The sequence below is a fragment of the Sorex araneus genome, chromosome X, assembly GCF_027595985.1.
Source record: "Sorex araneus isolate mSorAra2 chromosome X, mSorAra2.pri, whole genome shotgun sequence".
NCBI classification, from domain to species: Eukaryota; Metazoa; Chordata; class Mammalia; order Eulipotyphla; family Soricidae; genus Sorex; species Sorex araneus.
The window spans coordinates 119,222,584-119,287,862 of NC_073313.1; the positions used below are offsets into that span (position 1 = coordinate 119,222,584).

At 45.2% G+C, this 65,279-nt stretch overlaps 1 protein-coding gene and 1 pseudogene across 1 annotated transcript; both read right to left on the reverse strand.

The window, feature by feature from the left end:
• Nucleotides 1–23,214: 23,214 nt before the first annotated feature.
• Nucleotides 23,215–26,057, reverse strand: LOC101539971 (platelet-activating factor acetylhydrolase IB subunit beta-like; annotated as a pseudogene).
• A 9,421-nt stretch (nt 26,058–35,478) lies between these two features.
• On the reverse strand, nt 35,479–58,305 carry STEEP1 (STING1 ER exit protein 1). The gene is made up of 7 exons (XM_055122228.1): nt 58,107–58,305; nt 55,512–55,629; nt 47,447–47,488; nt 44,003–44,141; nt 42,022–42,111; nt 38,947–39,039; nt 35,479–36,066 (listed from the first exon to the last, which is right to left on the reverse strand). The coding sequence occupies exons 1-7, from the start codon at nt 58,228–58,230 to the stop codon at nt 36,004–36,006; spliced, it is 669 nt and encodes a 222-aa protein (XP_054978203.1). The 5' UTR covers nt 58,231–58,305; the 3' UTR covers nt 35,479–36,003.
• Nucleotides 58,306–65,279: the final 6,974 nt, after the last annotated feature.

The following is a 65,279-nucleotide window of genomic DNA, read 5'->3' on the forward strand; positions in this document are numbered from 1 at the left end:
ACAGGCTGTGTACAAGGCAAATGCTGTTGACCCCTATACTACCTCCTGGAATGCTTTGTATAAATATCCTTATCATCCTTATTTCTTTCCATTTCTAGTTCCTTATTCCCTTGTGGATCCTGACAGTAGATCCCTCACATTTCAGATGACTTGGATGTTTGTTACAAATACCCAAGAGAGTCAAAGTCAAATAGTGATCATTGTCATTTTCTTCTAAACAGATGTACCTCTCAATTTCTTATCTTATTCAATATGGTCAGAATTCTAGAAGCATACTGAATAACAGTTTCAACATTTTTGTTCCTCCCCCGCCCCACACACCACCACCACAGACACACAACCAGAATGTCCCACTTGGAACACTCACGGGATTGTTCCGCCCCAGGCATGTTGACAGAAGAGATGGATATGAGCTTTGAAGATGAGGCCTGAGAGATCCTGCCCAGTGATTGCGCAGTGACTCCCTTGGAATCACTATGCATCATCATCTGGGCCACAGACGATGGACCCAGAGCTTTGTTATTATTGAAATTCCAGAGGCATGCCTTTTGGCAGACTTCATATCACATCTCTCTTTCAAGCCCCTGTTGTATGGTGCTGTCAGAGGCTTTTTGGTGGTGACTGTTTGTGACTCTTGGGGGGAGGGGAGGATATGAGTGCTTGGCAAGGATTGAACCCCATTCTTCTTTATTTTCTCTTTTTTGGAACCAATGTCAGCACTCTCTCTGTTTTCTAAAGTGCCACTGAAACACAGTGGTACATTCTTATGACCTCTCAAGATATTGCTGCTCTTAGTGTACATCCTTCCAGATCTGTCTTTCCACATGTGTGTATACATGAATACATATGGTCCACCAAATAAGAACACTTTACCTAAGATTCTACAGAATGATTTTTTTTTCTGTAAAAATGTTTGATTTTGATGGCTTGAGCAATAGCACAGTGGGTAGGGTGTTTGCCTTGCACGTGGCCAACCCGGGTTTGATTCCCAGCATCCCATATGGTCCCCTGAGCACTGCCAGGAGTAATTCCTGAGTGTAAAGCCAGGAGTAACCCCTGTGTATCGCCAGGTGTGACCCAAAAAGCAAAAAAAAATGTTTGATTTTTTGTTAAGGTATGCCATGATGTATGATACTCTTAGTATCATCTACATCATGTACTGTATCATATACATGTTAGTATCATGTACATCATATACTGTTTGTATCATGTACATGGTTTCACATGTACATCATTCCAACACCACTGCCCTCAACAGTGTACCCACCTCCATCCCCTAAGGTACCCAAGGCCCCTCCCTTTCAACTAAACCCCAAACTCAGTTTTATGAATCGGTTCTTCTGTTGTGTTGCCTTTGACTCCTTTTTTCTACCTTACTGTGTATCTTTAAGTCCCACATAGGCGAGATCATTCTGTATTTATCCCTTTCCTTCATTTTGGTTTTGTTTTACTTGGCAGCCACGCTAAGTGGTGTTCAGGGCTTACTTCAAACTCTGCACTCAGGGATGAATCCTGGCAGGCTTGGGTGGGGCATTGGGGTGATCAAACTGGGGGGTTCTGGAGGGATGACTGACTGATTTTATTTAATATTATAATCCTTCCATCCATCCATGTCACAGAAAGCTGCATGATTTTGTCCTTTCTAAGAGATTCTGCAAACTGTTATTTGCAGGGGAGGTTAGTGGGTCTTGCAACAGATGCTCAGGAGGCCCTGTCTGCAAATCTTGACCAATTGAATTAGCACTTTATGCCAACCAAGCTGGTGATAGAAAGGCCTGAGGATAATGTGTTGCTTAGACCCGCTGTGCCAGGGATATCCGGGTCCCTCTGGTGGTGCTGGAGGTCTCCAGGGTCACACCCAGAAGTACTTGGGGGTCTCCAGGGATGCTCCTGGTGATAATCAGGGGACTATGTGGTATCCAGTATGGAATACAGGTCACACACATAGAAGGCATACATCGTCACTCCTGTCCTACCTCCTAGCCCCTTGAACATAATTGGTATCCACTGAAGTTCTACAGGAACCCAATGACACATTCGCATGACCCAGAAATCACTGCTGTTAATATCAATGCATAGCCTTCCAGATCTTTCTTTATTTCTATATGTATATATATACATGAGTATATATGACACAGCAAATGTCACATACTATGCACTATATATATGCAAATATATAGTGTACAGGGATCATACTATATACTATTTGCCAGCTGACTTTATTTTTCCTATTCCATCTACAACTTTACACCATCTTAATAAAATTTCATCTATGCTTTCATATTGCTTTTATATTTTACATATGCATTTTACATACACTTTTACATTTGCTTTTACACTTTTTAAATTTGCTTTTACATTTTTGGCAAAATGCTGTTATATCTGCTTTTACATGTGAACGTTGCCAAATGAATCCCAAATTGATCCTTATAGCTGGTCAGTCAACACCATATTCCAATACAGAACAAGGCATACCTTGTATTTGGTTGCACAACTTGTATTTGGATGTTTGGAAAAGAAAAAAAATGCAAGCAATCATACCTGACTTAAAATGGAAGTGATTGACAGGAGCTGGAGTGATAGTACAGCAAATTGGACACCTGCCTTGCATGCAGCCAACCCAAGTTCAATCTCTGGCACCCATGTGGTTCGGTTCCCCGAGCCCCACCGGGATGGATCCCTGAGTTCAGAGCCAGGAATAAGCACTGTGCACAGCTGGCTGTAACCTAAGTGGAAATGGCTGCTTTGGGAAACTGCTCATTCCTATCACTGGAAACACCTAAGCAAAGGCTGGCCTAGTATATACCTGGAGATTTCTGACTGAGGAAGGTTAGAGAAATCTATGGTGCTTCAGGTTTCCCCAAACTTAAATGAGTAAGATTCTATAGTGATCATTTTTTGCAGGGGGTGTGGGGTGAAGCACATCTCTCAGTGGCTAATCCAGGCTCTGTCTGGGAATCACTACTAGTTTGGGGAGCACGCAGTGCCAGGACTGGAATGTGGGTCACCTGATTGCAAAGCCTACACTCAACCCATTGAACTGTCCCTCCAGTCCTAAGATGGAACTTCTTCAAATCCTATCATTTTCCCCACAGGAGATCCTTCCTGCCTACTCCAGTCCATCACTCCAGTAATTTTCTCTCTCTCAGCATGATAACATGGACTTCATTCTCAGCTTTTCCCCATCAGTATTCAAGCACGCTATTTCTTCCATCTTGAAAATACCTACAGTGGGGCTGGAGCAATAATACAGTGGGTAGGGCATTTGCCTTGCACGCAGCCGACCCGGGTTCGATTCCCAGCATCTCATATCGTCCTCTGAGCACTGCCAGGGGTGATTCCTGAGTGCAGAGCCAGGAGTAACCCCTGTGCATTGCCAGGTGTGACCCATAAAGCAAAAAGAAAAGAAAGAAAGAAAATACCTACAGTGAACTGTACTGCACACGTCACCAACCATCCTACTTCTCTCCTTTTACAGCAAAATTCCAGGAAGAAAACGTTGGCTGCATTTGGGACTGGAGAGACAGTACAGTCAGTGATTTTGGTTGCCCTGCATGTGGCTGACCCAAATTCAATCCCTAGAACCGGATCCCAAGTACCACAGGGGGCAGTCCTGAGCATGAAACCAGGAGTTGCTCCTGAGTACCAACCAACGCAGTGTGGCCAAAGCCAAGTTTGATGCTCACACACACACAGAGCTCACAAAGCTGTCAGTACTCACTGCCTCCAATTCCCCTTGTTCCATGCTCTCATTTTTCTGGGAGTGGGGCGGGGGGGAGGAGTTTTGGACTCCCAAGAAGTGCTCAGGAGGTCCAGGCACCCACTCCCACTGGCAATTCTTGGTCAACCAGACCACCACCATGGTTACTGCTGAGCATACATCATCATCATCATCATCATCATCATCATCATCATCATCATCATCATCATCATCACCACCATCCCGTTGATCATCGAATTTCTCAAGCGGTCTCAGTAACGTCTCCATTCATCCTAGCCCTGAGATTTTAGAAGCCTCTCTTTACTTGTCCTTTCCAACGGTGCTGCATTGGAGGCTCTTTTAGGGTCAGGGGAATGAGACCCATCATTGTTACTGGTTTTGGCACATGAATACACCATGGGGAGTTTGCAAGGCTCTCCCATGTGGGCAGGAAACTTTCGGTAGCTTGCCAGGTTCTCCGAGAGGGAGAACTAGGCTCTAAAATGTCGCTTCTGGGAGCTTGGTTTTATAGTCTCTGGATGTTGGCTGTTGGTGGGATTACACAGCGCCAGGGGCAGTCCCTGGGTGTGACTGCCTACCTACTGGAAAATGGGGGATCTGGGCGGAAGAGCATATATAACCCTTGCATATCATTGTGGGTGGCTCCCCAGACAAACACAACTTGAAAACAACACTATGGAGGCTGGAGCAATAGTACAGCATCTAGGGCACTTGTCTTGCATTTGCCAAACTAGGATCTATCCCTGGAATCCCATATGCCCCCCAAGAACTGCCAAGAATGATTCCTGAGTGCAGAGCCAGGAGTATACACCTGAGTACCACTGGATGTGCCACCAAAAAATAAAAGAAATCCCACTCTGAATGGACTTTGTTCTCTTCACTGGCCCCTGAGATGAAACATTCATCTCTGAACTTCTTGGGATATTTTGCTCTTTGCCTCCATTCAGCCTTACTAGCCATTTCCTCTAAGTCTCCACCACTGCTTCCTCATCTCCTGACCATTTACTGAGAGTGGCCACAATTCATACCCGGATACCAGTTTCTCTGCATTTACATCTGGAGAAAGCTCACCCTGATTTGTGTCTTTAAGCAAAATCTGTAGAGGGCTGGAGCGATAGCACAGAAGGTAGGGTGTTTGCCTTGCATGCAGCCAACCCAGGTTCGATTCCCAGCATCCCATATGGTCCCCTGGGCACCGCCTGGAGTAATTCCTGAGTGCAAAGCAGGAGTAACCCCTGTGCATCACCAGGTGTGACACAAAAAGCAAAAGAATAAAAATAAAAAAATAAGTAAAATCTGTATGCCAGCAGGTCCCACATTTTTTTATTATTTTGTTTGTGGGGGTTTTGTTTGTTTTGGAGCCACATATCTTGTTGGTGCTCAGGGCTTACTCCTGGCTCTGATCTCAGTAATCACTCCTATGGGACTTGGGGAACTATATGGGGTGCGGGGGATTGAAAGAGGACTGGCCGTGTACAAGGCAAGTACTCTACCCACGTCCTAACATTCCAGCCAAACAACTCCCAAATTTCTATCTCTAGTTGACTTCCCCAGCTGAGCTGCAGACTCCATATCCAGTTGCCTACCTGATCCCTTGAGGCAGGGAGCCTAGAAGCATTTCAAACACAATAAGCTGGGCTAGAGAGCTATTACAGCAGGTAAAGCATTTGCCTTGCACATGGCTGACTCCACTTTGAACCCTGGAACTGCATAGGGTCCCCTGAGCCCCCTTAGGAGTGATCCCTGAGTGAAGAGATGGGAGTAAACCCTGAGCACAGCTGGGTGTGCTCCAATAACATGCCCCAACTAGAGTGCTCAGCTTTCTCCTGGGAGCCAGTTCCCCCATGTCAGTGACACTTCAATTAACCAATGATTGTAATCACAGATTGAGACATTATCTTTTACTTATTATTGAAGTACCTTGTGGTACACTTACTAAGTTGTTCATGATTGAGTTTCAGTCATACAATGTTCCAATACCTATCCCTTCACCAGTGCACATTTCCCCACCACCAATGTCCCCAGTTTCCCTCCTGCTGGCCACCTGCCACAGCCTGCCTCCATGGCAGATACTCCTCCCTCTCTTTTTCTCTCTCTCACACACACATTTTCCTTTTAGGTACTGTGATTTGCTTTTTGCAATACGGTTGGGGAATATTGTCTGCCATAGAGGCAGGGGGAGGGTGGAAAAGGGAAGGTATGCCTGGGATATTGGTGGTAGGGAATGTGAACTGGTGGAGGGATGGGTGTTTGATCATTGTGAGATTGTAACCCAAACATGAAAGCTTGTAACTATCTCATGGTGATTCAATAAAATTTGGAAAAAAATTCCTCAGAGTTAAACAGGAAAAAAGGCAGTTCTGGCTTGCTCTTCAAGCCCATGTTCTCCCTTGAACATGTATCTCACTTGCTTGTCTCTAAGTTCCTTTGCTCAGTTATTTCCACTCTGGAGAAGCCTGTATTGCCTCTAGAATGCCCACTTCTCCTTTCTGTCCCCTCACATCTTTCTAAATAAGTTTCAATGAAAAATACCTTGGTTCACAAAAAAAAATAAATCAATAAAATTAAAAGGCAATTCTGCTACCTGGTAACGCATGGATGAACCTTGAGGATATTATTCTAAGTGACTAAGCCAGGCATAAAATGACAAATACTGGATGATTCTATATAGGGGCTAGGTAAAATAGTAGAGGTCATAGAAAAGGAAAGTACAGCAGTAGTTATGGAGACAAGGGGAGAGAGAAAATGGGAAGTTGGTATTTGGTAACTGTAAAGTTTCAGCCTTACAAGATGCAAAACGTCTGGGGCTTTCTTAAAACATTATGAATATGCTTCATGCTACTGAATTGTACATTGGGGGTGGGGTGTTTTTTAGCACACCCAGCAAAATTCAGGGTTTTCTCCTGGCTCTACACTCAGGGATTACTCATGGCAGTACTCAGGGAACCATATGGGATGCTGAGGATCAAACCTGGGTTGACCCATGCAAATGCAAGGCAAATGCCTTACCTGTCATACTATTGCTCTAGTCCCCCCTGAACTGTACATTTTTAAATGGCTAAGGGAGAGTTCTGGAGATAGAATAGTTATTAGGCCACGTGGACCCTGAGCATCTTCCAATGCAGCAATTTCCAGGCTATCCTGAGCACCAAAGTGCCCAAGCGGCACTGCCTCCTCACGACCCTTGCATATAACCACCGTCCAGGTTGGCAAAAAATCACAGGAAGGACACCTAGGCCTCCTTAGCACAACTTTGGAGAACCCCATCCAAGAATAAGGAAGGAAGGAAAACTTGTGTGCCAGAGAGAGATTATTCAACGGACTGTGCACATGCTCCGTATACAAGAGGCACTGCATGACTGCATGGTCCTCTCATCACCACTGGAAACAGCCTCTAAGCACTGAGCCCCTCACACCACCAGTGTGCCCCCCAAACAAAAAATGATTAATATGGTTAAATCTACATTATGTTTTACCACAATAAAAAGGGAAAAATATATTCAATATTCTCTATTGTGAGAGAAATGCAATTTTGTTGGTTTTGTTTGGGGTCACACCTGGCAGTGCTCAGGGCTTATTCCTGGCTCTGCAATCAGGGATCACTCCTAGCAGTGCTCAAGGGTCCATATGGGATGCCAGAATCGAACCCAGGTAGGCCATATGTAAGGCAAGCATCTTGTCCACTGTACTATCTCTCCAGGGAGAAATGAAATTTTAAGTCACAAGTTACTACTAAGAAATTATCATAAAACATCAGATATGAGACTGAAGAGGCATGAAGGCTACCTGTACTGTGGAAACCTTGACCAATTTCTAAAACATAAGGACATAGTAGAAAAATAGGTGAAATCTAATTGAAAGCTATAACTTAATGTTACTGTTCTAATATTCATTCCCTGGATTTCACAGATGTCCTATGGTTTCATGTATTCATCAGCTAAGACTTCCCTAATAAAATACCATTGAGTGGGTCGCTTAAGCAATCAACACTTATCTCTCAGTTCTGCAGATTGAAAGGTCTGAGATTAAGGTGCTAGCTGATGAGAGCTCTCTTTTGGACGTGTAGACAGCCACCTTCTTACTGTTCCCTCAGATGGTAAAAATCAAAGTCAGTGCATCCCAGTGAATACAAGAACTCCCTTTTCTTTTTTTTTTTTTAGCTTTTTGGGTCACACCGGGTGATGCTCAGGGCTGACTCCTGGCGGTGCTCAGGGGGCCATATGGGATGCTGGGAATCGAACCTGGGTCGGCCGCGTGCAAGGCAAACGCCCTACCTGCTGTACTATCGCTCCAGCCCCCTCTTGTCTTTTCTTATAAGGAGACTAATCCCACCGTGATGGCCCCACCCTCATAACCTCACCCAAGCCTGGTTTTCTCCCAAAGGTAGCTGGAAGTCACGCCTTCAATACACAGATTTTGGAAGGGGCACAATTTAGTTCATGCTCACAGAATTCTGTAACATTCATCAGAGAAACTATTTTGTGATCACTTTGAAGAAGTTTTCAATGCATCTAAAATTATTCAAAGACTGACCAGGGAAAAAAACTGAAAGAGCTGAAGCAGAGGCCTAGCATTCCCAGGGTCCCAGGTTTACTCCCCAGTACCGTATGGCTTCCCATATACCTTCCACCAGGTACAGCCTTGGGCCCTCCTGGCACATCTGGAAAAATCCAAGAAATTTTTCCAAAAATATTAACATTTATACTTATATTTATTTTATTCCACACGAGCAGAGACTGGCAAGCTACCTGTGGCATATTCGATATGCCAAAAACAGTAATGATAGGTCTCATTCCCCTGACCCTGAAAGAGCTTCCAATCATTGGGAAAGACCAGTAAGGAGAGGCTGCTAAAACCTCAGGGCTGGGAGGAATAGAGACGTTACTGGTGCCCACTCGAGTAAATCGACAACGGGATGACAGTGATACAATAATTTATTTTATTATGAACTGGAGTGATATCACAGCGGGTAGGGCATTTGCCTTGCATGCAGCCTACCCGGGTTCGATTCCTCTGTCCCTCTCGGAGAGCCCAACAAGCTACCGAGAGTATTCCGCCCATACGGCAGAGCCTGGCAAGCTACCAGTGGTGTATTCGATATGCCAAAAACAGTAACAATAAGTCTTACAATGGAGATGTTACTGGTGCCCACTAGAGCAAATCGATGAACAAAGAGACGACAGTGCTACAGTGCTATATGATTTATTTTATTAACTTCTTTTTGGTTTTTGAGCTACACCTAGCAGTGCTCAGGGCTTATTCTTGGCTTTCTGTTCATGGGTAATTCCTGGTGGGGCTCAGGGGTTCAAACATAGGTCAGCCACATGCAAGACTAATGCCTTACATACCCCCACATTTATAAGATAAAAACCAAGGTAAGAAGAGTGAAAGGGGGGACAGAGCAGGTAGGGTGCTTGCTTTGCACACAGCTGACCCAGGTTTGATCCCTGGCATCCTATATGGTCCCTGAGCACCAGCAAGAGTGATTCCTGAGTGCAGAGTGAGGAGTAAGCCCTAATCAATGCCAGATGTGGTCCAAAAACCAAAAAAGGAAGAGTAAAAGGTACAGGTAAGAGGAATTCAGATCACTTCAGGATCAGGATGAGTGAAAAGGAAGAACAACAATTGAACTGCAATAGAGGGAGAATACGAGAGGCTTACAGAACTATGACATCTAAAAACAGGGTTAGTGCGGCCGCTAGTGCGGCCACTCGACCTCATATCGCTTCATTCTCAGCAATGGAAAACAAATTATCAAATGCTTCCTTTTCAGCAGGTCTGACTTTAAGGGGGAGTAACTCCAAACAACAATAGTGAGTTTTGTGTTGAAATATTGAATGTAATCAAAGTAAAGAGAAAGTAAAGTGAAATTTATCAGTTACACAGGCGGGGTGGGGGGCTGGGGATGTGGGGGGCGGGGGAGTTATACTGTGATTCTTGGTGGTGGAATATGTGCACTGGTGAAGGGATGGGTGTTCGAGCATTGTATAACTGAGACTTAAACCTGAAACCTTTGTAACTTTCCACATGGTGATTCAATAAAAGAAAAATAAATAAATAAATAAATAAATAAATAAATAAATAAATAAATAAATAAATAAAAACAGGGTTAGTTCACCATAAGAGATTCTGTCATCCTCTTGTATAAATCACTGTATCATTGTCATCTCGTTGTTCATCGATTTACTCAAGCAGGCACCAGTAACGTCTCTATTCCTCCCAGCCCTGAGATTTTAGCAGCCTCTCCTTACTTGTCTTTCCCAATGATTGGAAGCTCTTTCAGGGTCAGGGGAATGAGACCTATCATTACTGTTTTTGGCATATTGAATACGCCACAGGTAGCTTGCCAGGCTCTGCCGGTGTGGGTGGGATACTCTCAGTAGCTTGCCAGGCTTTCCGATAGATAGATAGATAGATAGATAGATAGATAGATAGATAGATAGATAGATAGATTGATAGATAGATAGATAGATTGATAGATAGATAGATATACATAAATATATATGTATATAGTGTGTGTATATATATGTATATATTGCTCTCTATGGTTTGTTGACTACTGTCTGAATTCCATTAAATATGGTGTGGTAATTATGGAAAATGGGTAGGAACTGTCTTATAATGTGTTGTGCGGTCTGGAAAGCGGCCTGGAGTGTGGTGGTGGTTGGGTAGTGGAGGTTGGCTCCCGAGGCTGGGTCCCTTGGGGCGGGGAGGGTTGTGGCATGGCTATGGGGGCCTCATTTTATACTCCTGTCTGGCAGGAGCAGCCGTTGAGATCTGGAGGGTGGGCCGATGAGGAGATTATCTGGTGCCGGCAGGGTGTGGCAGGGTGTGGCTTATGGGTGTGATCCCTGGGTCACCAGAGATTGGAGGATAGCAGGCAGATGATCTCTGTTTCCGGGTCCCATTGAGTCCAGAGTCCAAAGTCACAAAGTTCTGCATTATCTGGGTTCCGTGGGACTTCATTCATGCGTGAGGCTCGGCTGGAGCATCCAGAAAGCAGCCTGGAGCGTGGTGGCGGTTGGGTAGTGAAGGTCGGTTCCGGGGGCTGGGTCCCTTTGGGGTGGGGAGGGTTCTCATCTGCCCCCCTCTGGGGCGCCCCAAGTGAAAACAGCCTGGCACGAAGTCCGGTGGCATGGCTATGGGAGCCTCATTTTATACTCCCATCTGGGAGGAGCAGCCATTGAGATATATAAATATTAATTTTATTTGGTTTTTGGGAGACGCTCAGGGTTTATTCCTGACTCTGAACTCAGGAATTACTTCTGATAGTGCTCAGGGGACCATATGGAATGCTGTGGATGAGCCTGGGCCAACTGAGTGCAAGGCAAACACCCTAGTCACTGTACTATTGCCCAAAATACTAAATACTAAAAAGCTTAAGTTTAATGGACTATGTTTTGCTAAAGCCAGAAGAAGTATTCAGAGAGATGAAGGAGATACAGAACAAGACATCAAGTAGAGTACTTTTTAAAAATAGGCAGTTGTGGTCCAGAAATACAGTACAGTCATTAGGGTACTTAGTTGGCATGCAGCCAACCTGAGTTTGATCCCTAGCACCGCACATAATCCCCCAATCCCTGAGCACTGCCAAGTGTGACTCCAAAATGGAGCGATAGCACAACAGGTAGGGCGTTTGCCTTGCACTCAGCTGACGCAGGTTCGATTCCCAGCATCCCATATGGTCCCCTGAGCACCGCCAGGAGTGATTCCTGAGTGCAGAGCGAGGGGTAACCCCTGAGCATCACTGGGTGTGACCCAAAAAGCAAAAAATAATAAAAAATATAAATAAATATACATAAAGGATTTCCAGGCTCCCTGGCATATGTTTCCCCAAACTTCACCAAGAGTCAACCCTGGGTACAGAGTCAGAGCAAAACTCTAAGCACTACCCAAAAATAAAGAATGAAGCAAACATGTGATTAGAAAGAGATGTTGAAACCATTTTGGATTAGTATCCGAGGACAAATATTTTATAAAATATGCAGAAAGCCAAGGCACATACTTGCTCCGGGGAGCCCTCTATGTTAATCTTCACACTCTACTTGTGTTTCTAAATATTTGCTACCTGTCCTAGATAACACATTGGAGGTGGGAGTAGAGGTGAATGTGGAGGTAGGCCACACCCAAGCAGTCTCAGTACCCACCCCTGGTTATGTGCACAGAGATCACTCCTGGCAGTACTCAGGGAGAGTAGGCAGTGCTGGGGATCAAACCATGTGGAATCAGTGGCAGACAAGACAAGGGCCTTAAGCCCTGTATCTCTGTCCCCCCAAAAAAAATCACATTAAAAATAAGTATAGCACTGTAGCACTGTCATCCCATTGTTCATTGATTTGCTCGAGCGGGCACCAGTAACATCTCCATTGTGAGACTTTTTGTTACTGTTTTTGGCATATCGAATATGCTACAGGTAGTTTGCCAGGCTCTGCCGTGTGGGTGGGATACTCTCAGTAGCTTGCCGGGCTCTCCAAGAAGGATGGAGGAATCGAACCTGGGTTGGCCGCGTGCAAGGCAAACGCCTTACCCGCTTGTGCTATCTCGCCAGTTGGGGCAGGAGTGATAGCACAGCAGGTAGGTATGTGAAAAATAAGCAGCATACTCTTGAAAAAACAATAAGATAGGTTTGGACAAAACTATATTCTGAGCACCACCAGAGGTAATTCCTGAGTGAAGAGCCAGGAGTAACCCCTGTGCATTGTTGGGTGTGACCCAAAAAGAAAAGAAAAAAAAGAAAAATAAGTATAGTGTAAAAAAAATTTAATAGTAGGAGCAGGGGCTGGAGCGATAGCACAGCGGGTAGGGCGTTTGCCTTGCATGTGGCTGACCCGGGTTCGAATCCCAGAATCCCATATGGTCCCCTAAGCACCGCCAGGAGTAATTCCTGAGTGTAGAACCAGGAGTAACCCCTGTGCATCGCCGGGTGTGACCCAAAAAGCAATATATATATATATATATATATATAGTAGGAGCAGTGCAGCACAGTTCTTGTCATTCTGATTAGGATGTAATTTCGAGTATTTTTACTTGTATTTCTTTTAGCTAGTATGCTTTGGGCCTCCTGGATCCATGCATGCACTCTTCATCTCTGAGAACTTCTCAACAACATCTTTGGTTATTGCTTCTTCATCAGGCCTTTCTTCCTGCCCCTCTGCGACCCTGATGATTCCTATGTTGTTCCTCTTCAGTTCATCCCAGAGTTCTCTTGTCATCCGCCGGTTGACTTTGTGGTCTCTTTCCATTTTCTGCTGGTGTTTGGAGAGTTTCTGCACCTCTTCTTGGAGCTCATGGGTTCTATCCTCAGCAGCTGTTACTCTGCTACTCAGTCCTTTCAATGAGTTTTTCGTTTCACCTACCAAGCTTTTTTCAGATCTGTCATTTTGTAGTTTTCTCATATCTACTTGCCTTTTATTGGCAGAGTGCATTCCATTGTTACTTTGAATTCCTTATACATTCTCTACAATTCCTCTCAAAATTCCTTATCAGAGAGGTTATTTAGCTCATTATTAGTTGTTAAGTCTTCCAACTAGCATTTTCACTAATTAAATTTACTTGGGTTCTGTGTTGCTCTACCACTATAACCTTTGCAGTTTGGGGTTGGTTCTTGTGTGCTGTTGTGTGATTAGATGCCTTCAATTAGGCATGTATGTTTACAGTGAGTTATGAGGCTGTGAAGTAATGCATAGCGGAGCTGCCTCGCTCTTCATGGGTAGGGGACAATCCTGACCTGGAGGCAAAATGGAAATCCTGAGTAAAATGCAGGTCACTCCCTGCCCCCTGGCCCTGGCTTCCTCAATTTCCTGGGACCAGGTCTGGGTGGAACCAAGCTGGGGTGACTTTCCTTCCTTATCTGCTTTGTGGTCAGGAGGCCTAACCTATTGGTTTTTCAAGAGTATGCTGCTTATTTTTCACATCTGTTTCCCAATATTCATTTTTCATTATTATCTAATTTAACTATGATGCCACTGTCACTGTCATCCCGTTGCTCGATTTGTTCGAGCGGGCACCAGTAACGTCTCTCATTGAGAGACTTATTGTTACTGTTTTTGGCATATCCAATACGTCACTGGTAGTTTGCCAGGCTCTGCCATGCAGATGCGATACTCTCAGTAGCTTGCCAGGCTCTCCGAGAGGGGTGGAGGAATCAAACCCTGGTCAGCCGTGTGAAAGGTGAACACCCTACCGCTGTGCTATCACTCCAGCCCCACTATGATGTATTCAGATAATATACGTTGTTTTATTTCCATTCTTTAAAAGGATTGGTTTGTTTTATGATCCAGAATATGATCTTTTCTGGAACTATTCCATGTACCCTTATGAAATCTATACCCAGATACTATCATGTAATTGTCACATAGATGCTTAGTCTAATTGAGTTGTATTATTGCTCAAGTTGTCTTTCCAGTTGATGTTTTGCCTCGTTATTCTAGCCAATTTGGAAAGTTGATTATCACTGAAGTCTCACTGGGTTAAAGGGTAAGGGAAATTAGGGATATTGGCAGGAACTGTACACAGCTGAAGGGATGGATTTTGAAATATTAAACAACTTTGTAACTGGGATTCAGTTAAATTTTTAAATAAAAATCTTTAAAACTTTTCCCCACTTTATTTAAACACCATAATTTGCAAAGTTGTTCATGATGATTTGTTATAGGCGCTCAATATTCCAACACCAATCCCACCACCACTGTCACCTTCTCTCCACCACTGTCTCCATTTTCCCAACCATCCCTCAAGACTGCACCCATAGAAAGCCCAAAACAATTCATTTTGTATTCCTTGTTACCACTAAATGGCTAATGGAATGTTCAAAAATACTCCCGTAAAAGAAATTTCATGAAAATTGTTGTATTTCACAATGAGGACTTTAAGTCCTTGTCTGAGGTTTTTCTAAGCTGTTCTTCCCACCCTCCTAGTCTGACACTATGGTAGACACTTTTCTTTTCTTTTTTCCCTTTTTTTTCCTTTTAGGCACGATAGCTTGTGGTACCGTTATTAAAGGCCTGTCATGCATATCACTTTCCCTCCTTTCAGCATTTAATTTTTGTCCAAAGTGATCATTTCTAACTATCATTGTCATAGTGGTTTCTTCTCTGTTTTTGTTAGTGAGGCTAAGGTGTCTTCTATTACATGCCCATCCAATCTGGTGGGATGTTAGTATGGTTGAGTTTGAAGATATTACTCAAAAAAATCAGAAGATTTATCTAGACAACTTACATGATAGTGGCGGTAGGACATAGGTGTGGCTGTCAGGACTTCTGGAAGGACAGCGTGAGGAGGGGGAAGTGGCCCACCCTGACTCCAAAAAGGCCCAGAGTTTACAGCCCCAAAAAGAGGTGTACCTGAAATTTTTGGCAGGTTGGCATCTCTCTGGAGCTCAGTTGTGGGTCGGTGGAGTCTGACCAGAGGTGTGGCAGCAGCTGTTGGGGTGTGAGTGCAGCTACTGGGGTTCTGACCTATGTCCCTCCCAAGATCATCCTGGAGTTCTCAGCCAGAGACTGGTGTAGCCAAGAAATGTTTGTGTCTAGTTGATACCTTTTGAGATTTTATGAGAAGTTTTTGGAAAGAGGCTGTTAGATAAGCTTAAATGGCAGTGGGGAGATTTTTTTTTAAAAAACCCTTTTAGCCGCTTAAGCTATCTCCCTGGTCCCCATGTATGTTTGAGATTGGAATTAGTGATGCCTCCCCATTGTAACACCTTACATTTATTGTTATACCTGTTTTTCTTTCATTTATACCATGAGCACCATTTATACTTCTCAGATGATTGTGAAGGTTTTCAGAATTACTGAATTGTATGTGTAAAGCTCCTAACAAAGTCACTCAGTATGACCACTCCCCATTCAAGCCAATAACTGTTTCAATCTGGATTATTGCATCTTGAGTGATTATCATATTATCTGGTATATGGCGTTTGTGGAACAAAGAAATTGGAATGAAGGATAGACTTATGGACTAATGTTCAGAATAATTACTCCTTTATGATGATCAATTTACCAATATTAAAAATAGTAGTAATGTTTAAGAAGATGAAATAGTTGCATAAAAAAGCCATCTTCATTCAGATGTATACCTATCAAGCTATCCTAGATCACTTTAGTGCTCAAGTTAAGACCTGGGGGAACTCTTGCTTTAAGAACTGCTATACTTGGGGCCAGAGCAATAGTACAGTAGGTAGGGTGTTTGCCTTGCACGCAGATGACCTGGGTCCAGTACCCAGCATCCCATATGGTCCCCACAACACCTCCAGGAGTAATTCCTGAGTGCAAAGCCAGGAGTAATCCCTGAGCATTTTCGGGTATGACCCAAAGAGCCAAAAAAAGAAGTATTATTTTATTTTATTTTATTTTGCTTTTTTGGTCACACCTGGAGATGCACAGGGGTTACTCCTGGCTCTGCGCTCAGGAATTACTCCTGGCGCTGCTCAGGGGACCATATGGGATGCTGGGAATCAAACCCAGGTCAGCCGCGTGCAAGGCAAATGCCCTATCCTCTGTGCTATTGCTTCAACCCCAAGAATTATTATTCTTTAGTTGATAGTTCCACTGGCGCGATAGCACAGCAGGTAATGCATTTGCCTTGCATGGGGTCGACCCGGGTTCGATCCCTCCATCCCTCTCAGAGAACCCGGCAAGCTACCGAGTCAATCCTCCCTCGCGTAGCAGAGCCTGGCAAGCTACCTGTGGCGTATTCGATATGCCAAAAACAGTAACAAGTCTCACAATGGAGATGTTACTGGTGCCCGCTCGAGCAAATCGATGAACAACGGGATGACAGTGCTACAGTGCTAGTTGACAGTAAGTCAAGGGGAAGTGACTTCATAGTGTAGAGCTGTGAATTTAGGTACTGTCTCTTTATAAATCATTTGGGAAATATTGGATACTCTAAAACTATACAATAATGCAAAAATGGTGCATTTTTATTTAATACATTTTTAAAATTTTAAAAATTAAAAAATTAAATTTTATTTAATAAATTTGAGGAAACATAATGAGAGGTTAATATAACTACAAGACAAGCAAGCCAGTCTTGTAGGGTGTAGGGTTTTTTTGGTAAAGTTGGAATTCTTCAGAGTTTTGGTGCTATTTGCTTGTTATATCTACTTTGTTGGAAAAATTCTTGTAGGGACTTTTAGGTTTATGGCAAGGATTCCAATATACCTTCGGTACATATACTATGAACAGCAGAACTAGAAAATTAGATAGATCCCCTGACCCACTCAGCATCCAATGGTAGGATTTCTACTATTTCTGTGCTAATACCCCCCTACCACATCCCTTTCTTATTTTGCAAAATCTGTCAGTACACAGAATTTTTGCAAGCCTTGGCTCAGTTCCTATTTCTGAGGGGATTTTAAACATTAAAAAAGATAGGGATGCTTAGGAAAAGTGTGGTGCATTTTTTTCATTGATTATAAGTGATAGTAGATGATGATATTCTAGTTAACTCATGGGCAGTTTCAAGTTTTAAATTTTAGACACCATGATATATAATACTGTTAAGGATATGATTTCATGCATGCAATGTGCCAACACCACATCTTTTACCAGATTGTCACTCCCTGACAATCCCTCCAGATCCTTCCTCAATGGTAGAGGATGAGGTATGGAAATATTGTTTGCAAATTACACCCTATCATTAATAAGTTATAAACCATAATAACTAAAATAAAAAAAAATAATAGTTTTCATCAGGTAAGTTAAAATTTTTCTTTCTGAAATAAATGACCAAACTGGTTGAGAATCTTAAAAATCATTAGTGAACCTCACAACCAAATAGAAGATTCCTCTACTTACAATTGAAATAAGTCACACCTCATCATTGGCATATCAGGCAAGCACAGGGTCACACAACAGACAAAGAAGACAGAGGAAACAAGAAGAAGGGGGCATCGATAGGGCAGTGCCAAGCAAAAGTTCAGGAAACTTATTCAAATATGATGTCAAAGAGTGGGCAGATCACTCATCACCAGCATCTTCATTATTATTTTTCCCCTTTTTATTGATTCACCGTGAGGTACAGTAACAAAGCTTTCATGTTTGAGCTTCGATCATACAATCATCAAACACCATCACTTCACCGAATCTTTATTATTCAATCTGACCTCAATACATTTGGAGCTATGTTGCAGGCCATCCCTGCAATTCAATATTCATTGCCACTCAATAGAGGACAAATCTATCTGACAGCTGAACTAAGTAACAGGCTGTGGAAATTGCTCATGACTCTTGTTTCTACTATCCTTGGGTGTTAGTCTCATACTGTTTTTTTATATCCCACAAATGAGTACAGTTATTCTCTGTTATTCTCTTTCTGACTTATTTCACTTAGAATGACACTGTCCATATCCATCAATTTATAAGCACATTTCATTACTTCATTTTCTCTAACAGCTGTATAGTATTCCATTGTGTAGATGTACTATAGTTTCTTTAACCAATCATCTGTTTTTGGGCACTCAGATTGTTTCCAGATTCTGGCTATTGTGAACAGTACTGCAGTGAACATACAAGTGAAGATGTTATTTCTGCTGTGTGTTTTTGCACTCGGGGGTATATTTCATGAAGTTGTCCTACTGGTTCATATGGAAGCTCAATTTTTAGTTTTTTGAGGAATGCCCATATTGTTTTCAAAAAAGTCTGGACCAGTCAGCATTCCTACCAATGAATGAGAATCCCTTTCTCCCTGCATCCGTGCCAGCACTGGTTGTTCTTATTCTTTTTGATGTGTGCCAGACTCTGTGGTGTCAGGTTATTGTTTTGATTTGCATCTCCCTGATTATTAGTGATGTAGAGCATTTTTTTCATGTGTAAATGTTCCACGGTTGGAAGCCTGCCTCAAAGGCTGGAAGCCTGCCTCAAAGACAGTTGGGATAGAGTAGGGACCATTATGGCAATGATGGTTGGAAGGGATCGCTCTGGATGGGAGATATGTACTGAAAGTGGACAACCGACCAAATATAATGACTTCTCAATATCTTTATTGCAAACCATAATGCCAAAAAAGGAGAGAGAAAAAGACAGAGAGAGAGAGAGAGAGAGAGAGAGAGAGAGAAGAAAAGTGTCTGCCATAGAGGCAGGCTGGCGGGGTGGTGACAGTGACAGGAGGGATATGAGGAATATTGGTGGTGGGAAATGTACACTGGTGGAGGCATGGGTGTTGGAACACTGTATGACTGAAACTCAATCACGAAAGCTTTGTTACTATCTCACGGTGATTCAATAAAAATTTTAAAATAAAATTGCCCTTGTAAGGATAACATTTTACTGAGTTTATAGTCAGAGGTTTTTGTTCCTCAGTCAATAAAAGTCACTGTAAGCTGCAGAGAAAAAAATCTACTGGATGATTGTTTTGTGTTTTCCAAAATCGGTACAATATGCCCCATATTTGTTCATTTCTGTCACTGATTTCTAGATGTTGTAGCTTACCGAAACATCATTTGTGTTGGTATGTTCTAATAAAAGAATTGAAATATAAGACATTTATACTGGTACAAACAAATGTCAAGATGTATCTTTTTGATGTACTTATGTCTTAAATCAAAACAGGACATGGCAGCAGATAAGAACAAAGATAATTTTTTCAAAACTTTCGTAAAAAAATTCTGTCAAAACAACTAAAGGGAAACAAAATAAGACATTTCGGTGTAATCAGGATTATGAGACAATATTGTTCTGAAAGATATTCTACTGTGTTTAAAAAGTTAGCCAAAGTAATTAGAGAGAAAGAACAGAAGGGAATGCCTTGCCACAGTGGCAGGGTGGGGTGGGGGGGAGATGGGATTGGGGAGGGTGGGAAGGACGCTGGGTTTACGGGTGGTGGAGAATGGGCACTGGTGAAGGGATGGGTTCCCGAACTTTGTATGAGGGAAGTATAAGCACAAAAGTGTATAAATCTGTAACTGTACCCTCACGGTGATTCTCTAATTAAAAATAAATAAAATTTAAAAAAAAGTGATAGGAAAAAAAAAAAAAGTTAGCCAAAGTTGTGATTTTTCTTATGCAAAAAGGATTTAATCTCAAGAAATTACTCTAATCAGAGGCATTTCTCAGAAATTATAAATTATTAAAAACATAAACAAAGACACAAATTAGATATGAAGTTTGTTCTGATAAACATATGGCCTGATCTCTATGTATCTGTTTACCTACAATACATAACTCAAACAGATAGCCTATTTCAGGAACCAAATGTCCATTAAATACTAAGAGGGATATTTTGAAAATCACTATTACACAAATGAAATGAATTGCAATTCAGATTAAACGTCTTTGTGAAACTGCCTTTATGATTTCACTGTATCAATGTTTCAAATCACCTCCTTTTAAAAAGAGAAACCGGGGCTGGAGCAATAGTACAGGGGGTAGGGCATTGGCCTTGCACGCGGCTGACTCAGGTTCGATTCCCAGCATCCCATATGGTCCCCTGAGCACCACCAAGGGTGATTTCTGAGTGCAGAGCCAGGAGTAACCCCTGTGCATCGCCAGGTGTGACCCAAAAGCCAAAAATAAAAAAAGAGAAAGCATCTGTTGTTAGGGCCAGAGAGCTAGTACAGTGAGTAAGGCACTTGCCTTAGATGTAGTCAGCCAGGGTTGCATTAATGGCATTGCACATGGTTCCCCAAGCAGCATCAGGAGCCTCTCCCTGAGCACAGAACTGAGACTATATCCTGAGCACTACCAGGCATGGCCCAGCAACACCAACAAAACACTGTTGGCTACCAAACTATGAAATAATTTATTAATAATCTGCGACAGAATATTTCACCCAGTCATATACTAAGAAATTCTTACAGACCTACTTTTAGCAATTCTGTATCACAATATATATAAGGGATATGTCAACTGCTAACACAGCCAAAGTTTGGGGCAAGGAAGGGAATGAAAGTAGTTTTCCTTTAGCTGAAAAAAATTTCCCAATCAAAACTAGTTTTCAAGTTTTTCAGGATTGAAAACTGATTTTTTTTTTTAAGATTTTTTTTTTGCTTTTTTCTTTGGATCACACCTGGCGATACACAGGGGTTACTCCTGGCTCTGCACTCAGGAATCACTCCTGGCAGTGCTCAGGGGACCATATGGGACGCTGGGAATTGAACCCGGGTCTACTGCGTGCAAGGCAAACGCCCTACCCGCTGTGCTATTGCTCCAGCCCCCTTAAGATATTTTAAATATTAGGCAAAAACATTTTTTGAGTCAAAGAATATCATCAGAGGGTGAAGAAAGCCAGTTTTTAGCTTATAATCATACTTTTGTTAATGACAAAAGTATGATTCACCAACAAAATATAACAAGCCTAGATGTATATGCTAGTTATAAAATCAGATCTAATATATATCTTTAAATGACAGATCACAGAGTAATTTAAATATATTTATACCAGATATTATAGATCAGATCAACAGGAAGTGATTAAAGATACTTAAATGATAATGGCTTAGTATTTTTGTCCTCTTCCTTCATGAACTCATTCAAGGCAATTTTTGGTAAAAGGAGTGGGACTAATTACTGTGTTTAACACCTTTATCTAACATGATTCATTGTATCTTCAAAAATCATTTTTTCTTAAGCATAGTAGTCCAAAGAAAGATTCCTTTTTCTTGCGTGCCTCAGCACTTTGCAAAAAAATTCAAGACCCAAAGACATGCTGGTGTGTGAGTGTGTGTGTGTGTCTGTGTGTGTGTATGATAACAACAGAATACAGATAGGCCCAAATACTTGCAACCATTTTATATAAATAAAACACAGTACATTTTTATACATGATTCATTAAACCTTGCCTTTTTAGCTTATAAACACAGTTGAAACTGCTCTTTGATTTATGTTGAAAAATCAAGCTCACATATCTCCATTTATTTTAAAAGCCCAGACGTAGCTTTTTCAATATTTGTCATTTTGAAATGTACATTGCACACCCTAAATGTCATCTGAGACAAATAGTGGTTTATATCATGACACCCTTGATGTAAGATTAAATTCAACTTGGAAATCACATTAGTGTACAGTCTAATGTAAAGAGAACACAACTAGAAATCTATCTAATGTGGAAAGTGATTTTCTATTAGCATCTGAGATATGCAGTCATTTTCTCACAAAAATATGCAACTGAGCCTTTCCTTAGTAGATTTCCAAAACAAATGATCCCTATTGGTTTGGCAAATGTGTCAGGACAAAAATTCAAATGTGGGGCTGGAGTGATAGCACAGCGGGTAGGGCGTTTGCCTTGCACGCGGCCGACCCGGGTTCGATTCCCAGCATCCCATATGGTCCCCTGAGCACGGCCAGGGGTAATTCTTGAGTGCAGAGCCAGGAGTGACCCCTGAGCGTCGCTGGGTGTGACTCAAAAAACAAAAAAAAAACCAAATGTATAATCTCGAATAGTTACACCAATAGTGCAGAAGATTTTGGTTTTGTTTTATTATTTAATTTTGGGCCACACTCAACAGTGCTCTGTACCTGCTTCTGGATCTGCCTTCAGGGATCACTCCTGGTATTGATGGGGAGACAATAATGGGTGCCAGGGATGGAACCAGTGTAAGCCATGTGCAAGGCAAGGATTCTACCTGCTGTACTATCTCCACAGCTACTTCACAAGAAGATATTTGAATTGTAGCCTTAATATCATCCTTAAAGATGATTTATAAATGGACTTAAGTGATGTTACATAGATACACATTTCAGAAAAAGTCCTTCTAACCACTACTTCACCCACATGAGACCATAAGTCAGGAACAAACAGACCAGACAGCAGAAAGAGAAACAGGAATAAATAATTCAACATTAAAAATACACTAGGGGCTGGAGTGATAGCACAGCGAGTAGGGTGTTTGCCTTGCACGAGGCTGACCCAGGTTCAAATCCCAGCATCCCATATGGTCCCCTGAGCACCTCGAGGAGTAATTCCTGAGTGCAGAGCCAGGAGTAACCCCTGTGCATTGCCGGGTGTGACCCAAAAAGCAAAAAACAAACAGTGTACTGTAAACTATTCCTTTTTAGTGAGTGTTCTAATTCAATTAATTTAAAGACTACCTTCATAGAGCTGGTATGACCAAAGCAACCCAGGTTTTAATTTTTTTCAATAAAAAATATTCTTATTGAATCACCATTAATTGCAAAGTTTCAAAGCTATCATGTCTCCAGCATACAATTTTCCAACAGTCCCATCACCAGTGTCCATTCATTCCCTCCCTCCACCAGTGTCCCCAGTTTCCCTCCTATCCCCCAGCCTGCCTCTATGGCAAGCACTGTTTTCTTTTCCTTTCCTTCTCCCCTGTTTTATGCATTGTTGTTTCCAATACTGTTACTGGCAGGGTAACAACATGCATATCACTTTATCTCACTTAAGGACCTCTATTACTATTGTTGTGATCCATTCCCTGAACTTTCACACTTCCCTCCACCCCCTCCACCAGTGACAATCTTCCTACTAAGGACCAATTCTGCTCTTTGCTGCCCAGGTTGTTAAAGCCTACGATCCTTCTAGACCAAGTATGTAAATTAATATTTATAATTCCATACATGTAAGGGCTGGTCAACACAACTCAAGACGAAGGTCCCCAGAGAATGAAACAAGACCCCACGTACCCAGTTATCATGATCCACGAGGGTCATAAGGCTCTTGCCAGTGCTGACATTCCACATATTAATCATCTTATCTCTGGATCCAGATAGTAAAAAACGCTCCAGGCTGAACACTTCTGTATCAAAACCCATTGCTTTCACAGTGGTAGGCTGTGCACTTTCTAGAGCCCAGGAAATGCATTACACAACATACTGATGTTCCCAAAGCTCAAGCTTGAGCTGCATAGTTGCTACAGCCCAATCACACACTGTATGGTCATGGGAACAGCTTGTTATCAGCATGCCATCCTGATTTAGTCACACCATACATCCCCACTTTGTGAAGCCTTTGATTGTCTTCAGGCAGAAGCCAAGCATGTATATCCCACATCCTTAATGTTGTATCCCATGAGGCAGGCACTATATAACCTCCACTGGGCATGACAACCACTGAAGAAATATTGTGATCATGTCCATAGATGGTTTTAATGCAGAGAGGACTCTGAGAATTCCACACTTTAACGGCAGTATCTGCAGAACAGGAGGACAGCAATTTCCCGCTTTGCTCAAATGAAATATCCTGAACTGGGTCTGTATGACCTTTAAGAGTTTGTTCCAGGGGGCGGAACAATAGCACAGAGGGTAGGGCATTTACCTTGCATGTGCCTGACCCACCTGACCCGTATTCAACCCTTTTTTAAAATTTATTTTTGAATTAGTGAGTCACAGTGAGGATACAGTTACAGATTCACACATTTTTGTTCTTGTTTTTTCCTCATGCAATGTTTAAGAGCCCATCCCTCCTCCAGTGTCCATTCTCCACCACCAATGAACCCAGTATCCCTCCCGTCCCCCCAGTCCCATCCCCCCACCCCACCCCACCTCTGTGGCGGGGCATTCCAATTTGACATCTCTCTTTCCTTTTGGTGTTGTGGTTTAAATAGGGGTATTGAGTGGTCATCCTGTTCAGTCTCTAGTCTACTTTCAGCACGCATCTCCCTTCCCGCGCAGGATCTCCAATCACATATTACTTGGTGTTCCCCTCTCTATCTGGGATGACTTTCCCCCAGCGTGTGAGGCCAGCTTCCAAGCTATGGAGCCAACCTCCTGGTATTATATACTACCATTCTTGGGTATTAGTATCGTACTCTGTTGTTCTGTATTCCACAGATTAATGCAATCTTTCTATGTCTGTCCCCCTCTTTCTGGCTCATTTCACTTAGCATGATACTTTCCATGTTGATCCACTTATATGCAAAGTTCATGACTTCATCCTTTCTAACAGCTGCATAGTATTCCATTGTATAGATGTACCAAAGTTTCTTTAACCAGTCATCTGTTCTCGGGCACTCGGGTTTTTTACAGATTCTGGCTCTTGTAAACAGTGCTGTGATGAACATATAAGTGCAGATGTCACTTCGACTATACTTTTTTGTTTCTCCAGGATATATTCCCAGAAGTGGTATTGCTGGATCAAATGGAAGCTCAATTTCTAAATTTTTGAGAAGCGTCCATATTGTTTTCCAAAGGGGCTGGACCAGTCGGCATTTCCACCAGCAGTGTAGAAGGGTCCCCTTCTCCCCACATCCTCTCAAACAGCGGTTGTTTTTGTTCTTTTGGATGTGTGCCATTCTCTGTGGTGTGAGGTGGTATCTCATGGTTGTTTTGATTTGCATCTCCTTGATGATTAGTGATGCAGAGCATTTTTTCATGTGCCTTTTGGCCATTGGTATCTCTTCCTCGGAAAAGTTTCTGTTCATTTCTTCGGCCCATTTTCTGATGGGGTTGGATGTTTTCTTCTTGTAGAGTTCAACCAGTGCTTTATATACCCTTGATATCAACCCTTTATCAGATGGGTATTGGGTGAATATCCTTTCCCATTCTGTAGATTGCCTTTGAATTCTGGTCACTGTGTCTTTTGCGGTGCAGAAGCTTTTTAGTTTAATGCAGTCCCATCTGTTTATCTCTGTTTCTACTTGATTGCTTAGTTCCGTGTCATCTTTGAAGATACCTTTAGCTTCAATATCGTGAAGGGTTTTGCCGACCTTGTCTTCGAGGTACCTTATGGATTGTGGCCTGATCCTTGCGGCGGCCCTGACCCCTCCCTCTTCGCCAGGTAACTGGGATTGTCCCTCTGAGACCCCGCCCCCTGTCGAAGAGCTCTCCAATCGACCCCCCATCCACGGTCTGGGGCCTGAAGCCCCCAGACCCATCTCGCGCCTCTCAGTCACCTCGCGTATTCAACCCTTGGCATCCCATATGGTCCCCCAGCACCGCCAGGAGTAATTCCTTAGTGCAGACCAGGAGTAACTCCCAGAGAATCACTGGGTGTGACCCAAAAAGCTAAAAAAAGCTTGTTCCAAAGCTCCAGTCTCACAGTCTCATGCTCTAATTGCAGAATCTTCTGAAGCCAAAACCATTGTAGTTAATAAAGGGTGGAATATCATTCTAGTAACAGGGCTCCTGTGGCCATCAAATGCATATTTTACTAAGACAAGGGGATCCCATTCTATCAGAGCTTGTCTCTGTCCAAGGCATACATTTGCTTTCTGTTCTTTTATTTGGTTTAGTTTGAATTCTAAATCCATTACCACCTTCTGTAAACAAATAATGGATGTCCATTTCTTTTCCAAAAGTCGGGCACTTTTGTTATCTGATTCTTGATTCATATCCAATTTAGCTCCTGTTTTAAAATTGGAATATGACTGTTCAAAGCCATTTGAATGAAGGTAATTGGCTATGGCTCTATGGAGTTCTTGTTGTCTTGGGGTCAGTATCATTTTGACCATAGCATTAAGCTCATTAAGCTTATTTGATGTCGTGCTCGTTCCCTTCTTGGGAAAGCAAAATGAATTCAATTCCTAGATATATAAAAGGCCACTGATTGGACTCTAAACATGATAAATTGTTTCTCTCACAAATGAATCCAATCTATAATCAAGAGATACCCAACAAGCCAGGTTCATTTCATAAGAGCTCTGTATCCTAAATCTTAGCAGAGCCTCTTCCCACCTTTGCTTTCACAGAGTAATGGAAAATGGAATATTTAGAGGGAAACGATGGGTGGAAAGAGCACAGTGGGTGGAGCAATGGGCTCAGTTCCTGAGAAGAGAAGAGGCAGTGGAGCACAGATTCCTGAGACTTTACAAGATGGAATATAAGACCTAGTTTCTCTCCTCATGCACACCAGACCACATTCATCCTTCCCTTTCTCACTGCCTAGACTAGACCTGAGGGGCTACTGCTTCTCTACTCCCTCACTATATATCTCTTCGTCCTGACTCCACAGCCACCAAATCACGAAAGCCACTTCTTCCTGGCTCTTCTTATAATACTCCTCTGCACATGTACACAAGAGGCCTCAGTAGACATCTGTACCTTTGTGTTCACAGATGTTTAAGGATTCCTGTCTTCTTCTCAGGATATGTTTATTTCCTTTGTGTCCCCCATCCAGGAAGCGTCACTGGCCTTTGAGGCTCAATCCTGATGTCACCCACATCACCATAGCACCCAAAGATGTGTCAATGTGATATCACTAAACATGTTGCTGTGAGCCCTGCTGCTGTAGTTGCATGTGGATATTCAAGCTGAAAAGGGGCACCCCCTCTCCTCCCACCAGAAGGACTTTGCCCTCTATAGGACAAGAGGCTCTGAAGTCGCGGAGATTTGGTCAAAATATAAATACAGGGGCTGGAGTGATAGCACAGCGGGTAGGGCATTTGCCTTGCACGAGACCAACCTGGGTTCGATTCCCAGCATCCTATATAGTCCCCCGAGCACCACCAGGAGTAATTCCTGAGTTCAGAGTCAGAAGTAACCCCTGAGCATCGCCGAGTGTGACCCGAAGAAGCAAAAAAGAATTGTCTTCCAACCTTTGACTTTGAATCTATGTTGCTCTGACTGTTCAAATGTGTTTCTTGCAGGCAGCAGTGTTCCATTCAATTTTCTAATTCATCCTACCACTCTGTATCTCTTAATTGGTGCATTTAGCCCATTGACATTGAGAGAGATTATTCATATGGAGTTTTGAGCCATCTTTGTACAGGAATTTGGTATATTTGTGGAGCTTGTTATGCCTAAAGTAGTCCATTTAGTTCTTGAAATGATTGAGTTTATGAAGTTCCTGAGTTGTTTATCCGTGAACTTGTGTATAGTTCTTTTAGATCTGAATGAGAATCTGACTGTGAAAAGAATTCTTGGTGAGGCATTCATTTCATTGATTTTTTTTACTATGTCTCACACTTTTTTCGGGCCCTGAGGATTTCACCTGATTTTAAAAAGCTGTAAATCTTTTTTTTAAATTTTTTAAAATTTTATTGAATCACCATGAGATAGTTAGAAGCTTTCATGTTTGGGTTACAATCTCACAATGATCAAACACCCATCCCTCCACCAGTGCACATTCCACACTACCAATATCCCAGGTATACCCCCCTTCCCACCCTCCCCCTGCCTCTATGGCAGACAGTATTCCCCATACTCTCTCTCTCTACTTTTGGGCATTATGGCTTGCAATACAGACACTGAGAGGTCATCATGTGTGGTCCATTATCTACTTTCGGCATGCATCTCCCATCCCAACTGGTTCCTCCAGCCATCATTTTCTTAGTGATCCCTTCTCCATCTGCCTTCTCCCCTCCGCTCATGAAGCAGTCTTCCTCAGCTGTAAATCTTAAGAACACTCATTCCTTTGTATATAATGTCCTTCTTTGGTCTTGCTGCTTCAGCATTATATCTATATGGTTTTCATCATTCTGATTAAAACATCTCTTGGAGTATTTTTATTTGGATTTATTTTCTCTTTCAGGCCTCCTGTATCTGGGTACATGCACTCTTCAACCCTGGGAACTTCTCAGAAATGATGTCTTTTTTTTCAGGTTTAAGTCTCAGTCATATAATGATTAAACCCGCATCCCTTCCCCCCTTGCACATGTTCCACCACCAAGAACCCCAATATACCCCCTTCCCACCCACCACCCACCTAAGTAGCTAATGATCTTCACTTTATTCTCTCTCTATACTTTGAATACATTCAATATTTCAATAAAGAACTCACTATTATTGTTTGCAATGTTCCCCCAACAATCAAGCCTGCTGAAAAGGAATCATTTAGTAATTTCTTTTCATTGCTGAGAATAAAGACTCTATGAGCAGCGGCCGCGCGGTTTTGGATTTCTGATATTTTAGCTCAGTTCACAGTCTAGATGCATTTCTGTAAGAAGCTGCTCTGGGTGCCAAAATGGGTTAGAAGACCTCTGGGATCATAGTCTTTAGGAGCAGAGGGTCTGTTTCGAGTGCCAAAGCTCTGGATCTTATCTGGGAGGAGGGCGTGCCGGTAACGCACCCCCCTCCTCATAATCAAGCCACGTCACAGCAAAATTCTGGTTGGGAGTCTTAGTGGCTCTCGCCACTTGGATGTTGCCGGCGCCACCATTTTCTGCACAGAAAAACAGGGGAGAGAGGGAAAATCCCTCCCCGGGCGGCCCGGGGTTGTAGTACAGCTCACAGTCTAGAACAGCAATGATGTCTTAAGCAATTGCTTCTTCATCAAGATTATCTTCCTCCCACCCTGGGACCCAGATAATTCTTATGTTTTCACTCTTCAATTCAATGTATCATTAGGTTCTTTTGTCATCCATTGTTCTATTTTGAGGCTTTTTTCCCCATCTTCTGCTGTTGTCTGCAGATTATCTGCACCTTTTCTTAGAGCTCACTGCTTCCGTCCTCAGCAGCTGGTCCTTTGCTGCTGAGACCTTCTAGAGAGCTTTTCCTTTCACCTACCAGTCTTTTCAGATCATTCATTTATGTTTGTAGTTTCTCCATTTCTGTTCTCATTGCTTCTTGTGTTTTTGTCTTGTTTTGATTTTGCTTTATGTGTCACGCCCAGTGATGCACAAAAGTTACTCTTGGCTCATGCACTCAGGAATTACTCTCCTGGTGGTCCTCAGTTGACTATATGGGATGCTGGGAATCGAACCCCGGTCAGCCACATGCAAGGCAAATGCCCTACCCGCTGTGCTATCACTCAAGCCCTGGTTCTTGTGTTTTATTGGTGGTGCATTCCGTTGTTTCTTTGATCTCCTTATACATTCCCAGCAATTACTCTCTAAATTCCTTATCAGAGAAGTTATATAGCTCATTATTACTGGTTGAGCCTTCAGGACTAGCATCTTCACTCACTAAGCCTGGTGGTTTCCTGCATTGCTTTACCATTGTAATCTTTGCAGTTTGTAGTTGTTTCTTGTGTGTTGTTGTGTGGTTCGGTGCTTACAGTTAGTCTTTGAATGTTTGTAGTGAGTTATAGAGAGATGAAGTGCATGGTTGTGGGGATTTCTGACCTAGCGGGCACAGTGGCGATCCTGAATATAGAGCAGTTCCCCAGACCTGATGCCACTGAACTTCTTCCTCAGTTTCCAGGGCAGTGCAGCATAGTTATATTGTCATGTTTCTGGCCTTACTGCTCACTGGCTCTGGGATATTGGGAAACATAGCTCTGAGAACACTCCCTCAGAAAGTAAAGATAATGACAATTAAACCACCCTCTGGAGGATTAGCATCTGGTAGTGGTTATGATAATCACAAAGTGTTTCCTCGGCATCTGGCACATGATACGCACTTAATAATAAACTAGCCAATATTGTTATTCTTATTGTTCCTACTAACAAAATAATAGCACTTCAAATCTATCAACCAAAAGGATTTCATGGAAGTACTCATAGTAGAGTAACTTTGATAGGAGATGGTGTTCAGAGAACAGACTGTTGGTATTTTGTTTCAGGTGCCTGGTGGTGCTCAGGACTTACTCCTGGCTCTATGCTCAGGGATCACTCCTGGTGTGCTCAAGGGACCATATGGGTTTCTGGAGATCAAACCTGGGTCAGCCACATGCAAAGCAAGTGTCCTACCTGGTGTACATCTCTCCAGTCCTACAGTATTTCTTGTGGGGGTTGGGAAGGCCACACCTGGTGCTACTCAAGGCTTTAGGGACCACATGGGGTGCTGGGGATCAAACCTGGGTCAGTCACATGCAAAGCAAGTGCCCTACCCAGTGTACCATCTCTCCAGTCCTGCAATATTTCTTGTGGGGTTGGGAAGGCCACACCTGGTGCTACTCAAGGTTTACTTGTGGCTCTTCATTCCTGGCTCTTCACTCAGCGATCACTCATGCAGGCTCAAGGGACCATACGTGGTGCTGGTGAATTGAACTTGTGTTGACCATGCAAAGCAAGCACCCTACCCACTGTACAATTGCTCCAGCCACAGAATACTGGGGCTGTGAATGCATCAAGGTTGTAGTCATGGAACTTTGTTGTGTTGCCAAAGCACAATGAAGAGTTCCAGAGGATGCAACTCAGTGGTAAGAGCTCCTGACTTGAATGCCTAAGGCTTAGGGTTTGATCCCCAGTCTTGCCTACATACCAAGTGCAATCACAGGCACTGCAGGAACAAAATAAAATAAAGTGGAATGAAGGTTAAGGTTTGGAGTTGAGACTGATGTCTGGAACATGAAGGAGTTAAGGGTTTGGAGTTCAGGTGAAGGCATTGTGATGGTGTGTGTGTATACACTAGAATACTACTCAGCTATAAGGAAAGGTGAAATTTTATGTTTTGCTACCTGAGTGAACATGGAGACTGGTGTGTTAAGCTACATAAGTCAGAGGGAGCAGATCAAATGCTGAATGATCTTGCTCATCTGTGGTGCAGCAGGAAAGCAAACAAAGACATAGGTGGTATTGAATAAAGACCAACCCTTGGACTTCCACTATACCACTGAGTTTATCAAGTGCAGAGAGATGAGGGGAAGGAAGAGAAGGCAGAGGTGGACTAGAAGTGACATTGTGAACAGTGGTGGAGGGTAGTTGGTGGCACATTAATGGTGGAATGAATAACTACAGCCAAATCATTGACATTAACACCATTATAACACCATTATAACCATCTTGACTTCATTACAACCACCTTGACAAATTAGAAAAAGGAAACCAAGAGGATATGCTTGGTCGTCCAAATGCTGCTAAATGATCTCTTGGAATGAGGACCCCAAAATTAAGCAGAAAAAAGTTGTGACATGTTCCCATTGGGCGGAGAAGAATAAATGTCAAGATGATAACAAGGAACACCTTGGGGTATCCATGGTCCCTCACTCCTCTTCCTCCAGTTCTCTCTAGCTCACACAAATTGACTTTTCTTTCCAAATGAGGAACTGGGGCCGGGGGAAATTCAGTGTCCTGTTATTTCCCTGTAACACCTTACACCCTTTTCTTAGGCACTTAAGTGCCACCCAGAGCATTTGACTGCATACAAGGAAGTTAAAACATTCTTCTTTCCCAACACCTGTAAAATAAATGTAAAGAGAGAAAAATGTGGACACTGTGGGTGGAGCAATAGTACAGTGGGTAGGGCACTTGCCTTGCATTTGGCCGATCCAGGTTTGATCCCCAGCACCCCATAGAGTCCCCCAAGCACCGCCAAAAGTAATTCTTGAATGCAGAGCCAAGAGTAACCCCTAAACATCGCCAGGTGTGGCCTCCCAAAATCCAGCTCCCCTCCCCACAAAAAGAAAAATGTGGACACATGGCAGGGGCCAAGGCTCAGTAGTACTCACCTTATAACTGGGAAGTCTCGGGTTCCATCCCTGGCACCAGTGGCAGAAAAGAGACATGGATACAAACACTATATATTGCTATCACTAAAGCAGCATGAGATAATATTTATATATTGAACAATCCTCCACCAATTGAAAACGCGAAATAAAAACCACCAGATACTTTTGCTGATACCATACATTTATAGAATTATATTTGTATTTACCACAGTATCATTTTTTTGGTGTGAGGGAAGAGAATTTGGGCCAAACTGGTGATGCTCAGGGCTAACTCCTGGCTCTGTGCTCGGCGGTCACTCCTGGCATTGCTTGGGAAACTATATGCAGTGCTGAGGATTCAGCCTGAGTCAGTAGGATGCAAGGCAAGTGCCATAACCCCTGAACCCCCTCTCTGGCCCCTCAGTATTGTTTTTTCAAATGTGAGTCACACCCAGTGGTGTTCAAGGGAATGCTGAGATGCCAGGATGAATTCTGGGGTTTCCACATGCAGTCTATGCTCCAACCCTTGGTGCTGTCTCTCTGGCATTGTCTCATATCTTATTCCAGAGGTTTATCCCTACCATGTGCCCACTCCTGGAAGCAGTACTTCCTCTTAGCTACTTTGCCAGGATGGTGGTGACACTAAGTGACTTACTGAGACCCATCATGATTCCATTGAAAGCACTTTTGTTTAGGCACTCAGGGATCACTCTGGTGCGGTTTAGGAAACTCTATGGAATGTCAGAGATTAAACCAAGGCCTGCAAGGCACGTGCCTTATCCAATATGTCTCCTCTCCAGGCCCTAGTTTCTGGATTTTCTGTGTGGTTTACAATACCATAACTGTTGGTGTTTGGGGATCAATCCTGTTTGTCTCAGGGGCCATATGGGGGATGCCAGGGATCAAACCTAGGTTGATCATGTGAAAGGCAAACATCCAACCTGCTGTACTATCACTCCAGCCCGATCCTGGATTTTTATGGCTTTTCTTTGATAGGTAAGTCAAACCCTTGCTAATACCTGGCAGCCTAAAGAAAGAGTATCACGGAGGCCCGAGAGATACTACAATGGATAGGGCATTTGTCTTGCATGTGGCATCCAGGTTTGATCCCCAGCACCCCATTGGGTCCCCCAGCCTGCCAGAAGTAATTCTTGAGTTCGGAGCCAGGAATAACCCCTGAACACTGCAGGAATAACCCCTTCCCCCCAAAGAAAGAAAAGGGTGTCAGTGCAAAGGATTTAATGCACTGCAATTTTTTTTTTGCTTTTTTGGGTCACACCCAGCAATGCACAGGGGTCATTCCTGGCTCATGCACTCAGGAATTACCCCTGGCGGTGTTCAGGGGACCATATGGGATGCTGGGATTCGAACCCGGATCGGCTGTGTGCAAGGCAAACGCCCTACCCACTGTGCTATCACTCCAGCCCCTGCTCTGCAAATTTAAATAGAATTCATGCCACTTTTTCCCCCATGACACAGCATGATTTGTTTCATTCTCAGGGCCACAACCTGCAGTGTTCAGGGGCTACTTCTGGCTCTGTTCTTGCAGCTTGCTGCTGTTGGTACTCGAGGGACCATGAGGTGATAAGCTAGAGAGTCTGCACTCAGTCCACTGAACTCTCTCCAGTCCATGTAGGAGTTTCTTCAAAGATCTTTCAACATGTTTTTGGTTAATTTTAGTTTAGGCACCATGGTTTACAATGGGCTGGAGCGATAGCACAGCGGGTAGGGCATTCGCCTTGCCCGCGGCCGACCCGGGTTCGATTCCTCCACCCCTCTTGGAGAGCCCGGCAAGCTACTGAGAGTTATCTTGCCCACACTGCAGAACCTGGCAAGCTATCCGTGGCATATTCGATATGCCAAAAACAGTAACAAGAAGTCTCACAATGGAGACGTTACTGGTGCCCACTCGAGCAAATAGATGAGCAATGGGATGACAGTCACAGTGACAGTGGTTTATAATACTAGTAATGATACTGTTTAATTTCACTACACTCTCCCCAACTGTCCACTTTCCTCCACCATTGTCCTAGTGTCCCCTTCCCAACCCTTCCCGCTGTGCTGTTTCCTACGAAAGACCAGTTCTTGGCTTCTGTTGCTTTGGGACATTTGTTATACCCTGATGGTGTTTCTTTATATCTGAAATATGAGAGGGATCATTCTGTGTCTATCTCTCTCCTTCTGACTAACTTCACTCAGCATGCTACTCTCCAGATCTACTCACATAGCAGCGAGTTGCATTTCATCGTTTCTTCTAGCCAAATATTATTCCATTGTGTATATTTGGTAGTTTCTTTATCCAGGCACTTGGATTGTTTCCGGATTTTGACTATGTGAACTGTACTGCAATCAGCACAGGAATGCCAATGGCTTTTCTGAATAGATTTTTGGTGCTTCTTGGGTTAGATGCCGAGAATGGGAGTTGCTGGGTTATATGGGAACTTAATTCCTATTTCTGAGGAGTGTTGACATTGTTTCCCAAAAAGGGTGGACCAGTCATCATTCCCACCAGCAGCGAATGATCTTCCAACATTTTATTTTGTTGTGGGGCCACACCCAGTGATGCTCAGGGGTTGCTCCAGGCTCTGCACTCAGAAATTATTCCTGGCGGTGCTGGGGAACCATATGGTATAGGTGGATATCGAACCCAGGTTGATCGGATGCAAGGAAAGTGTCCTACCTGCTGTGCTATTGCTCTAGCCCCTAATCTTTCAACATTTTGATACCAGGGAAATATCACAAATGGCTGGCGTGCATGCTTTACATGCGTGAGGCCCAGAGTTCAATCCTCGGCACCATATAGCCCAAGCATCACTAGGACTGAGCACTGAACTGTCTGGCCTCAATGGCTGAATATCCCTGAGAATAGTGCAGGGTCTCCTGAGCACTGTTGGGATCCCCCTCCCCATCTTTTTAATTATTGAATCAGAGTGAGATACAGTTACAAAGTTGTTCATGATTGGCTTTCAGCCATCATAGACAGGTGTTCTAACACCTGTCCCTACACCAGTATTTCCCACCACCAATGTCCCCAGTTTCCCTCCTGCCATCCCCTCCCCAGCCTGCTTCTATGGCAGGCACTTTTACTCTCTTTTTCCCTCTCTCTTTCTCAACCCCCTCTCCTTCCTGCTACCCTCTGTCTTTTCTTTGGGGCATTATGGTTTGCAATACAGGTACCGAAATGTTATCATAATCCGTTACCCACTTTCAACACTCAGGTCTTGTCCAGAGTGATCATTTCCAACTATCATTGTCATCGTGGTCCCTTCTCTGTCCTAACTGTCCTCCCCCGACACTTGTGGCAATCTTCCAATCATGGGCCAGTCCTCCTGGTCCTCGTTTCTACTGTCTTCAGTATTAGTCTCTTCTCTGTCCTAACTGTCCTCCCCCGACACTTGTGGCAATCTTCCAATCATGGGCCAGTCCTCCTGGTCCTCGTTTCTACTGTCTTCAGTATTAGTCTCGTACTACGTTTTTCATAACCCACAAATGAGTGAAATCATTCTATGTCTGTCCCTCTCAGGACTCATTTCATTCAGCATGATACACTCCATGTTTATCCATTTATTCTGACCATTTTCTTATTTTTTAAGAAATATGAAACCGACACTCCAGAATCTGTATGTTCAAAGTGTTTATACAGCTTAAGGAGCTTACATCACAGGAATCCAATAAAACGCAAAGCAAACATATACAGAAATGCTTGGAAAAGCTCATATCTCTAAAAAGCAGATCGGGTGTCCTCAGGGGCCCTACTGCATGTAGGCACATTATTAGGAAGCCCCACAGAGCCTTCTACTGGGGCATAAGTAGGAGGAGCAGTCCGTGGAGGCAGAAAAATGACAATTCTTTTTTTTTTTTTTTTTTGCGTTTTGGGTCACACCGGCGATGCACAGGGGTCAGTCCTGGCTCTGCACTGCACTCAGGAATTACCCCTGGTGGTGCTCAGGGGACAATATGGGATGCTGGGAAACAAACCCGGGTCAGCTGCATGCAAGGCAAACACCCTACCCGCTGTGCTATTGCTCCAGCCCCGAAAATGACAATTTTTTAAAATAAAAAAAAGTGGAAATAAAAAAATCATGCAAATCTTTTTTCTTCCTGCTGGAAATGCTTCTATCCACCTCAGAACGAGGGCTTGGTCATTTGAACTGGTTGTCAATCAGCGTCCCCTTCATTTTGGCTTTCTTGGCCTCCAGTTCAGCCTGCAAAGGAAGGAAAGCGGATATCCTGAAACATGACATGCAACTGTATTCTTCCTCCCTTACTCAATCGTCCCAAAGACTCTCCCTGGATGCTCCCTTCTTGAACCAGTTTAGAGCATGGTTTCACATGCTAATGAATTCAGGGGCCTCTGTAACCTTTCTGCTGCTCCAGCGTGTACAGGCGACACTACTGTCTTTGTGGCAAAATGGGAGCAAGATGCGGGAGGCTGGTGTCCCAGATGCTCAGGACTGGGATGCTAAGCCCCACGGTCCAGCAAGGGTCACCATACTGTTTCGTGCCTGCCACTCAGTGATGTGTGGGAGCACTCACTGCAGAACAAACTGCCAAGGGGAACCTGAACTACTACAGTGTTAACTTACGAGTTGTTGGTTTTGTAAATTTTTTTGGAAAGGCCTCACACCAGTGGTGCTCAGTGGTCACACGGTCTCTGCACCCAGGAATTACTCCTGACAGCTCTTGGGGACCAGAAAGGATGCGGAGGATTAAAACCAGGGCTGCATGCAGGGAAAGTACCCTACCCGATGTAGTGTCTCACTAGCCCCTTGAACTGGGGGGGAAGCAGTTTCATCCAAGGGATGGACAAAACTTGGGTCAGCACAGCTGGGAAAACAGGGAAAAGTTTGCATGGATTTTGCTGCCACTTGGATGGGACAGGAGGGTGTCTGTCATGAGGAGCAAAGGGAGTCAAGAGGGAGAAGGACCAGCACTAGTTGATCTTGCTCATATGTGAAGTGTAAAGAAATACAGCAAGGGAATAAGCAGCGGTCAATGCTAACAGCTCCCCCAGCCCCAGCCCATAGAATCCTGTTTCTTGACAAGCAGACTGTTTTTTGTAAAAAGCAGCAAACACCATGCCTTTGTTGCAGAGAATGCAGTGACCAGTGATCTCCATGGGGCATCCTCGACTCTTTTCACCTGTGACTGTCTTTTCTTTTCTTTTTTGAGTCACACCAAGTGATGCACAGGGGTCACTCTTGGCTCTGCACTCAGGAATTACCCCTGGCAGTGCTGAGGGGACCATATGGGATGCTGGGAATCAAACCCGGGTAGGCCGCGTGCAAGGCAAACGCCCTACCCGCTGTGCTATCGCTCCAGCCCCTGTGACTGTCTTTTTGCTGGAGCCATTGGCTTGTTTGTTTGGGGCCACACCCCGGAGCTCAGGGCTTACTCCTGGCAGGACTCCGAGGAGGGGAGGGCCCTATGCAGTGAGGGGGGGATGGAACTTGCATTGTCTGTTGAAATGGCAAATGCCCTCCCCACTGTACTATGGGTCTAACTCCAGGCCTGAGAAACTTCTCAGTAACCCTGGGAAGAGAGAGATAAAATGGGCATGCAAGTCCAACATTTACTAATAAGAAACCACTGTAGCACTGTCGTCCCATTGTTCATAGATTTTGCTCGAGTGGGCACCAGTAACGTCTCCATTGTGACACTTGTTGTTACCGTTTTCGGCAGATTGAATACACCATGGGTAGCTTGCCAGGCTCTGCCATGCGGGCGGGATACTCTCGGTAGCTTGCCAGACTCTCCAAGAGGGACAAAGGAATTGAACCTGGGTCGGCCGCGTGCAAGGCAAATGCCCTACCCGCTGTGCTATGGTTCCAGCCCGAAAATTTATTTCAAACACATTTTGAAAAAAAGTTAAATGTCCTGAAGTGGGGGTCACGGCCTCCAAGTTAAGAAGCCAGGGGCTAGACCGCTATAGCAAAGGCATGCAGCAACCCAGACCCCACAAACACCCAGAAGATGGTAGCTAATCAAGAAGTCTGCTACTCCATGTTCTGGTTTACCTTTTGGGCATAGTTTATACCCGGCAATGCTCAGAGGTTACTCCTGGCTCTGCACTCAGGAATCACTCCTGGCAGTGCTCCTGGGACCATTTGGATGCAGGGGATCGAACCCGGATCAGCCGTGTGCAATGCAAACACCCTACCCGCTGCACTATTGCTCTGGCCCCCGCTACCGCTTGTTCTGAAGCACCCTGAGTTAGTCCTCTGAAATACGGGCATGCATTGCAAGGGTATCAATTGTCATCCCATTGCTGATCGATTTGCTCAAGTGGGCGCCAGTAATATCTCCATCCATTCCTGTCATGTGCTAGTGTAGCCCAATGGCGTCTGCTCACTCCAGGAAAACGAAGAGCCTCAAACCGTTCATTCAGGGTCTTGATGAAGAAGTCTGACCATCTCGTAGGTGGGCGGCCAGGCGTTCTTTTGATGTCCTGTGGAATCCAGTCGGTAACGGCTCTAGTTCAGCAGTCTTCTCCAAATTGCATTACGTATCCAGTCCATCTGATTTTCGATGCCTTGGCAAACGAGGCAGCGTCCCTGATCCACGATTGTCCATGAAGGTTGGAGCTCCGGATTCCTTCTCTCACTTGAGTGAAATGTGATACTCCAAGCATGGGTCTTTCGATTCCTCTTTGGGAGACCCGAAGAGCATTCTCATCCTGTTTGCGATAGGGCCCAGGTCTCTGAGGCGTATGTTAGTGCAGGAAGGGTAGTGAGGGGAATCACCAGTTGGGTTCAGGAAGCAGGAAGAACACACCCCCCCCTGCCCTGTTCCGGGCCTGCCGAAGCAGTGCTTTTGTGGGCCCCCACATTCCAGAGGAGTACCTGTGAGCCCCAATCTGACACTCACAAGCCAGTGTCCCAAGCAGCAGATGAGAATATCATTCTCGTTTGGGTCACTAGCAAGGGCTCCCCACCCCTGAGCCGGGTATCTAACTCCCCCCACATAGGACCAACCCCCACACCACCAGACTTCTGAAAAGAGTCCCTCCAGGCCCTGAAGGGCGTGCCAGATGTGCTCCACCCCACCTGGCAACTGCTCCCCCCAGCCTCCCCATAGCCACTCACCAGCTCTTGCAAACGCCTCTTGCTCATGCCTTTCCGTTCCAGCTGCTTTTCAATCACTTTGGCATTCTGTGCATAAGAATCGGCAACTTCCCGCTGAGGGAGAAAAAAACAACACACAGCAGTGAACCCCACGCTCACTCAGGAACAATCGAAAGCAAGTAAGCAACCCTCTATTCGGCTCAAAGTCAGAAATTCCTCCTGCAAATAGCATGACTCTGCTCTTTTGCGGGTTTTTTTTTTGTTTGCTTGGTTTGGTTTTGGGGCCATATCCAGTGGTGTTTAGGGGTTACTCCTGGCTCTGTACTCAGGAATCCTATCTGGCAGTGCTCAGGGACCAGATAGGATGCCGGGATTGAACCTGGGTCAGCTGCACAACAGCACTACCTGCTGTACTATTTTCCAGCCCGCTCTTGCTTTTCAAAAAAGATTGACTTAGGGGCTGGAGTGATAGCACAGTGATAGCACAGCGCTTGCCTTGCATGTGGCCGACCTGAGTTCGATTCCCAGCATCCCACATGGTCCCCCGAGCACCGCCAGGAGTTATTCCTGAGTCCAGAGCCAGGAGTTAACCCCTGCACATCACCAGGTGTGACCCAAAAAGAAAAAAAATTGACTTAGGGGGTGGCCATACCCAGCTACACCCAGGGATCACTGCAGGCCAGGCTCAGGGGAGTCTGGTACTCTGGGTCAGTGACACGCAAGACAAGTGCCGTAAGCCCCACACTACCTCTACAGCCCCAGCTCTGCTCCCTTTCAACTAATTTTTTTGGTTGGGGAGTGAGCGGCTGGTGGCACACCCTACAGTGCTCAGGGCTTACTCCTGGCTCTGAGTTCAGGGATCGCTCCTGGCAGGGCTCGGAGGACCCTACATGATGCCAGGTTTTGAACTTGAATCAGCGCATGCAAGGCCAGAGCCTTACTTAACCCCTTTTCTATCTCCCCGGTCCCACTTCTTTTCAACGCTTTTTGGTGGCAGAGATGCCTGAGAGGTCAGGTTCCACTGCTATTGCTCTTTTTTTTTTGGGGGGCTTTTGGGGTCACACCCAGCGATGCTCAGAGATTCCTCCTGGCTCTGCACTCAGGAATTACTCCTGGCATTGCTTGGGGTACCATATGGGATGCCAGGGATTGAACCCGGGTCTGCCACGTGCAAGGCAAACACCTTCCCTGCTGTACTCTGACTCTGGCCCCGACTAATGCTCTTAAGATAGCAGATACCACCTCTCTCTCGGTACTCATCACTAGAGTTAGGTACCAGGAAGGGATTGGGGATCGGTACAACCACCAAGGACAGCATCACAAACCATCTCAGCCAGCTCACAAGCGACTAGGAAGTATTGTGTACAATCATTTCAAATATTCCACCCCCATCTTTTTTTTTTTTTTTTGCTTTTTGGGTCACACCCAGCGATGCTCAGGGGTTACTCCTGGCTTTGCACTCAGGAATTACTCCTGGCGGTGCTTGGGGGACCATATGGGATGCCGGGGATCAAACCCGGGTGGGCCGCGTGCAAGGCAAACGCCCTACCCACTGTGCTATCGCTCCGGCCCCCCATCTCTTTTTTTGACTTTGGAACCACACGCGGCAATGCTCAGGACTTAGACTCCTGGCTCTGGAGGCCCCTGTGGGGTGCTAGGGGCCGAACCCAGGTTGGCACCGTGCAAAGGCAAGTGCCATACCCACTGTACTCACGTTGTTCCCCTCCTTGTTTGGGTGCCACTCCCTGCACTGAGGGTGGGGTGGGCAGTTTGGTGTCAGGGAGCAAACAGGGTTTCTGCTTTGTCAGACTCATGTGCCATCATCAAAGTCTCACCCTAGGTTCAAAGTACAACCATTTTTGGGGAGGAAAATCATACCCAGCAGTGCTCAGAGGCCACCCTGGACATGTTCGAGTCGGGGGAAGGGAACTATGTAGGTTTGTGTTCAAACCCCAGGCTTTTACATGTAAAGCATGTGCTCCAGCACTTTGGGCCATGTCCCTGATGCTTAAGAACAATAGCTTTGGCGGGGGGGGGGGTGAATGAATTATTTTCTGGGGCCACTAACACAATGATTCTGGAGGGGCTCCAGGATACAATGCATGCGCTCTGACCCTTTGGACCACCTCGCCAGCCCTAGGTGGTTTTCTATACATCCATTGAATGAGGGGTTTTACTTGCTTCTGCAAAGAACTTGGCAGAAACTGTGGTCCATATACACAATGGAATACTAAACAATCTTAAGAAAAGATTAAGTCATGCAATTTGCTGCAATGTGGATGGATCTGGAGAGCATCGTGTTGAGTGAAATCAGTCAGAAGGAGAGGAGTAGACTCAGAATGATCTCTCTAACTTGTGGGATATAAAGAAACCTTTTAGAAGAGTATCAGGGCTGGAGCGATGGCACAGCAGGTAGTGCGTTTGCCTTGCACACGGCCGACCCGGGTTCGATTCCCAGCATCCCACATGGTCCCCTGAGCACCGCCAGGAGTGATTCCTGAGTGCAGAGCCAGGATTAACCCCTGAGCATCTCTGGGTGTGACCCCAAAAAAAGAAAAATAAAGAGTAGAAGAATATCAAATGCCCAGTGGCAATGGCAATGAAGCACAGGGGAACTGGTCTTCAGCAGGAAGCCTGGCACTAGGGCAGGGGTGAGGGGGGTCAGTTAGAGAAGGATAAGGAAGACTAGGACACTGGGGGAGAGGAAATGTGCCTGCCACAGGGGCAGGCTGGAGGGCGGCAGGAAGGAAACTGGGGGCACTGGTGGAAGATAGAGGGCACTGGGGAAGTGACTGGTTTTGGAACAATGTATACCTGATACTCAATCATAAAGATCTTTGTAGCTTTGTAATTTGTGGTGATCCAATTTTTTAAAAAAGGGAGGGAAGAGTTTGGAGTAGGAGACAAAACCCCCTGACCTAAGCCAACTCCCTGACGTGGGATATTTCAGAGGCCACCACGAAGCCAGGCCAGCAGGAAGCTGCACGGTGAGGTCTCTGTGCCAGGCTGCTCAGCCTCAACGCGTGCTCTACCCTGCCTCTCGTGTGCCCTGGCCGTGCACCCGCCGCTCCCCCGCCCCAAAGAAGTTGCACTTACAGCCTCAATCTCCTCTTCCTCTTCGTCAATAGTAGACACAGTAACAGAGCTGAACTTGCCCATGTCTTTCGTCCGTTTGGTCATCATCACCTAGAGTGGAAGAATGAGAACAGGTCCAGTTCACAGCCAGCATCTCTGCGAGCAGTGGGCAGGAGTCACTAGTGAGGAGGTGGTGCCAGGGTACGGGGTGGGGGGGTAGGGTGGGAAGAGAGGAAGAGAGCAGGCACTGGGGAGCTGCCCAGCTCTTTGGGATAAGCTGGCCTCTCCCAAAGAGCTGTGGTGGCATTTATGCTGTAATTTTCTAACATACCAACAAGGCTGATTCTTTTATGTTGTATTTTTCTAACACACCAAGACTTATACTTTTCCTTTCATGTATAAATATATATACATCTATATATACATATACATCTATATATATGGGGAGAGAGAAAGAGAGGTAGAGAGAGAGAACACACCACACCTGGCAGTGCTCAGGGCCTACGCCTTAACCCCTATACTGACTTGTCTCTCTGACCCTCCATTTTATTTTTTGCCATATCTGGTGATGCCCGAGGATCACTCCTGGTGGGGGATCATATAGGGTGCTGGGGCCACATACAAGGAAAGTGCCTTATCCACTGTCCTAGCTCTCTGGCCCCACAAATTATACATTTTCCTATTTGGGGAGGATCACACCTGAGACGGGGAGGAGAGGCTACTCCCAGTGCAATGCTAGAGCCTTCACTCCTCACTGTGGAGCCTTACGGGGATGGGGTAATGGCTAACACTGGGCATCAAATCCAAAGTACATGCTACAGCGCTTTAAGCCATAATTCTGGCACTTAACGTGTATTTACAATTACCTTGATCTCTTTTAGAAAAACGGTATTTTGTGCTGTATCTTCCAGGGCTCAAGGGTCACTCTATGTGTCAGAGCTGGGGGAACCACATGCGAGTGGCGGGGACTGAACTCAGGTCTGCTACACGCAAGGCAAGCACCTTAACCCCCCTACTGGCTTGTCTCTCTGATCCTCCATTTTATTTTTTGCCATACCTGGTGATGCTCAGGGGTTACTCCTGGCTGTGCACCCAGGAATCACCCTGGTGGTGCTCAGGGGACCGTACGGGATACCAGGGATCGAATCCAGGGCAGCTGCATGCAGAAAAAACACCCTACCCGCTGTGCTTTCTCTCTGACCCCAGCCCTCCATTTCTAACCACTCACAATGAAAGAAAGATATCTTTCAAAAGGTGAAATAAAACCATGCAATTTCTTCACAATTCCTAGAGCAGATGCAGCAGAAGGGGAAAAGCACATATAATCAATGATGCAATTTGATAATGCTGCTTAATACAGTGACACTGGTGTATCCCCCACTTGCTCACACTGGGGTGTGCCTTAATTAACATATTATAGCACCCAGATCAACCTGTTGAACTCCAAAATGTCATTTTCTTTTCTTGCTTTTCCAAGCCACGCTCGGCCAGGTTGAAGGTTACTCCTGGCTCTGTATGTTGAGTCACTGCCAGAGGTACACAGGGACATGGGAACCGAGTGTGAAGGACTGAAGCCCAGACTCCTTCATGAAAAGCAATGCACAGCTTATCAGCCATCAAGAGCTTTGTAAGTGGCTTTTAAAATTAGCCCGACTCATTGCACTCTAAATTACTCACGATGGAACAGACGGAAATGTCAAGTGAAATCAAAAGTGAGTGAAAATGCAAACGCATAAGAGATGGAACAATTTGGGAACAGCTCCTTAAACACAAACTGCTATTCTCTCTTTTGATCTCTTCATTGCACCAAACTTGGGGAGGCCAGGGATGGAATCCACACCTGGCCTTCGGCCCTTTACGCCTGCTCCCCAGGCTCTTGCAAATGTCAGTCTTAATCAGGACTGCGGGAATGAAAGGGCAGTTCTGGACTTAGTGAAAACTAAGGGCTAATGCTGTAGCAGTTCTCAGACCCAGAGTTTCACTCCATCAATGGGAATTTTACCTTCTTCGGTGGCTCCTGTTTCTGAGTATATATATTCGTTTTCCCAAAACCCTGGCCAAACTTGACTACCGCTCCATCAACGATGAAGGTCACAGCTGCATTCTTCGGCTGCGTCTGGTAGAAGAGAGGCAGACCGCACCTGCAAAGAGTGTGGTAGATCGCTGTGAGGTCCTAGAATCCAAATTCCCTCAGCCCCCAACCATGACTGGCAATCTGTGTTTGGACTCAGGGAACAGCTGTGCTAGCCGCTTAAATAAATGACTGGTTTTACTTTTTTTTTTTTTGCTTTTTTGTGTCACACCCGGCAATGCTCAGGGGTTACTCGTGGCTCTACACTCAGGAATTACCCCTGGCAGTGCTCAGGGGACCATATGGGATGCTGGGAATTGAACCCGGGTCGGTTGCATGCAAGGCAAACGCCCGATCCGCTGTGCTATTGCTCCAGCCCCCAAATGATGGTTTTTTCCCAACTGCTTTCCCAAACAACTTCAGAAGACGGGGCTGGAGTCATAGTACAGAAGGTGGGGTACTTTCTTTTTTTTTTTTTTAATTTTTATTAAATCACCATGTGGAAAGTTACAAAGTTCTCAGGTTTATATGTCAGTTATACAATATTCAAACACCCATCCCTTCACCAGTGCCCAAATTCCACCACCAGAAACCCCAGTTTACCCCCCGCCCCCACCCCCTACCCCCTACTGTATAACTAATGAATTTCACTTCATTTTTTCTTTACCTTGATTACATTCCATAATTCAACACAAAACTCACTATAGTTGACATAACTCTCTCTCTTTTTTTTTCTCTTTTTCCTTTTCCATTTTTTTTTTAATTTTTCCCCCTCATCCCCCTTCCTGCGCCTCATAGTATGGTGTACTCCACACCACGTTGGCCAGCGTGGGGCTTTTGCTTAGCTCATAGTCCAGAGGTGGCTGTTACATTAAGAACCTTCAATATTTCAACAAAAACTTACTGTTATTATTTGGAGTTTCCCCCCCAAGTCTGACCTGTTCAAATGGAACCCTTTCACATTGATGACAATTATAAATGTTAAGATGCGCGGACGCGACAGCGTCCGCGCGGTTTTGGATTTCTGTATAAAGTCCTGGGAAAATTCTGCCAGAAATTACATATTTCCTCCGTTAGCCGGCGTGGGGCAAAGGCTTAATTCACAGTCTCCATACATGGGTGCAGGCACTTGCTGGAACCCCAATTCCTAAAGCTGTCTCTGGTTCCCGCTTGTTCCACATCCACCGACTCTGCAGGGGCATGGGCGCCCGGGCCGAAAACCCGGCCGGCCAGAGCCGAGCACGGGCCCGACTAGGGCTGGCTCTGTATCCTGCGGCTGTTTCAAGTTTAAAGCACACATTTTTTTTTTTTCCGCGCCACCAAGTTCGTACCTTCTCAACGGACCCACAAAATGTCGGACACCACGCCTTCTCCCGGAGGGGAGAGAGACCAAGAAGGAAGGTTCTTTCCTCCGTTAGCCGGCGTGGAGCAAAGGCTTAATTCACAGTCTCCATACATGGGTGCAGGCACTTGCTGGAACCCCAATTCCTAAAGCTGTCTCTGGTTCCCGCTTGTTCCACATCCACCGACTCTGCAGGGGCATGGGCGCCCGGGCCGAAAACCCGGCCGGCCGGAGCCGAGCACGGGCCCGACTAGGGCTGGCTCTGTATCCTGCGGCTGTTTCAAGTTCAAAGCACACATTTTTTTTTTTCCGCGCCACCAAGTTCATACCTTCTCAACGGACCCAAGGTGGGGTACTTTCATTCACATGGCCAACTCGGGTTTGATCCCTGGTCTCCTATATGGTCCCCTGAGCATCCCAGGAGTAATTCCTGAGTGCAGGGCTAGGAGTAACCACTAAGAATCACCAGGTGTGACCCAAAAACTAAAAAAAAAACCTCAGAAGAATCACAGAGGGAGTGATCCAAGAGCACTGATGGGTGGCCTCAAAACAGAACGAAAATATTATGGAGGGAGTTTGTTAAAAACAGATCCAAGAGGACTGAGAGACTGAGGTGTGTTTGGGTCATATCCAGCAGGGCTCAGGGTTTACTCCTGGCTCTGTGCTCAGGGATCCTTGCTGGTGGTGCTCAGGGGACAAGATGGGGTGCCAGGGATCAAACTCGAATCAGCCATGGGCAAAGCAAGTGCCATACTGCTGAACTATCCCTCTGGCCCCTTGATTTTTTTTTAATGTTTTAAATTATTTTTTTGGGGGGTCACACCCGGCAATGCACAGGGGTTACTCCTGGCTCACACTCAGGAGTTACTCCTGGTGGTGCTCAGGTGACCATATGGGATGCTGGGAATCGAACCCGGGTTGGCCACGTGCAAGGCAAACACCCTACCCGCTGTGCTATCGCTCCAGCCCCCAATTTTTTTTTTTATTTTTTAATGAATCACTGTGAGGTACAGTTAGAGACTGACAAACTTTCGTGCTTACGTTTCAGTCATACAATGATCAAGTACCCATCCCTCCACCAGTGCCCATTCTCTACCTCCAATGTTCCCAGTATCCCTCCCACCACTCCCACCCCCATCCCCCACCTTGGTTTGGTCTTTAAGGGCATTACTTATGTAGCCCTATACAGCACACAAACTCACAAGTCCAGGGTGTCCCTGAATCAATATACCTCCTCACCCTGATTTCCCCACTTTTATTCTCTCAAGCTGAGCCTTCTGAGATGCTGGATCTAAGTGGTGTTCTGCTATAATTTAATATTCTTACTACGGACACTGAAGTCAGACATTTACATATCTGGCGCTTCAGGCTGTTCTCAGTGACTGAGAGGTAGAGAGAGTACAAGGGAAGAGAAGACACTCGCCTTGCACACAGCCAACCCAGCTTTGATCCCCATGTCCTCTTGAGCACTGCCAGGTGTGGCCCAAAGACTGTTCCCACTCCCCCACCAACAAATAGTGAGGATTTGTGTTTGCTTCAACGAATCCTCACTGTTAATTATATGTGTGTGTGGATTTGCATTAGCCAAATTTTGAGCATGTGTGTGTGTGTGTGTGTGTGTGTATCCATCTGCATTAATATTCTCGCAACTTGCGTTTTTGGTTTGGTGTTGGGCCACACTCACTGGTGCTCAGGGCTTACTCCTGGCTCTGCATTCAGGGGGTCAGTCCTGGGGGCGCTGGAACCTGGGTGGACCACATGCAAGATGAGTGCCCAGCCTGCTGTGCTCTCTCTCCAGCCCCTTCTCCATTTTGCAACTAACACTGTGTTACACCCCATTTTTGGTGACCCAGCAGGTCAGAGAAGGAAGGGCACTGCCTCTCCTCAGGCAGCTTACTGGAATTGGGTCCCCGATGCTGTAAATAAGGAGAGAGACAGAGGGAAGCCTTGGGAGTCAGAACACTCTTTTCCCAATGCAGTAGGACTCCCGGTGGATTTATGCCTGAACAAAGCCAACATGTCCGACCACTTACTTTGCACACTTCTTCCGGTACTGCCGCTCAATGCCTTCGGGCCTGCACAGAAAACAGATGTTGAAAAGGAGAGAAGGAAGATCAGATCTTGAAACCTCCCACCCTCACAAGCTCATTCCTTCCAATACCAGCAGTGCCTTTCAGAGGCCTTCATCTCAGAAAGCAACTGGCTGATTGCACACATACTGATTTCACAGCTCCAGCCTTTCTTCCTTCCCTCCCCAGACATCTACAGAGCAAGGGGCAGGGAGATGGCTCAGAGGATGGGAGCCCAGGTTTTGCATGAGGGAGACCCAGGTGCCATGCCCAGAAACGCACCATTGTTTCTGGTGTGGGGCTGGGGAAAAATTAAAGAGAAACAAAAATATGTTGGACTGTCTATATACAAGGCATGTGTCTTGCCCACTGTACAATTTCTCTGCCCCCTCGGATCCATTTTTAACAAACTCCCTCCATTACTTTTTTTTTTGGTTTTGGGGCCACATGTGGTGATGCTCAGAGGTTACTCCTTTTTTGTGCTCAGAAATCACTTCTGGCGGTGCTTGGGGGGCCATAAAGAACGCTTGGGGAGTCATATAGAATGCTGAGGCTCGAGTGCCCGTGGTCGGCCTCGTGTGAGGCTAACGCCCCGACCCGTTATACTATCACTCCAGCCCATGATTTTTTTATTAACTCATTTAACCTTTGTTACCCTCCCCACAACCCCGTAGGGTACATCAGATGGCTATTTGTGAATTTGACAGAGGACAGCTGCTAAGCTCAAAGCCAACACAAGCTTCTATCCTAGGTCACTCGAGTTATAAAGTAGAGCAGGTGGAATTCAAGCTCAAAGCACACACAGCACTGCCTTAGACGACCAACTAAGAAATAAACAAGTCAAAATTGTCAACTGAAGTCTGGGTGGTCTATAGCTCAGGGGCAGAGCATTTGCACTGCATATTCGAGGCCCTCGTTCCCAACACACTAGTACTCCTAGTGGGTTCTCCCAGGCACTATTCTAAGGGGAGAAAGAGGGGGCTGGAGAGACTGTACAATGAGTAGGGCGCTAGCTTTGCATGTGGCCAATCCCCAGCATCCCATGTGGTCCCCGGAGCTCACCGGAAGTGATCCCTGAGCATAGAGCCAGGAGTAAGCCCTGAGCACAGCTGGGTGTGGCCCAAAGAAAGAAAACAAAAGGGAAGAAAGGCAATTTCTGCTATCAAGTTGTTTAGCAGAAGCTGGAAGTCATCCTGGCCGCTTCTCACTCCCTTGTCTTACACACCTCCGTCATCAATCAATTCTGTGGATTTCTGTCCAACAACAAAAACCTTGGAGCCGTTTTCCCCATCTTCCTGCCATCTTTTGGGCCCGATCACCTGTACCTCTGCCCCAGATTGCGTTGACAGTTGCCCCTGGTAACCCCTGTAAGTGTCAATGTCTTTTTTTGGTTTGGGGGCCACATTAGGTGGTGCTCAGGGGTCACTCCAAGTGGTGCTCAGGGGACCATAGGGGGTTCTGGGGACTGAACCCAGGTCAGCCACAAGGAAGGCAAACACCTATCCACTGTACTATCACTCCCGCCCCAGTTTCAATGTCTTAATGGGCAAAATTAGCAGTCTTGAGAAGAGTATGCATAATGAAAAGCATATAAATAGCCTCCCACTTACCCTTCACCCCATCCGGCTTCTCTTCCCCAGAGGTAAATACTACTTCTGCTTTCTTCTGCCCCTTCCAGATATAGACAATGCATTAACCAATCAAACATTCTTAGTGGTATATAACAAAAATATGTTTATTTTGTTGTTTTTTCTTCTTAAATAATGTAGCCTGCCCTACACTAGTCTCTACCCTTTCATTCACCTAGAAATATATCTTAAGGGGAACCAGAGAGATAGTACAGCAGGCAGGACACTTGGCTGCATAAGGACCTGATCCTCAGCACTCCATAGAGTTCCAGGGCCCTGCCTGGAGTAACTCCTGAGCACAGAACCAAGAGCAGCCCCTAAGCATCACCAGATGTGCCAGCCCCCCAAAAAAACAAAAACAAATATATACACAGCACTCATCACCCCTGAGCACTGCTGGAAGTGATGCCCTGAGCACCAAGCAAGGAAGAGTCCATCAGCACCACCAGGTGTGGCATGCCCCCCCTCCAAAAGCATACACACACACACACATTCTTAGTTTAACACACGTGTGTGTCCTTTCCTATGGACTGGTAAAGAGCCACTCCCTCCTTCTACTTTTCTTTTTCATTTTTTATTTAACTTTGTAACTGACTGAGGTGCTGTGACTTACAATGCTGTTAACGATGGTTTCCCGTGCACAGAATTCCAACACCACACCCATCTCCCATGTACCCACCTCCAACTCCTCCTTTTCCACCCCTCCTCCCCACTTTCCAACCCCCTCACACCCGACAGCGGTGCAGATCAAGCTCTCCTGTTGTGCTGCCTCCGGCCCTTTGCCGCTCCCTTGCTGTGGATCTTTTTGAAGTCCCACCTAGGAGCGAGCTCCTTCTCTGCCTATCCCTTTCCTTCTGACTTCACTCAGCACATTATCCTCAGCTCCGTCCATGTCGCCAGGCACCACTCCGGCCTCTGTAAGGGCGACACAGTGCTGGGTGTGAATGCACCTCAGTGTCCCTGACCTGCTGGCTGGCTGGGAACCATCTGCTGGATGCTACAGAAATGCGCTCTAGCAGCTGACACCACATCCACGGCCCCTCCACTGTGAGAGTTCCTGGTTCCTCCCCCCGCAACTGTCCCTCCGTTAGGGTACGTTCTTCACAGGCATCACTGCAGGAATACGGCTCCGCAATGGAGCACTTGCTTTGCATGTGTGAGGCCCTGAGTTCTATGTGTAGCTCCACCACAAAATAAAATAAAAAGGCATCACTGCCTAACTGCCGCTTGAGAAAACAGATGTCGCATTTGCATTTTTTCAAAAACTGGGCCTCCAAAGTGGTGCTCAGGGGACACAGGGGCCTCTCTGGGGGACTCAGTCAAACGGAATGCAGGGCTGCTCTGGCGCCAGCACTGCACTCAGTGATACCTGGGGAACCAGGTGGTGCTAGGGAGGGAACTAGGGGTGGGCTGCAAGCCTTGCACACACCTGAACCAAAGACTGGTTAGGCACAGCTTCTTATTCTGAAGAACCACGTGTCTGCGTGTGTTTGTGTGATATGTGGGAAGTATGTGTAGTGGCGAATCCAATATTCATGTGCCTCATAGGCATCTGTTGTGTCTGGGGGCTCTGTGTAGGTATGGGGATAGCGGCAGCGCTCAAACTCGGGGTTTTAGACATTCCAAGCCTATGCTATACCGCTGAGCTACATCCCTGGGGTCACCTGGCAATGCCCAAGGGCTACTCCTAGCTTCGGTGCAGCAGCAGGGGCAGTGGTGCTTGGGGGAGCCTGTGGTGCCACGAATCAAACTCAGACCGCCCCAAGGCAAAGTCTGCACTCAGCCGGTTGAGTGCTCTCTTGCTCTCGCTCTCTCTCCCCTTCCCTCCCTCTCTCTCCCAATCTCTCTCTCCTTCCTTGCCTCCATCTCTCACGCTCTCTCAATCTCTCTCTCCTCTCCTCTCCTCCCCTCCCCCCATCCATTTACAGTCTTGGTCGACTACGTCAGAATTTTATAGTAAGGAGAGCTTCGAATGGAAAAATGGCCTTACAAATATAACGTTGCTTGACCTTTGCCATTGACTGCTTCCCCCCGTGGATAACTTTGAAACTTTTCTGGGGGCATACCCATCGTGGGTGGGATGTGTGTGTGTGTGTGAGAGAGAGAGAGACTTAAGTCTTTCCTATTTTGAGTTCGAATCAGAAACGGAATGTATGCTTACTCTAAAATCTGCTTCAACTATGGTGTGATTCCAGATCCCTCGGGAAAAATCCCAATTCCTTTGTTTGGTGGGGTTCGTTTTATGTGTTCATTTTGGGCCACACATGGCTGTACTCGGGGCTCACTCCTGGCTCTGTGCTCAGGGGATCTTAGGTGGTGCCAGGGATCAGAGCAGGTCTGCTATACACAGTACAAGCACCGTACCCCTGCACTACCTCTCCAGTCTTTAGCAAACCCCTATTCCAGGCAGGAGCAATAGCATACAGCAGGTAGGGTGCTTGCCTTGTATGTGGCCAACCCCGTTTCGATCCCCGGGACTACATGAGGTCCCCCGAGCACGGCCAGGAGTGATTTCTGAGTGCAGAACCAGGAGTCAGCCCTGAGCAAGGCTTTGTATAGACCGAAAACAAAAACAAAACCCGATTCCTTAAGCTGTGTTGCCCAGGTACATATGTGGGTCCCTGGCTCACTGCCTCCGGGCCCTTGCCCCACCCCCGAGCACCAGCCATCGCTGAATTCCTCCTGATCCATCGAAAGGCAAGCACGCTCTCACCTTTCACACACAGACTCTGCTCTTTACCTGGAATGTTCTTCTCACCAGTTGCCGCAGCTGTCATGCTCTCAGCTTTCTGGTCTCACTTTAAATAGCATGAAGTTCTACAGGCTCCCCAGAGAGGATCGTGGGCTTCACTGCAGGAGCCCTCGCCCTCTCTCCTCTGTGCTGCCATAATCATAATCAGCATCCTTCAGGCTATACCACCCGCCTCTTGCTTTCTGGCTTCTGAACCACACCTGGGGGTGCTCTGTACTTATTCCTGCCTCTGCACTCAAGGATCGCTTCTGGCAGGGCTTGGGAAACCCCTATGATGTGCCGGGAATAGAATACAGGTTGGCTTGTGCAAGGCCTATGCATGGTACCATCACTCCAGCCGGCCCCCTGTCCTTTGTTTGGTTTTTTTAACTTATCATTTAATTTTTGCTTTTGATTGAAAAAGTTGTGGTATATATGTCCTTTGGTTTATTTTTTTAACTGAATCACCATGAGAGACACAGTTAAAAAGTTGTTCATGACTGGGCTTCAGTCATAATGTTCCAACGCCCGTTCCTTGAGCAGTGTACATTTCCCACCATCAATGTCCCCAGATTCCTTCCCACCACACCTCAGCCTACCTCAATGCAGGAACTTTCTTTCTTTTCTTTCTTTCTTTCTTTCTTTCTTTCTTTCTTTCTTTCTTTCTTTCTTTCTTTCTTTCTTTCTTTTCTTTCTTTCTCTTTCTTTCTTTCCTTTCTTTCTTTTCTTTCCTTTCTTTCTTTCTTTCCTTCCTTTCCTTCCTTCCTTCCTTCCTTCCTTTTTCTTCCTTCCTTCCTTCCTTCCTTCCTTTCTTTTTCTTCCTTCCTTCCTTCCTTCCTTCCTTCCTTCCTCCCTCCCTCCCTCCCTCCCTCCCTCCCTCCCTCTCTCTCTCTCTCTCTCTTTCTTTCTTTCTTTCTTTCTTTCTTTCTTTCTTTCTTTCTTTCTTTCTTTCTTTCTTTCTCTCTCTCTCTCCCTCCCTCCCTCCCTCTCTCTCTCTCTCTCTCTTCTTTCCGTTTGGGCATTATGTTTTGCAATAAAGGTACTGAGAGGTAATCATGTATATCCACCCTTTGGTTTCTTAAATAAGCAGAGCAAATGTCAGCCCATGGGGTTTTTCCTTTCCACAGTGCAATAGAAGTTCATACGGGTGGAGATTTTTGCTTGTTTACTGCTGGGACTGGGTTGGACAATGCCCCTTAAACAGTCAAGTCTATGGGCCAAGGATAGAACAGTGGGGAAGGAACTTGCCTTGCATGTGACCAACCCAAATTCTATCCCAGCACTGAATAGGGTACTCCCAAGCACCCCAGGAGTGATCCCTGAGCACAGAGCCAGGAGTAATATCTGAGCACCCTTGAGTGTGGTCCAACTCCACTTACCTCTGGAATAGTCATATCCATCCACAAACGTCAGAAAAATCCCCTTGTTTAGAACAGGTCAATGGACAAGGTTCAAAGTTTTAAAAGTTGGGGCAGAGAGGTTCTGGAGAGACAGTACAACAGCTAAGGCACCTGCCATGCAGGTAGATGACCTGGACTCAAATTCTCAGTGCCCCTTATGGACTCCCAAGCCTTCCCAGGACTGAAATCTGAGAACAGAGCCAGGAGTAAGCCCTGAGCACATCTGGGTATGTCCCCAAAACAAAACAAAACAAAAAAGAGGCCAGAACAATAATACAGCAGGTAGGGCACTTGCCTTGTATGCGACCAATTTGGTTCAATCCTGGCATCCCACAGCATACCCCAAACGTGCCAAGAGTGATCCCTCTGTGCAGAGCCAGGAATAAATCCTGAGCACTGCCGAAGTGGCCAGAACAAAATTGTGGGGAGATATCGCCCAAATATAGCTCAGGGGACCCAGAGACCACCCCTGTGATTCTCAGCCGACCAGGACGGCTGGTTGATGGTCAGGCCCAGCAGGGCCCGAGACCACAGAAACCAGCAGGGCTATTCCTGGCCATGCTTGTGGGGCCCTATGGGGCCATGGATGACACTTCAAACGACCTCTTTGGCCCCTACTGAAAAATATGTGTAACTGTGAGGCAAAGAGGTGAACAGACATTAATCCAGTCTAATTTATTGTGAAAGAAGAAACACACTTGAGACCCAAGAGATAGGACTGTGGGCTAAGGTGCTTGCCTTGCACAGGGCCGATTGCAGACTCGGTCCCTGGCACTGATTAGGGTTCCCTGAGCCCTGCCAGGAATGGTATCTGACTGCAGAGCCAGGTGTAAGCCCTGAGCATTGACAGGGGTGACCCCTTTCCCCAAATATGATGGTTTGGAAGGAAAGATGGAGGTTGAAGAGATAGTAAATCGGGTAGAGTGCTTTCCTTGAATGCAGCTGACCTGGGTTCAATTCCCAGCAGCCCACGGGGAGTGATTCCTTAGGCTAAACAAGGAGTAAGCCCTGAGCACTGCCAGGTGTGGCCTCCAAACCAAAAATAATAAAGGAAAGGAAAGAGCCAGAGACACCGGGCTGAGGCGATGTGCCGGAGGGAGACTGGTATTTCTGGGCCCAGCGATTCCCAGGCTTGCCAACAAAGCCCAGAAAGGCAGGAAGGGGCAAAGCAAAGAGTGCTCTTACAGCAAATGGAGCAAGAACTATGGCCCTACCCTCACTCTCATTCCAGGCTTCCAGCCTCTAGAACTGTGAGACAGCGAATCCCCATCAAGTCCCCTTGCTTGTGGTCCTTTGCGAAAACAGCCCTAGCAAATGAATACAGTGGCGCAGCCATGGTGTTGTGGGGATTTCGAGTTTCCTGGGATTAACCTCTCTGTGGCTCATGGTCCCGGTGGATGACCGCCCTATGCAACATACCCCACGTGTTTCTCGACACACTTTCCTCTTGTTCCCCACCTCACCTGCTTGTCCTGGTTCCAGCCCCCTTCTTTTATCTGCATTTTCAAGCATTTCCGCAGAGCATCCTTTTAGGCCGCTCATCCCCTTGCCCCATACTTGTTCTATAACCGAGTCTCTCGTCCCAGATTCCCACTCTCGAGAAGTCAGGAATCCCACATAAGCCAAGGACTCCTATGACAGACCTAGCCAGGCCAGTCAGCTGCTTCAAAGGAGACGGCTATTGAGCTACAAAGAAAAATCCAGGGCTGGTGCGATAGAAAAGCAGGTAGGGTGTATGCCTTGTACATGGCTGACCAAGGTTCCATTCCGGCATCCCACAGAGTGCCCCCAATCCCTACCAGGAGTCATCCCTGGGCACCAAGCCAGAAGAAAGCACAGCGGAACATCACCCAAAATACAAACCACAAAAGAATCTAAACTTGTCCACCTCGGCATTATTCTGTCCCTGTTGTCAAGAACCCCCTTCCCATCATGTAGGCTGGTACAATAACACAGTGGGCAGGGCATCTGTGTTGCACAAGACTAACCCAGGCTTGATCCCTTGTACCACATATGGTACCCCGAGCCCACTGGGAGCGATCCCTAATTGTAGAGCCAAGAGTAAACCCTGAGCAACACTGGGTGTGACCCAAAACACAAAAAAACTATAAAAAATAACAAAGCAATCTGTCTCATGAGAACACTGCTCTAGCACACACAGGACGGCCACATATTAGGTAGACCCCAGGAAAGTGACCTGTTGTTTCATTGTCTATGGGCCTAGAACCAAGACACCAGAAAATCCTCAACAGATAAGCTCATTCTCTCACCGGCGAAGATATGTTGTCTCCTCATCTTCTGTGTTGCAGAACTTGTGGGCGTGTTTGACGCCATCAATCACTCGGGACCGATCCCGGGGCCTCATGGGCAATTTCTCCAACTGACAATCTGTAGGCACAGAGAAGAATCTGGTCAGGAAAGACACAGGGACACAACCTAAAGCAGTCAGAAGTTTATAGCGGGAGAGCCAGAGCGATAGTCCAGCTGGAAGGGCACTTGCCTTGCCAGCGGCCAACCCAGGTTCAAACCCTGGCATCCCAAACCCTCTGAGCCCAGAGGAGTGATCCTTGAGCACACAGCTGGAGTAAGCCCTGAGCACTACCAGTTGTAAACCCACTCCCCCACAAAAAAAAAAAGAATTCTGGGGGAAAATAATTTAGACGCAACTCGAGGGAATTCAAGAGAACTCATTCATGCAACAAATATGTGCAGGCCCTCTATGTAACAGGCGCTATCCAAACACTGTCTGGGGGTCAGAGAGATAGTACAGAGGTTAAGGTATTTGCCAGTTCCATACCTGGCACTCTGCATGACCAGGAGTGATCCCTGAGCAGAGCCCTAAGTAAGTCACAGAATATGGCCCAAACCCTGACCCTCCCCCAAATAAAACAAAAACCAATGTTGGGAATTCAACAAAAAGAAAATTAAGGATGCATTTAAGCAGGATACAGTAAAGCTTAAAAAATAATAATATGAGGGGGCTGGAGCGATGTTACAGCCAGTAGGGTGTTTGCCTTGCACAAAGCCGACCCGGGTTCGATTTCCAGCATCCCATATGGTCCCCTGAGCACTAACAGGAGTAATTCCTGACTGCAAAGCCAGGAGGTAACCCCTGCATATTGCCGGGTGTGACCCAAAAAGCAATCATCATCATCATCATCATCATCATCACTGTATCACTGTCATCCCGTTGCTCATCAATTTGTTCGAGCAGGCACCAGTAATGTCTCTCATTGAGAGACTTATTGTTACTGTTTTTGGCATATCCAGTACGCACGGGTAGCTTGCCAGGCTCTGCCGTGTGGGCTCCATTAATAATATGATATGATGTGGGCTGGAGTGATAGTACAGTGGGTAGGGCATTTGCCTTGCACGCGGCCAACCCGGGTTCGATTCCTCTGTCCCTCTCGGACAGCCCAGCACGCTACCAATAGTATCTAGCCCTCACGGTAGAGCCTGGCAAGCTACCCGTGGCATATTCGATATGCCAAAAACAGTAACAAGTCTCACAATGGAGACGTCGTTACTGGTGCCCGCTCGAGCAAATCAATGAGCAACGGGATGACAGTGACAGTGATGATATGATGTTGGCTAAAGCCAAGTGTCAATTTAAAAAAAAACTAGCTTGCTCCTTAATCCCTGTATCTCACTTGCTTGTCTCTGTGTTTCTTTGCTTGCCTGTTTCCACTCTGCAAAAGCCAGTGTTCTCTCTTGTACATTTACTTCTCCCTTTTTCTCCTCTTACATCTTTCTAAATAAGGTTCATTAAAAACTTTCTTACTTCACACACACAAAAAACCCTAGGAAAGATCTTAAAAGAATGAACAAGAGCCTATGAAAGGTGTAAAGGCAATCAGGAAAACTCAGACAGGGTAAGAGGCCAAAGAGAAAATGACAAGGGTGCTATTTTTGATCAGGTAGTCAGAGAAGAGTTTTCTTCTAAGAAAAACAATGCGAGGCGTGGGGGATGGTGAGCACCTGGTTTTCTTCTTAGAACTCTAAGAAGGCACTGGTTTGAAATTGCAAAAAAAAATCAGATATTTTTTGGAATATAAACCAATGGGGAGAAAAAGCGACTAGGGAGAGATTACGGTGGCAATCCAAGCAAGGAATGATGTAGGCCTGGAACAGAGTGGTAGAAATGGCCAGGAGACAGTAGCTTCTGAGTTTCAAGGAAGCCCCTGGTGCATTTGTTGAAGGGCTGGTCGGATGAGAAAGAAATCAAGAATGATTCTGAAGCCAGAGTTGTGGCTCAGGGTTATAGCGTTTATTCTGCGTGCAAGAGAAGCCACTTTTCTTTTGTTTTTTTAGGCTTGTTTTTGTACCACACCCAGAGATGCTCGGGGCATACTCCAGGTTCTGTGCTCAGGGATCACTCCTGGCACTCTCTGCAGTGCCAGGGATCGAACCAGGGTCGGCTGCGTGTAAGGCATAATCCTTTGCTCTGTACAGTAGGTCTCTGGTGCCTCAGACCTTTGCTATTAAAAGACAAGTCGATCATAACTTAAAACCGCCGGGCAATGCTTATGCCGGGCGGGTGGTTATTTTGCCTTCGCGTCCCTGCATCGTCCTCAAATCAGACGGCTAAGTACTTACTGTAGGCGGCGGCGAAATGAGCAAAAAACACATTTGGGGGCTCAAACGAATCTAGGCACAGTCACTGGTCTGAAGAAAATAAAAGAGGCCCCAGACGGGCGGGGGGGTGGGGGGTGGAAGGGAGAGCAGTATTCCGCGGGCGAGGGGAAGCCCACCCATAGCCAGACCGACCCCGAAGAGCACCAGGAGCGGAGGAGCCAGGAACGCCCCCCGCGCGAAGCCCAAGGTTTGCTGCACGCTGCCCCCCCCCCAAGGCCCCGTGCACTCACCCAGCACGAGGACCATCTGACCGCACAAGCAGTAGTAGACGTGGAGGGGCTTCTCGCCGTCATCATACTCCTCCCGATCCCGGGTGTCAGAGCAGACCACCGAGCGCGATACTACTTTTGGCATAGCCCCCACGGTACGCCAAGTAAGTGTCCTGCAAGAAACAACGGCGCGCGGTGATGACGTCACGACCGCGTCGAGCCTTTCCACCCCCCCAACCTTAGGATAACGCAGGTCACGTGGAAGGCGTCGGCACGTGAACTTCCGGGCCGTCCCATTCAACTCATAATTGCGGGGGACTCCCTGCACCACCCCATCCTCCTTTGCCTTGGTCTGAGCCGGACAACTTCACTTTGGGAGGCTTCCTAGGATTTCAGTTATTCCCTTGTATTTCCCACCCACACAGGCACTTGTCTAAGCGTTTATAAATATATGAAACCTGACATAATGGACCTCCTAGTGCATGTTCTTCATACTCGACAGCTTTTTGGTGGACCTTTAAGAGTGATTTTGACTTGAATGGTTAGATTCTGGCTAATTTCCTAGGGAAGTAGAGAACTTGAAGCTGTGACATTATTCACAGAACCTGAAATCCCCCCCCTTTTACAGTGTATAATTCAATGCGTTTTAGCTGCTCCACCACTAATTATAGAAGATTCTCAACCTCCACCAAAGAAATTCCATACTCATTAGCAGCTTCCGAGTTTCTTTCCCAGCCCCTGGCAGCCACTATTCTACTTTCTGTGTAGATGGAGTTGCGCCTTCTGTACATTTCCTGTCAATATTGCTGGTTTGGCTTTTAACACTGAGCAAAATGTTCAAGGTCCGTCCATGTTGTTAAAAGAAAAAAGTAACCGTGATTTGGTAAAAAAAAAGAACTTCATTCCTTTTTTATGGGCAAAGAATATTCTCTTCAACGGATTATACCACATTGTATTTATACAGTCTTTGGTTGATAGACATTTAGGTTGCTGCAACATTTTGGATATAATGCCCGGTATTATAAATGATTGGTTTACAGGTGTTTGTGAGGGTATGTTTCTTGTTCTCCTGGGAATATGCTTAGAAGGGAAATTCCTGGGTCATATAAACTTATGTTGAATCTTTTGAGAAACTTTCAAAAGAGCATTTTTCAGAAACTACTATTCTACAGTTCTTCCAGCAGTGCACAGGTGGGGTTGGGCAGTTTTCACTTGCCCCATATACAAACCGGTAAATTAAAAAAAATTTAATTGAATCACTGTGAGATAGATTCTTACAAAGCTACTCATGATTAGGTTTCAGTCATACAGTGTTCCAACACCCATCCCTCCACCAGTGTACATTTCCAGCACCAGTACCCCGTCACTCACTCCAGTCTGCCTCTATGGCAGGCACTTCCCCCCCCCCCGCTCCCGCTCACCCCCTGCTCTCTCTCTCCTTTTGGGCATTGTGGTTTGCAATACAGACACTGAAAGGTTATCAGGTATATCCCTTTAACTACTTTTAACATTGAGTTCTTGTCCAGCATGATAATCTCCAGCTATTATTTTCATATTGGTCACTTCACTATCTTACCTACCCTCTGCTGCACACACACTTGTGGCTGATTCCAACCATTGACCAGTTCTCCTAGGCCCTGTTTGCCCTGGCCGTGGATATTAGTCTTCTAGTCTTCTTATATATATGGTAATATATATATAGACACGAATGAATGCAATCATTCTATATCTGTCCCTCTCCTTCTGACTCATTTCATTCAGCATGATACTCTCCATGTCCATCTATTTATAAGCAAATTTCCTGACTTAGTTTTTCCTAACAGCTGTGTAGTATTCTATTGTGTAAGTGTGCCATTATTTCTTTATCCAGTCATCTGTTCTCAGGCACTCAGGTTGTTCCCAGATTCTGACTATTGTGACTAGTTCTGCAATAAACACAGGAGTGCAGATGATGTTCCTCTCAGCAGTAAATTTTATTGTCTGTCTTTGATTTTATAGACATCCATACGGCTGTGAAGTGTCATCTCATTGTGGTTTGATTTGCCTTTCCCTGATGACTAATGAGTTAAGCCTTCCCATATGTTGATCGGTCATTCATAAGTCTTTGAGAAAATTTCTATTCAAATCTTTTGTCCATTTTTAATTGCATTATTTGTCATTTAATTGTTGAACTGTAAGACTGGTTTTCTGTTTGTTTGGGGGCCACACCCAACAATGCTCCGGGATTACTACTGGCTCTGCATTCAGGAATTACTCCTGTCTGGCTCAGGCGTGCTGTATGGAATGCCTGAGATTTAACTTGAACTGGCAACATGAAAGGTAAACGCCCTATCCACTATACTATTGCTTTGGCCCCTGAATTTTAAGAGTTTACTGTATATTGTAGAATCTACACCATAATCGTGTAACTAATTTGGAAATATCTTAATAATCCTCAGTTAGAGGGAGCATCTTTCACTGTTGTTTTCCAAATCAGAAACACTTCCAGAATACTCTTTGGAGTGCAGAATAAGGACACTAAGATATTTTACATCGAATATGATAAAAAATCTAATTGATGATATCAGAAGAGTGATTTTTTTTCTTTTTTTGGGTCACACCCGGCGATGCTCAGGGGTTACTCCTGGTTCTGCACTCAGGAATTACCCCTGCCAGTGCTCAGGGGACCATATGGGATGTTGGGAATCGAACCTGGGCTAGCCGCATGCAAGGAAAATGCCCTATCCGCTGTGCTATTGCTCCAGCCCCAGAAGAATGAATTTTTAGCAGAGAACTTACTGAAAATAGGAACTTGTAGTTAGTAAAATGACACCACATCCCTACAACGTACAGATTTCAAGATACAGAAAATGTCAACCAATGGAAATTTTAAGTGATCTGCTAACTTTGAATGGATCTGAGTTAAATGAAGTCTAAAAATATCAATCCAAGTCTTATAGAATCACAGCATTTGCTCCTTAAATTTTACTCCTTGATCATCACCATAAAAGTGTTATTCAGTAGTATTGATCTTCTGCTCTGAGTCAGACATCGTGCTATAGACAGGCTATACAGTGATCCAAGTGGCGTAAGTTAGTTCAAGAGGGAGGAAATTTTTCTCTAAAGGCATTTTAGGTAAATGAAGAGCAAAAATCAGGAGCATTATGTACCTACGCAATTAGTACATTTGATAAGAGAAATAAGAGTTTCATAAACATTTTATTGTTGAAATTCAATGTATTAATTTATCTACTTATGTTATTATTCATTATATTATTAGTTAAATGTGATAGTAATTAACATGCTTTTGTAATACAGGTCGACTAGGCAGTCTTTTATGAAGAGGTATATTTAACTTAATTGGAGTTCAAATGAGTGCAAGTATCTCAATGGAGTTTTAAGAGTACTTAAATGGAGTTGGGGGGAGTGGAGAGATAATACATGCTTTCAGGCCTTGCTAGTGAACAGCTCCAGTTCTATTCCTAGCATTGCATATGGTCCCCTAAGAAACCCTTGAGCAATGCTGGGTGTGGACCAGAACTCCCAAAAACATTATCTTAAAGGTGTTTCATACCTGGTCAAGGGGAGACTTTTAAAAGAAACTCTTTTTTTCTGTTTTGTTTTGAAGCCACACCCTTTTGTGCTCAGAGCTTACTCCCAGCTCTGTGCTTAGGGATCACTCCTGGCAGACTCAGGGTACCATATGGGATGCTGGGCATCCAACCCAGGTCAGATGTGTTAAGGCAAACGCCTTTCCCACTTTACTATCTCTTTGGCTCCTCATTTTAAATTTTCGATAAAAGTTTACAGTTTCCTTTTCCCAATGTTCCACAAACTGTAAGCATCACTTAAAGAAGTCTTAAACAATTTTTTAAAAGTCATTCCAAGTTCCAGTCTTCATCAGGGCAACTCAGAGGGGTGTGGGTTGAGTTTCCCTCCCTGCCCCACCAGAACCCTGGCAGCCAAAAACCTCCAGAACCCAATCGCTGCATGCTCACAGCTGCCTCAGCCACAAGTGAATCTGCAGAGGGACCCAGGTATGCGGGACTCGTGACTGAAATCTCCAAGCCTCCTAAGAGCAGGAATGGGCCTCCTCCCACCATCTCCCAAGTTTATCAGTAGCTTGTCAGTCACACCCACAAACTACTCCTGGTGCTATACAATCTCATCAATGGCCAAGATCCAAAGACTCAGAAATAAAGCTCCCATATGAGAAGCGACATAGGCCTCACCCATGAGTAAATCTGCTGTATAATCATATTCTAAATTTTAGAATTCCTGGAGCTTATACCAACAACCTCTCATACTCTACACTACTGATGTACCAAGAGTAGCACATATTTGATTGGGTTTAACAAACATGTTTGTAATCTCTTATACAAGGGCTTGATGCAATGGCTCAAGAATGAAATACACAATCTTCACACGCTTTCCTCTTATGGTAGTGAGAAGGTGCAATGGTGGTGGGATTGGTGTTTGAATACTGAATGTAATGAATTATTGTGAACAACTTTATAAAAATAAAATCAAATTTTAAATGTTTTTTTAAAAGTTATTCCAAATTCCATGTAAGAGCATTTGTCTTGTATGTGTGAGGCTCTGCATTTGACTCCCAGCACTGCTAAAGCCCAAATAATGGGCCAAAGAGACAGTACAGAGATTTAAGTGCTTGGTTTGCACACAGCCAACCTGGGTTCAATTCCTGGCACAACATAGGACCCCACAAGCACTGCCAGGAGACATCCCCGAACACAGAGCCAGAGGTATGCCTGAGCACCACTGGGTGAGGCCCCCAAAAGAAAAAAATCAGTTGCAAATATTTTGTTAGATCCTGTTAATTTATCTTTGAAAAGTTTTTACAATACGTATTGCCCAATATTTATATTAGTCCTCAAGGATTTGGTTTTTCAATTTGTTTTTCAACACCTAGCATTTCTCAGGGATCACTACTAGTGAGTTTAGAGGACGAAATAGAGTGATGGGGATCAAACCCAGGTATAAAGTATGTGCCATACCTGCTGTATTATAGCTCCAGCCCTATTGTTTTGGTTTATTCTATTTTTTATTTTGGCTTTTAGGCCACACCCTAAAAGTGCTTACTGCTGTCTGTATACTCAGGAACCATTCAGTGGTGTTTAAAGGATACTATGTGGTGCCCGGACTGGAACCCGGGTCAGCTCATACAAGGCAAGCACCTGACCCACTTTACTATTTCTCTAGCTCCTTGATTTTTGTTTTAACTTTCAATAGCTCAGGAAGTGATTAAGGTAACAACATACTTATGATTCCCAGAAGGTTATTTTCCATTAAATTACTTTACTGTCATTTAACTGGTAAGGGGTGATTGACCTTGTCGTTTTCCGTTAAATTCACTGAATAATGTTCTTAAGTTATAGTAAAAGCTAGTTTCAAAAACCGTTCAGTATTAATAAAAGTTGGTGGGGGTTATTCTTCTGTTCAGAACATTTTATTTTTTGCTTTTTGGGTCACATCCGGTGATGCTCAGAGGTTACTCCTGGTTCTGCACTCAGGAATTACCCCTGGCAGTACTCAGGGGACCATATGGGATGCTGGGGATCGAACCCGGGTCGGCCGCGTGCAAGGCAAACGCCCTACCCGCTGTGCTATCGCGCCAGCCCCCCAGCCCCAGATTTTTAAAAAAGTAATAGAATATTTGCTTTCTATTTCTGATAAAATTCATGAAACTGGTAAGAGGAAGTGAAATCCATGTTTTAATCCAGATGTTAAAATAATTCAAAAATACATAATAGATTCAAATAGCGTCCAGCAAAGTACCAACTGATACTAATAACGCTACAATTAATGTTTTTATTTGGTGTTGGAATAGAGAACGGGTCATTAAGAAAATGATGGTTGGAGGAATCAGTCGGGATGGGAGATGTGTGCCGAAAGTAGCTAATGGACAAACATGATGACCTCATCATGGACACACCCAGCAATATTCAGGACCACTGCTGGCATTTGGGGATCACTCCAATGCCCAAGGGACCATGAAGTGCTGGGAAGGGAACCAAGGCATGACTGTTGAGCTATCTTCCCTGCTCCTGTAACTTCACCATTTAAACATGTACATTTTCAGACGTTTAGTACATTTGTTCAGCTAAACTACTTTCGACTCCATACAGAAGACACCTAAGATGTCTGTTTCAGGTTGTACAGTCTGGAATTCAGGGCTGGAATGCATGCAAAGCATGCAGGTGGCCTGGGCTCCTTCCCTGGAAAGGGATGGTCACCCTGGAAGAGCCAGAAGTGACTATGGACCACTAAACTGAGAGTACCTCCTGAACATCACCAGGTGTGGCCCCAAAACCAAAAAAAAGAGGGAAAAATTTAATCTCTAATTATTCCTCACAGTCTATTCATTCCTGCCAATTTAACTTTTGAATAAACAGCATTGTCTCTTTTAATGAAAAACAATTAGGCGGTATTGGTAATAAATTTGTCACCTCACTAAGCATCAAAGAAAACTCTATGAAGTAATTTGCCTGATTCTTAAATTTGCTATTGTGACGGATTTTAAACATTCTCAACTCTTCAAGTCACCAGTGTTTCTCAAAGGTCAATAGACTCTTAAGTTTATTTCTTAGGACACATTTTCTTTCTTTGACTTGTGAAATTAAACATTACTTCAGCAGTAGTTTTCCTTGCCTGGTTAACAAATAGGCCATTTTTAGACACCTACTACAGCTGTAGTTTCATTTGAAGCTTTGAAAATCTATTTTTCTGCGTGGTTGGGAAAATGGAGACATTGGTGGAGGGAAGGCGACAGTGGTGGTGAGACTGGTGTTAGAATGTTGAATGCCTGTAACAAATCATCATGAACAACTTTGGAAACCAGGGTGTTTAAATAAAGTAGGAAAAATAAAAAATAAAAATCTCTTTTCTATGTTGGGTGCTGGGAACAGACCACAGAGCCTCACCTATGTAAGGTGTGTGCTATACCACTGAACATGTAAGAGTCCTCAGCTGTTATGAATTTTAATTTTTGTTACAAATTCTGCTACAACACTGTTAAAGTAATTTGAGATTTGCTGTGGTTTATTGTGGACATGTAAAATTATCACATTAATCACGGAAGTTCTTACAGTATTAGTGGTCTTAGCTGTAACTTAACAGATCTTTCATGTCATTACTCAGGTGGGTTTATCTTTGCTGTCTGATAGGACCGCAGAAGCAGGAAACTCTGTGTTCTGG

Bases quoted from the DNA above. Each gene is read 5' to 3' on its own strand.
- STEEP1 (XM_055122228.1), bottom strand. From the start codon at position 58,230: ATGCCAAAAGTAGTATCGCGCTCGGTGGTCTGCTCTGACACCCGGGAT. The intron at 55,630-58,106 runs GTGAGTGCACGG...CTGTGCCTACAG, and splicing joins TCAGATGGTCCTCGTGCTGG to ATTGTCAGTTGGAGAAATTG. The intron at 36,067-38,946 runs GTGAGTGGCTAT...CTTCCTTTGCAG, and splicing joins AGAGGCGTTTGCAAGAGCTG to GCTGAACTGGAGGCCAAGAA.